General features: G+C 46.4%; 1 long non-coding RNA gene across 1 annotated transcript; it reads left to right on the top strand.

The window, feature by feature from the left end:
- The first annotated feature begins 58,129 nt into the window (after positions 1-58,129).
- LOC309533389 lies at positions 58,130-69,671 on the top strand. Its single transcript, XR_014220201.1, has 3 exons — positions 58,130-58,326; positions 61,415-61,562; positions 69,095-69,671. It is a non-coding gene; the product is annotated as an uncharacterized lncRNA (long non-coding RNA).
- Positions 69,672-72,089: the final 2,418 nt, after the last annotated feature.

Genomic DNA, 72,089 nt, shown 5'->3' with positions numbered 1-72,089 from the left:
CAGAGCCTAGGACTTGCCGATCAGAAGGTTGGCGGTTCGAATCCCCGCGACGGGGTGAGCTCCCGATGCTCGGTCCCTGCTCCTGCCAACCTAGCAGTTCGAAAGCACCACAAAGTGCATGTAGATGAATAGGTACCACTCTGGCGGGAAGGTAAACGGCGTTTCCATGCGCTGCTCTGGTTCTCCAGAAGCGGCTTAGTCCTGCTGGCCACATGACCTGGAAGCTGTTCGCCGGCTCCCTCGGCCAATAAAGCAAGATGAGCACCGCAACCCCAGAGTCATCCGCGACTGGACCTAACAGTCAGGGGTCCCTTTACCTTTACCTTACAGTTGAAAAGGACTACGGGTGTCATCTAATCCAACCCCTGCAATACAGGAATCTCAGTTGAAGCATCCATGACAGATGGCCATCCAACCTCTGCTTAAAAACATCAGAGGAAGGAGAGTCCACCACCTTCCAAGGTAGTCCATTCCGCTGTTGAACAACCCTTAGTTGGAATCTCCTTTCTTGATTCGAGTCCTGCCCCTGGAGTAAGAGAAAACAAGCCTGCTCCATCTTCCGTGTGACAGCCCTTAAGATATTTGGAGGTGGTTTTTACATCTTCTCTCAGTCTCCTTGTTTCAAGGCTCAACATAACCCAGCTCACTCAACTGTTCCTCATAAGGCCTGGCTTCCAGATCCTTGATCATCTTGGTCTCCCATCCAGATTTTTCTGGACTCTACCTCCCATCATCCCTGAAAATCAGCCAAGCTGGATGGAGTTGCTGGGAGTTGGAGTCCAACAATATCTCAAAGGCCCCAGGCTCCCCATCCCTGAATCAAAGGCTCTTGGGCAGGAGAGATGGGGAAGCTCCTTCTCTGCCTGAGACCTAGGGGGGCTGCTGCCAGTCAGAGTTGATTATACCAGGCTAGAGCACAGTGTTGCTGCCCTGGGAAGATAATGGGGTCGGCTTTTCTCAAAACTAAAAGGTGTGCTGGGCCCGGGGTAACCCTGTTGGCTTTTTGCAGTATAGTAACGCTGCAGAGAGCTTGCTGGGGAGACCATGCATTAAAAAGAAAGGACTCAAAAAGTACTTAAAGGTTTTAATAAGAAAAACAAAAACTCCATTTACACTAAATACATTAACAAACAAACATGACCCAACCACCAACCCATCCCCCAGGGTAATGGGAGAGCTAGGTGCTGCTCCTTATATACTCTACCCAAATGCTGACACGCCTTAATCAAATACAACTCAGCAGCACCTGCTATGTTTCACAGCTGTAAAGCTGGGTCTCGTTATCTTGCTCTGGCCCTTGCTCTGGCCCCTTAAAGACATACACATGGAGTGGAACAATGATGAACCTTTACATTTAAAGAAACCATTCAACATTTCCCCTGCGGTTCATCATTGTGGAACAAAAACATAAAGCATACTTTGTACATGTTTTTCATGTGTTACCTTTGGAAGTGCTTTTGTAAAAATGTCTGCAATTTGATTGTCACCTGGAACATATTTAAATATAACCATTTCATCAGCAATTAGTTTCTTTACAAATTCTAAACGTAATCTTAAGACTCTAGTGCGCTGCGTATTGGTCTCTGAACACAGGATAGCAAGTCCACTCTGGGAATCAAGGTAAACTTTTACTGGTAGTGTTACTTGCATCTGTAGGTCTGCAAATACTTGCAGATACCATTCTACATCACGAGTGGCCTGAACGCATGCACATAATTCACTCTCTGTTGTGGAGAGACAAATAATGGTTTGTGTCTGGGACTTCCATTCAAATGGACAACCGTTATAACAAAACACCATACCAGACACATCCCTGCAATTATTTTGTTCCACTGCATGAGATGCATCGCAGAAAATTTCAAAACCTTTATCAATACTGGATGTAAACTGCAACCTATAGTGTTTGGTATGTTTAAGGTACATTACCACTCTCTTAAGAGCAGAGAAACATTGCGTAGTGGGCTTTTCCACAAATTTTGCCAGAAAGTGAAAAGCATAAGTTATATCTGGTCTTGAGATTCTTTGAATGAAATTTAGCTTGCCTATAGCAGAACGATACAAAGTTTTGTTAGGAAATGGCTTATCTTCACCTGTAAAGGTGAAACCACACACCATAGGTGTTTCCTTCCCATTTGCATTTTCTAAACGTAGCATTTCAACTAGATCATCAATTTTTGCAGTTTGATGAACCAGAAAAGATCCATTTTTGCCTTTCTCAATTTGCATGGATAAGTAATTTTTAGCTATGCCTAATTCCACCACATCAAATTTCTTCTGTAACTGTGAAACTACCTGTTCATATTCCTGTTTAGTTTTTGTAGAAATTAACACGTCATCTACATACACACATATTTTTGTTACAGAGTTTGCCCTTTCCTTTATAAACACACAATTGTCTGCCTTTCCTTGTGAAAAACCAATATCTAGCAATTCTTTTGCTAAAGTTTGGTGCCAATTCCTTCCACTTTGGTGCAGACCATAAAGGGGTTTATTTAATTTGCATACCAAACCTTCAGCAGCGTCTATGCCTTCAGGGACACGCATAAAAATTTGTTCTTTTAAATCTGCAAACAAATATGCAGTTTTTATGTCTAGGTGATAAACAGAATGTCCACGTTGTGATGCATCTTTTAACAAAAGCTTAACTGTTTCATATTTTACACTTGGTGAATAGCACAAATCATAATCTTCGCCTGGAATTTGTTGAAAACCCTTAGCAACTAGTCTTGCCTTGTACCTTACAACTTCATTTTTGTCATTCATTTTAACTCTATAAACCCATTTTGAATCAATAAGTCTCATATCTGGGGTTTGTGGTACAAGAGACCAAGTGTTATGCTCTTTTAAAGAAGCTATTTCAGAGTTCATAGCTTTATACCAATTTACAGCTTGGTGCTTAGGTAAATTCTGAACATCATTGTAGCTTTTTGGCTCAAAAACTGCCTTATTAGCATACATAGTATTAAAATGTTCATCTGCAAAACGTTGTGGCTTCTGCCTCTTTCTATCTGAACGTCTCAGTCCGGAAGGAGAGTCAGACTCCTCAGACTTAATGGGACCCAGTGAACTACTAGTTTCAGGTTGTAAATCATCATTGTCAGACTGAAGAGGTGCCTGTAGGCTAAGCTCACGGTCAGAAAACTCAAGAGAATCTAACCTCCCCTCAGGTGCCTGTGACTTTAAATCATCAAACAAATTATCAGATTCAACAGGCTTTTTGTCTTTCCCCATTAATTCAGAATCACCATTTTCTCCTGCTGCTGCTGCTGCTGCTTCTTCCTCTTCTTCCTCAGTATCATTTATACCGTCAGTATCTTGGAAAACAGCAACCCCATTCCAATTTACAGTTTGTATCATGCTTCTGGTAATATGAAATTTGCCAGTTGCTGGTATGTAAATTCTGTACGCCCCCTGCTGGTAGCCCATTAATTTTCCCTGAACACTACGCTCACCCAATTTCTGCTTAGCAGGATAATGCATAATTACATCTGAACCCCAAATGCGTAGGTATTTCAGATTAGGGCGTTTTTTAAACAGCTTCTCATAGGGGGTGACATCTAAACCAGAATGATAACTGCGATTTCTAACATAACAAAAGGCATTGAGTGCTTCAGCCCAAAACGCTTTGGTCAGATTAGCATCATGCAGATAAGTTTTAACCCCTGCCTGCAGGTCACGCTGCACAACTTCAACAAGCCCATTTTGCCAGGGACTTCGGGGGCAAGATAACTCATGAGTAGTCCCCTGCGCTTCCAGGAATTTCTCAAAATCCTCAGAAACAAATTCCCCGCCCCGGTCAGAAAACAGGTTCTTAATAGGTTTGTTAAAGTGTGTTTTTACCCAGTTGCAAAAAACCTTGTACTTCTCAAATGCTTGGGACTTCTCAGCTATTGCATAAGTCCAACAATATCTACTATACTGGTCTATCAGGGTAAGCCAGTACTTCGAACCTCCTAATGATGGTGGAAGTGGCCCAACTAAATCACAATGTACACGCTCAAATGGCTCAGTTACTTTCCTATCTGAGCACCTACCCTTGCGTGCAACCTTAATCTTATTCTTGCAACAGGATAGACACTGCATAAAGAATTTGCATGGTTTTAAGTTGAGGCCATTGACAATACTCTTTGTCTTAATTACATCAGCAAAATTCAGGTGTCCCAGAATTCTGTGCGCCTCATGGACACACCCAGAATGTGGCCTTACATTCCTCAACCCCTGGCTTGACTGTGCTGCTCTGCAATTTATAGGTGATTGTGAGTAGGTGCGAAAATACAGTCTATATAAACCATCAGATTCCCGGGCATACAATAGACGTTTGTTCCCTTCGAAAAACTCACACATTGACTTTAAGAAACGCACAGTTATGCCTTGACGAGCGAAACACCTTACTGATAATAAATTGTCCACTGACGGGCAGTAAATGCAGTTTGCTATTGTAATGTTTAAAGAGTCAAGTTTAACAGTACCCCTGCCAAGCGACTGCAGGACTTGTGAATTGGCTAAATGTACATTACCAATTTCCTCTTCGAAAGAAATAAACAAGCTTCGATCGTTGCAAACGTGCTGCGATGCTCCTGAGTCAATGACAAAAGACTTCCACTTGGCATCTTTAATTCTTTTATGATCTTTAGTCCGAGCGTGAAAAGCTCGCGGCTCGTTTCTGTCTTTACTATACGATGTCGGCTGCTGGGCTGACGACCGTGACTGATGAACAGAAACAGGCTTGGGAGTACTTTGCTTTCTTTTGGATCTGCAGTCCCTTGCAAAATGTCCTTGCTTATTGCAGAACCAACAATGCTTTGCAGCTTTAAATGCAGTTGTATCACCACAGGTTTGCATATGGTGTTCCTCATTCTTTCTGGAAACAGGAGTGCTTATGGCACAAGCCTCCCTTCTATCCAACTCGCCCATTAATCTTGCCGTTACCCCTTCCACAGTTAATTGTGCTGGTGGAACGGCAGATATCTGGCTAGCTATACCATCAAAGTCCTCATTAAGGGAACAAAGGATGATAAAAACATACTGAATATCAGGTACCTCCATGTCCCTTCGAATTAATTCACCGTGTATTGCCTCCAGACGTCTCAAGTGTGCTGCCAAATCACCACCAGGCTGCAACTTCGTCTGGTACAACTGCTTGAAAAACGTCAATGCAGACGCTGACTCTTTTCTAACATGCACTGCTGCAAGACTGTCCCACATTTCTTTGGCAGTTTTCTTATTTCTTATATAGACTACTTGCTGGTCGCTGACTGCCAAATTAATTATCGCCCTGGCTTTTGCATCTCCTTTCAACCAAGCATTAGTTACAGGGTCAGGAGGGTCATCAGTTACATAGGTCCATACTTCTCTAGAGGTCAAAAGCGCCTCCACCCGAAAAGACCATAAACTATAGTTCTCATCTGTTAGCTGTGGGAAGACCAGAGCCTTCTCAGCTTCAGGAACCCGGTCAACCATTCTGAAACTCTTCCAGACCCACAAAAACAACGCTAACAGGAGAAGGAGTTTTCAAACCTTTCTCAGAGTCCAAAAATATGCAGTCATCCACTCAGCAGCTGGGCCCATAACCAAAGATGTTGGCTTTTTGCAGTATAGTAACGCTGCAGAGAGCTTGCTGGGGAGACCATGCATTAAAAAGAAAGGACTCAAAAAGTACTTAAAGGTTTTAATAAGAAAAACAAAAACTCCATTTACACTAAATACATTAACAAACAAACATGACCCAACCACCAACCCATCCCCCAGGGTAATGGGAGAGCTAGGTGCTGCTCCTTATATACTCTACCCAAATGCTGACACGCCTTAATCAAATACAACTCAGCAGCACCTGCTATGTTTCACAGCTGTAAAGCTGGGTCTCGTTATCTTGCTCTGGCCCTTGCTCTGGCCCCTTAAAGACATACACATGGAGTGGAACAATGATGAACCTTTACATTTAAAGAAACCATTCAACAAACCCGAGCAACGTTGTCCAGGTCCGGTCCCGAATCCAAGGGTTCCACGAGGAGTAAGTTCGACAGGGCCAAGGCAGGACATGAGGCAGGAAACCAGGCAAGGTCAGGCACAGGGTCTCAGGCAGGATCTAGCATGTTCCTCCCGCAACCTGGGGTGGGGTCCGACAGCCTTTTATCTTTGTCGGGGTAACGGCCGGTCCTGATCCCCCGGTGACTCTCCTCCCTGTCTTGCCCGAAGGCGAGCACTCCTCCTGCGAGTACTCAGGTCTCTCCTTCTCTCAGACCTCAGCCTCTGCAGCTCGGGAGACGTTGGTGGGTTAGTAGACCCAGAGGCTGCCTCAGCCTCCCCTAACCCAACCGGTAGTGGAGCAGCTGTAAGTGATGGCCCAGCTGGAGGCAACGAGGTCATCCCCGCATCTGGAGCCAGGGCAGGCTCAGGCCCCTGACTCAGCCCAGCTGGTGCTTGTTGCAGGGGAACCTGTGCAGACTGGGACTCTTCAGGATCAGGCCCCAGACTTGGTTCAGATGATGCCTGAGGCAAAGGATCCGGTGCAGACTGAGTCTCCTCTGGTTGCGAGTCCAAGTCCGAGCCCGAGTCCCAGGCCATCACACAAGTTATCAGTTGCTGCAACCTTTCTTCTTAAGCATGTCGCTCCATCCCTTTGATTGCTTTGGTTGTCTTTCTCTGAAAAATGGGAGTCAGGAAGGAAGGAAAGGAGAGAAGATCTTCCACGGTTTCAGTACCAGCTTTCCCCCACAATGCTTGGTGCTCTTTGTAAATATATTTGGTTGCACAAATCTAAGCATATGGCTTGTGACATGGCACAGACAATCTGTTTTTCTGGGAAATGGCAAGGACCGGTAGGTCATTGCAAAGGGTGTTTGGAGGCACCGTCTATCATTTAGAGAGCATCTCTCTAAGATGACATTTGGGTGCCTGGAAATCTCTTTCGATTAAGAAGAGCAATCCTATTGCTTTCGTTTCTTCCTTTCCCACCCCCCTCTAAAGCCGCTCCTTGGCCTGCTGCTTCCTACAGGCGAAATTATGAAACACTCAACTTTTTGAAGTCCTTATTATGTCAAAACAAATGGAGACATATAAGGGCACGGATTAGCTTAATTCTCCAAAAGAGGTCAGTCTGACCTTGCCAGGAAATGTGTCAAGAGTTGCTGGAGTAATGTAGGGCACAGAAGAGCTTTCACTGACTTGAACCCCTGACGTGGTCTTCAGGTAAACTTTGGAAACAGGTGAGCACTGGGCTGGCACACAGGTGGTAGGAGAGAGTTGGCATTTGCTGCCCAGTTTGTGAGCTTCCAGGTTCCACTGGGAGAAACAGAAGGTGCAATGTAGTGGTTATGGTGTTGGACCAAGACCTGGGAACCCAGGGTATTTCAAATCCCTACTCAACCATGAATCTCACTGGGTGACAGTGGGGGGCAAGTCACGGCTTCTCAGACTGACCTACCTCACAGGGGTGTTGTGTGGATTAAATGAGGAGAGATAGAACCATGTACATCGCCTAGAGTTGCTTGGAGGAAAAGGTGGGATATAAAAGCAAACAAGCAATAAATATATACATAAATAACATTGTATTAAATTATATAATTAAATTATTAAATTATTTTCTTGGGAGAAAAGCAATGGCAAACCTAGACAGCATCTTAAAAATCAGAGACATCACCTTGCCAACAAAGGTCCGTTATAGTTCAAGCTATGGTTTTCCCAGTAGTGATGTATGGAAGTGAGAGCTGGACCATAAAGAAGGCTGATCGCCAAAGCATGGATGCTTTTGAATTCTGGTGCTGGAGGAGACTCTTGAGAGTCCCATGGACTGCAAGAAGATCCAACCTCTCCATTCTGAAGGAAATCAGCCCTGAGTGCTCACTGGAAGGACAGATCCTGAAGCTGAGGCTCCAAGACTTTGGCCACCTCCTGAGAAGAGAAGACTCCCTGGAAAAGACCCTGATGTTGGCAAAGATGGAGGGCACAAGGAGAAGGGGACGACAGAGGACGAGATGGTGGGACAGTGTTCTCGAGGCTACCAGCATGAGTTTGACCAAACTGTGGGCTGCTTCTTGAAAACACTGATGTGTTGGATTTAGAAGGTTTCAATAATGTATTTGGTTGGCATGCATATTTATGGTACAATAAGGTAAAAGCACATAAAGCGTTTAAAAACCATATTGTTAGGAAAGCATTGTTTAATGTTTGGATAAGATTTAAACATTTGTTAGAAAAGAAAACCCCAAGATGGTTGTCACCAATGGAAGTGAAGGCACAGAAAAAACTCAATATGGAGGCCAAATGGCTGAAATATTGGGAAATTCTGGATCAAGATAGAGACAGAATAAAATTGCAGAGCTTTGAGAAACTAAAAAATAAAGTGTGAGATTGGCTCCATTATTATCAAATAATGGAGGCATACAATTTGGACAAAAAAGTTGGTTTCCAGGTGGAAAAATCAAAATTGGAAACAGAATTGTTAGATTCCAAAATTAAGAATTTGTCAAAAATGTATAACTTGCTGTTGAAATGGAACACTCAGGATGAAACGGTGAAATCAGCTATGATTAAATGGGCACAAAATGTTGGACATAACATAATGATGGCTGACTGGGAACTGTTATGGACCACAGGTATGAAATTTACAGCATGTAATGCCCTAAGAGAAAACTTAATGAAAATGATTTATAGGTGGTACATGACACCAGTCAAGCTTGCAAAAATTTACCATTTGCCCGACAATAAATGTTGGAAATGTAACGAGACTGAAGGCACATTCTTTCACCTTTGGTGGACATGCCCAAGGTTTAAGACATTCTGGGAGATGATTTATAACGAAATGAAAAAGGTATTCAAATATACCTTCCTGAAGAAACCAGAGACCTTTCTCCTGGGCATGGTCAGCCAATTGGTGTCAAAGAAGGACAGAACTTTCTTTATGTATGCAACAACAGCAGCAAGGATACTCATCGCGAAGTATTGGAAGACACAAGATTTACCCACCCGGGAAGAATGGCAGATGAAGTTGATGGACTAGATGGAACTGGCGGAAATGACTGGCAGAATCCGAGACCAGGGAGAAGAGTCGGTGGAAGAAGTTTGGAAAAAATTTAAAGATTATTTACAGAAATACTGTAAAATTAATGAATGTTAGAAAAATGTTGGAATGAAGTTACATGGCTTTAGTAGAAACGTTATAAGGAACTAAGTATAAATAGATTAATAGAGTATTAAAGGAAAAAATAAGGTTAGAATGAGTTAAGATAATTATAGGATAGAAAACAGAGGAAGATGGAAAGGAATTGCTGAAATAATTAACAGAAGTGGAATACAAAAAGGGAGGTGCGAGGAGGTCGTGGAAATAAGTGAATGAAAGATGGGATAATGAAATTGTTTGATTTATTTTATTGTTTTTGTTTTAATGCATTGCACTGTAATGTATTGCATTGTATTGTCTTTTTAGTGTTTAAATTTTTGGAAAAATAATAAATATTATTATTTTTTTTAAAAAGGGGGGTTTGACCAAACTGCGGGAGGCAGTGGAAGACAGGAGTGCCTGGCGTGCTCTGGTCCAGGGGGTCACGAAGAGGCGGACACGACTAAAGGACTCAACAACAACAAGGCTGAGAAAGCCACCTGAGAGGGTTGGATGTAGAAGCACCTCCCCAGGTACAGGCCTATTCCTTGCAGGGGGTGAAGATCGGCCCAGCAGAGCCCCCCTCCCCACCTTTTGAACTCAAAACACCTAGCACCAACCTTTCCTCAATCCAGTTTCAATTTATTGGCTCACGTCCAGCTCATCAACACTTCAAAGCACTGGTGCAGCAACTCAATCGCCTCCCCTGATTTAGATGGAGCAGAGAGATAGAGTTGGGTGTCGTCACCCGTGCGTTGGTGACACCTCACTCCAAATAACATCTCCCAGTAGTTTCAGATAGGTGTCTAATAGCACAGGGGACACTAAGCTATGGATTGTAATTTAAATCGCAAAGCAATGGATTGCGCCAAGTGTTCAAGCACGGTCAACGATTGCGCCAAGGGTAGAGCGGCCGGCTTTTGGAAAAGGGAAAGGGAAATCTGGTTCCTAGTGTGTTCTGGAGCAGAATTCTTGGTCAGGAGATAAAAATCAGAGCAGATGGAGGTGGAGCTAGTGGCTTTTGGGCGTATGCGCTGGTGGACCCCAGCATTGATGCAGACTATTTACAGAATTACATAGCTGGATGGGACCCAAAGGGTCATCTAGTCCAGCCCCATGCAATGCAGGCACCACAGCTAAAGAATACCTAACAGAGATATTCATCGCAGCTGGGCGTCTCTCTCTCTCTCTCTCTCTCTCTCTCTCTCTCTCTCTCTCTCTCTGGGACAGCTTTCCGTCTTTTGCATTTTGCATTCCTCTATCTAGTTATCTAGCTCTCTCTCTATGGTCTGGAGCATAACAAGATCTTTGTTGGGTTGACAGCTGCCATTTCAGATTTCCCAGAATGCCATGCTCTAAAAAGAATGGCCCTTGCCGCAGGAATGGTGCCGCCATCGCGACGGCTTTAATCCTACCCCAAAGTGCCCATCAGGACAGTGCATTCTGGGAAATCCAAAATGGCGGCTCACCCCCGCACAGAACATCAAGTACTCTGGTACATTTCTCCCTCCAGCTCCTGAAATTCTTCCCCCAAAGTGGCTGGGAATTGTTTCGAAACGGAGCCCCAAAAGCTGGTGCGGCTGAGGAACGAATCCTGCTACTTGCTGTATTTACAGAGTGCCTTTCAGCTCTAACAGATCCCCAGGCAGTTTTACAATTAAAAGCAAAGTAATGCGATACACAGCCAAAGCAATCCTGGTTTGAAAGGCAACACCAATGTCTAACCAGCAGGACATTTAAGCAGGATGAGCCTCAGAACAAGAGCAATATTTGCCAGCCTCATGATATGCTCACAGAATCCCAGGACCGTCCCTATTGCCCAACACAAGGTAAATGATATATATTTGATATAGGCCATCTGACACCTGGCAAGGGTGATGATATCTCTATGAATCATTGTGCCTCTCCTCCACCCCAGCGACACTCTCTCCCGACTGCTGAGGGTTGCACTCAGACAAGACGAGCTGCCTCATCTTAATAGTGCAAACTAGGTCAGCTTTATCATCCACGATCATGTCCTGGATGAATTCCATGTGTTTGTGTATCTTTGGCAAAATGAATGACTGATCATGCCGTAAGCAGCCTCACATGCGCCAGCTACCCCTCGATCGTCTGTAGTTTTGACTGGAAAGGGAGGCTATTGTATTTCGTGGAAAAGTTAAGTGAGAATAGCCAGGAGGGTCAGCTTTCAGAAATGGCACAAATGCTGCCATCTTGGATCACACCCACCAAGTGTTCTTGTTTTCCAGGAACAGCCCTGGATTTACAGAAGCCTTAAATAGCTAAGGAGCGCAATACCTCAAGAAATGCCTCTTTCCATATGAACCAACCCAGACTCTGTGCTTGGCATCTAGGACCCTTCTCTATGTCCCCCCGAGAGGTCCTGAGGGTGAGAACACGAGAATGGGCCTTTTTTGTGGTGGCTCCCTGTTTGCAAGATGCTCTTCCCAAGAAGGCTCACCTGGTACTCTCTTTATGTATCTTTAGGCACCAGGCAAAAACTCTATTCTAGGCCTTTGGCTAATTAAACACTCTATGGCCTTTAAAACCAAGGGAGGATATTGTCTTTGCTTGTTGCTGTGGGATATATTTTTGTGTTTTTGTATTGTAAACAGCAGTAGAGACATCACCTTGCCAACAAAGGTCCGTATAGTAAAAGCTATGGTTTTCCCAGTAGTGATGTATGGAAGTGAGAGCTGGACCCTAAAGAAGGCTGATCACCGAAGAATTGATGCTTTTGAATTCTGGTGCTGGAGGAGACTCTTGAGATTCCCGTGGACTGCAAGAAGATCAAACCTCTCCATTCTGAAGGAAATCAGCCCTGAGTGCTCACTGGAAGAACAGATCCTGAAGCTGAGACTCCAAGACTTTGGCCACCTCATGAGAAGAGAGGACTCCCTGGAAAAGACCCTAATGTTGGGAAAGATGGAGGGCACAAGGAGAAGGGGACGACAGAGGACGAGATGGTTGGATAGTGTTCTCGAAGCTCCCAGCATGAGTTTGACCAAACTGCGGGAGGCAGTGGAAGACAGGAGTGCCTGGCGTGCTCTGGTCCAGGGGGTCACGAAGAGTCGGACATGACTAAACGGCTAAACAACAACAATTGTAAACAGCCCTGTGATCTTCGGATGAAGGGTGATATACAAAGTTAGTAAGTAAACCAATCAATATGGCATCAAATTGGCTAACCCTACGCTGGTCCAGCTAGCCAGTTTGACTGGCAGTGGCTCTGCAAGGGTCTCTTCTCCAGGGAAGCTACCTGAGATAGTTCTGATGAGCAATGCTCTGCTTTGAGCCCATGACATTCTGCATGTCTAGCACCTGCACTGCCACTGAGCTACATCGCCCCTCCCACAGCCTCGTTCAACCCAATTTTACTGCCCAAACCGGTATGATCCTGGCTGTCTGGCAGCCCTGTTCCAGAAAGTGTTTCATCGCTTTCCTTCCTTCGCCTTTGGAATCCAGCCAAACGGAAGATTTTAGAGGCACATGATGCTCCTCTTCCAAATGTTACGTTACGAAATACGTTTCCTCTAGGAAAGTGGGGGGGGGGGTCACATGGTGGAGAACTCCTCCTCCCCTCATAATTCCATAACAAGTCATAAATTGTTCATGCCACCGATCGTCGGAGATCAGAGCTCCTCCACCAGAGCGGAATTATGAAACTGTTACTGTCTTAAAAGGGCTGGATCCCTGGGAGGGGCTGTTTGTGCAATCGGTGGCTAAATTTAGCCTGAGATTTTCGTCTTTGCCTACCGTTTTCACACACTGGGAGAATTAAAATCTTGCTCTTCCGAGTTCTTGGGGTGGGGTTGGGTATGAGTGGCGCAACCTCAAGGGGTTGGCGGGGTACAAAAGAGAAATCCATTAAGGAGTTAGATTTGTGTTTGTCGATCTCTTACCACAGGCTCCTCTGCAGAGGGAGGACACAAAGATCAGTTGGCTTGTGTTACGCAAAGTTATGTAACTTTTATGCTAAGCATGGGAGAGCAGAAAAGGACCCAGGCGAGCAGTTGTTCTGTTGGAAGGCTCAAGTTCATAGAGACCATTTCCACCAAAAATATCACAGTCTGGAGGAGGGTGGAAGATTGCAGAGCAGCGCGTTTGTATGTCCAGGGCTGCAATATAATATCAGCCTGGTCCAGTCATTCAGCAAGGTGTTTAATGAATCAGTGTGCTTGCATGTATGCACCAGTGGCTCAAAATCTCAGGAGGAGAGTGTACACCTGAGTTCGAATCCTGATTGCAGGTTTCCCAGAGGTATCCAGTTGACCACTGTGAGAACGGGGTGCTCGACTGGGTGAGCCAACGCCTGATCTAGCAGATGCTTATTATGATCCAATGGGCAGAGGGCCTTCTTGGTGGTGGCGCCCGCCCTGCGGAATGCCCTCCCATGAGATGTCAAGGAAATAAACAATTGCGTGGCGAGTTCCCACCCCCTCCCAAGGAAATAATGACACATGACACAGTTATTAATGAATATGAGTTATGAATATGATAGCCATGTTCAAATATCATAGAATCATAGAATCATAGAGTTGGAAGAGACCACAAGGGCCATCGAGTCCAACCCCCTGCCAAGCAGGAATATAAAAGGATATATAAATATATAAAAGGATGTCACATAGAGGAGGGAGAAAGGTTGTTTTCTGCTGCTCCAGAGAAGCGGACACGGAGCAATGGATCCAAACTACAAGAAAGAAGATTCCACCTAAACATTAGGAAGAACTTCCTGACAGTAAGAGCTGTTCGACAGTGGAATTTGCTGCCAAGGAGTGTGGTGGAGTCTCCTACTTTGGAGGTCTTTAAGCAGAGGCTTGACAACCATATGTCAGGAGTGCTCTGATGGTGTTTCCTGCTTGGCAGGGGGTTGGACTCGATGGCCCTTGTGGTCTCTTCCAACTCTATGATTCTATGGTTCTATTAAGGCTAATGGGCTAAATAAGGCCACAACTTTTATTGGTTATGGGTGATGCGCAGTATTGGCTTAGGTATTGGTCCTAACCAACTATATCGGACTTCAGCCTGTCCGCTTGAAATCTGGGAAGGGTTAACCACCAGTAGGGGGAATCCTGCTGATGCACGTCACTAGGAACTCCCCTGGGGCCACTGCTAGGGGGCGTGCCTTAGGCCCTCACCTCCCCAGGCTTCGGACAGGGCCACGCCCCCCGGAATCCTTTATCAGACTACCCTTCAATATGTGGGGCAGGTGATGGCACTTCCTCCCCTCTTCCATCTACAGAACAATACCAATGCCTAACCACCAATACCCAGAAAGTTGTGACGGTTTGCTACGAAGTAGGCGAAAACCAAGTGGCTGGTGCCAATTTGCCAAGTGGAAAAATTCCTACCAGGCCCCTCAATGGCGACCAACCAAGGTCCATAGCAAGGTCAAGGAACAAAAACCTTAAAGGGCGGGAGGGTGGGAAAAGCAGGAACAGCTGGCAGGCGGCAAAAGAGGGAGATCCCCGGTCGCATCCTGTCTTAAATAGGGCAAGCCACACCCCCAGAGCCAGCTGATTGGCTGGCCAAGGGATCATGTGACAGGGAATCCCCCCAATTGCATGGGGCTGGCTCCAGCTGCCGCGCGCATGGTGGGGCCATGAAGCGCACAAATCTACCTCCTTGAAGTGGCTCTATCTGCCTTTTAGAAGACATCTGGGAAGTTTTTAATGTTTAATGGTTTATCGTGCTTTTAATTCTGTTGGGAGCCGCCCAGATTAGCTGGGGAAACCCAGCCAGATGGGTGGGGTATAAATATATTATTATTATTATTATTATTATTATTATTATTATTATTGGATTGCAGTGGCAGGATACGCCCCATGTCCCGCACCTCAAGAGCTCAGGAGCTCTCACTCGCATGGTTGCAAATCCTGCCTACATACATTACCCTTGTGGTGGACAGAGGCCACGGCACATAGAGCAGGATACAGCGATGGTCACTGGTGTAGCTTGAGCGGGTCTGTGGGGGTGGTGGCCCCGGGCACATGATTCTGAAAGGGTGTGAGAAGGCACAACCAAGACAAATTGAAATTGCAGAGTTTCGAAAAATTAAAAAACAAAGTGAGAGATTGGCTTCATTATTATCAGATAATGGAGGCATATAATTTGGACAAGAAAATCGGCTTCCAGGTGGAGAAGTCAAAATTAGAAACAGAACTGTTAGAACCCAAAAGTAAGAATCTGTCAAGAATGTATAACTTGCTGTTGAAATGGAATACTCAGGATGAATCGGTGAAATCTGCTATGATTAAATGGGCACAAGATGTTGGACATAATATTATGTTTGCTGACTGCGAACAGTTATGGACCACAGGTATGAAGTTTACGGCATATAATGCCTTAAGAGAGAATATTATGAAAATGATATACAGGTGGTACATGACCCCAGTCAAGCTTGCAAAAATCTATCATTTGCTCGATAACAAATGTTGGAAATGTAAAGAAACAGAAGGTACATTCTTTCACCTTTGGTGCACGTGCCCAAGGATTAAGGCTTTCTGGGAAATGATATATAATGAACTGAAAAAGGTATTTAAATATACCTTCTTGAAGAAACCAGAGGCCTTCCTCCTGGGCATTGTCGGCCAATTGGTGCTAAAGAAGGATAGAACTTTTTTTATGTATGCTACTACAGCAGCAAGAATACTCATTGCAAAGTATTGGAAGACACAAGATTTACCCACTCTGGAAGAATGGCAGATGAAGATGATCGACTACATGGAATTGGCAGAAATGACTGGCAGAATCCGAGACCAGGGAGAAGAGTTGGTGAAAGAAGACTGGAAGAAATTTAAAGACTATTTACAGAAATATTGTAAAATTAATGAATGCTAGAAGGATGTTGGATAGAAACTAAGGGGTTTCCAGCTGTAATGCTTTAAGAGATAGGAAAAAAGGTTTATAAAAGGGTAAAAGCTTAATGGTAAGGATTTGCTGAACAAATTGAAGTGGAATACAAAGAAGGGAGGTATGAGGAGGTCCGGGGAAATAAGCGTAAGGAAGATATGTTATGGAAAATTATTTGTTTTTAACTGTTTTTATGTTGTATTTTGTTTCTTTTTAATTTTTATTTTTTTCATTGTTATATTTTTAAAAAAAACTTTAATAAATATCTTTTCGGGGAAAAAAGAGAAGGCACAACCAGGGAGGTAAGCTGCTCCAGGGCTGGGCCTGTGGGGCTGGGACGGCATCCCCTTCTTGTAGAGAGAGTGGAGAGTGCGGCTCTGCATTGGGTCTCTGGGGTCTGCCCCACCAGAGTCAAGTAGGAGCGCACTGTCCGCTCACCCACTCAGTGCCCGCCCAGAAGGAAGCATTGGTGGCATCAGTGCCAGGGGCTCCGTTGACCCTCTGCTCCCTGCCCCCTCCCCATTTGTGGTTTACCTTTAAATATACTCACAGCAGAAGGGCTTGAGTTAAATAAATGGCTTCACCCAGTGCCTATGGCAAACCTTTCACATCTGTAGCCTATTTGAACCCCAAAACTAAGGTAAAGGTAAAGGACCCCTGGACGGTTAAGTCCAGTCAAAGGGGACTATGGGGTTGCAGCACACTTCTCGCTTTTAGGCCGGGGGAGCCGGCGTTTGTCCACAGACAGCTTTCCAGGTCATGTGGCCAGCAGGACTAAACCGCTTCTGGTGCAACGGGACACAGTGACAGAAACTAGAATGCATGGAAATGCCGTTTACCTTCCTGCCACAGCAGTGCCTATTTATCTACTTGCACTGGTGTGCTTTCAAACTGCTAGGTTGGCAGGAGCTGGGACCGAGCAACAGGAGCTCACCCCGTCGTGGGGATTCAAACCGCCAACCTTCTGATCAGCAAGACCAAGAGGCTCAGTGGTTTAGACCACAGTGCCACCGGCGTTTCCGTGCGCTCTGGTTTCCATCACGGGGTCCCATTGTGCCAATAGCAGTTTAGTCCTGCTGGCCACATGACCCGGAAAGCTGTCTGTGGACAAATGCATTGTAGGTCTTTCAAGACAAGTGTTATGTGGTCCCGGCAGCCACACCCAGTCACCAGTCTAGCTGCTGCATTCTGGATTAGTTGCGGTTTCCGGGCCACTTTCAAAGGTAGCCCCACATAGAGCCCATTGCAGTAGTCCAAGCAGGACATAACTAGAGCATGCACCACTCTGGCGAGACAGTCTGCGGGCAGGAAGGGTCTCATCCATTGTACCAAATGTAGCTGGTAGACAGCCACCCTGGACACAGAATTGACCTGCGCCTCCATGGACAGCTGTAGGTCCAAAATGATTCCTAGGCTGTGCTCCTGGTCTTCAGGGGCACAGTTACCCAATTCAGGACCAGGGAGTCCCCCACACCCGCCTGACCCCTGCCCCCCAAAAACAGTGCTTCTGTCTTGTCAGGATTCACCCTCAATCTGTTAGCTGTCATCCATCCTCCAACCGCAGCCATGAAGTGGGAATCTAAGGCCACCACAGAGGAGAGGCGCTCTGAATCATGCCAGGAGGGTACAGAGCCCAGGAGACCCCAAATGGCAACGCCAGCAGCGCCTCCTATTTCTGACGCAACTGTCGCCGAGGTGGCATGTGGGGAACTTGCCAGATCTTGCCTCCAAGGAGCGCATGGCAGTGGCGGCGGCAGGAACAGGCAATGCATTCCTCGCAGACCAGCTCTGCCGCTGCCCCTGTCAATCCTGCCGCCCGAGGCAGTTGCCTCCCCTTGCCTGCTGGGTGGGCCGGCCCGGTGTTGTAGTCTTCTCCCCCATTCACACTTTGACTGTGGAGGAACTCAGTCGGGTTTTGTGGGGCAATGGTCAAGCCATAGTGTGCAGAATCAACATCAGCAGGCTGAAGAAACCAGGCACATGCCTTGACCTACAGCTGTGGTCAAAGAAATAAACAAGTCCCCCTCTGTTGGGAGGACCTGGGACTTTCCAGATCTAGTGGACTCTGAGTGCCATCAACGCCAGCCACAATGGCCAGTGTTTGGGATATTGGGGACTGTCATCCAGCAAGATCTGGTCCTCCGCCCTCTGTAATCACCCTTCCCAGTGTCTTGTCCATCTCTCTCAGCTTTCCAGTTGCGAAGCCAAAAGGATACAATATGATAATCTTTATTTATTGTCATTGTCCCATACAGAACAACGAAATTGAGAAAATCTGCATCAGACATTCAAAAACCAACAAGCCTGCTATCCCAGCTATCCCAGCCTGGTTAACCCCCTAAAAACTCTGGTACCCTATAATTAAATACAATATACTCCCATAGAGACTACCTTACACTGCGCTTAAAACCAAAATCGCATTTGGATAGAAACTGTTTCTCAGGCGGCTAGTCCTAGTCTTTATAACCCTGTCCCTTCTTCCAGAAGGCAGAAGCTGAAAGAGATCATTTCCGGGGTGCGCACTATCCTTCGCTATCTCTGCAGCTTTCCTATGGCACCTGGAAACATAGATTTTGATCCAAGGTGGGAAGAGTGCACCCAGTTATTCTCTCCGCAGTCTTTACAACCCTGGACAGCATTGTTTTTTCCCTAGCCGTGCAGCTCCTAAACCACACACACAGACCATAAGTTAATATGCTCTCCATAGTACAATGGTACAATGGATTTCAATGAGATTAGCCAGAGCTTTTCGGAAGAGCTTCTCACCTCTCTAGGTATAGCTCACTGCAGACCTACCTGACTTGTGATCCTGTCTGGCAGCCATATAATTGGGGGGTGGGAGAACCAGGACTTCCTGCCAGGCTCAATCTGCAAAAGCAGGTAGCCTAGGTCCCAGTGGCAGGTCCATGATCGGTGGCTGCCGGCCTGTGCTTGGCTTGGTGGGCCACGCATACTCTCCCCCCTGCCAACATTTCTCCAATTAAAATAGGGACATCCTAAGGAAAAATTTCCCAGTAGTGATGTATGGAAGTGAGAGCTGGACCATAAAGAAGGCTGATCGCCGAAGAATGGATGCTTTTGAATTCTGGTGCTGGAGGAGACTCTTGAGAGTCCCATGGACTGCAAGGAGATCAAACCTCTCCATTCTGAAGGAAATCAGCCTTGAGTGCTCACTGGAAGGACAGATCCTGAAGCTGAGGCTCCAAGACTTTGGCCACCTCCTGAGAAGAGAAGACTCCCTGGAAAAGACCCTGATGTTGGGAAAGATGGAGGGCACAAGGAGAAGGGGACGACAGAGGACGAGATGGTGGGACAGTGTTCTTGAAGCTACTAGCATGAGTTTGACCAAACTGCGGCAGGCAGTGGAAGACAGGAGGGCCTGGTGTGCTCTGGTCCATGGGGTCACGAAGAGTCGTACACTACTAAATGACTAAACAACAACAACAACATGGAAAAGTGGGACATTCTGGGATCAAACCAGATACCGGGATGGCTTCTTTAAATCAGAGGGATACTTGGAGGGTCTGCCACAGTCAACACAGCCTTGGCTTCTCCTTGTTTCAAAACCTGTTCCTCTGTACAGATTGCAGGCTGGGATGACATTATCTGTAAATGCAGCAAGCCAACCTGATAGGGCAAGAAGGAAATTTAAATAAATGAGATAGGACAGTGTGCATGTTGCTGCTTGACTCTGCACACTGCGCAAAGCTTTGTCTTTTTGCTTCAAGAAACCAGTTGCAAGGTTCAGGCAAGGAGCTTGGTAATGGGCCTTGGTCTCTTGCAACATCCCGGAGAGCTGAGAAAACAGCCCAAATTCTAGATCTGCACTGATTTCCTCCAAAGACTCCCCGACACATCTCTGAGAACCTGTGAGGTTCCCAACAGGTGTAGCCTCCTGGTTCCCACCCTTTCTCCCCAACTAGAACGATTCTATCTTCCCTTCTGCAATATCCCACAGAACCAAACACACCCCTGCAGGGAAGAACAGGGATATCTCCAGTTCAAAACAAACCAATTGTGGCTTTTTAATTAAAGTCAAAGACAGACTTTCACTGGATTGAGGCAATGGGAGGAATGCAAGAAAAACACACAGGAGGAGGAGGAGGAGCGGAAAGTTGCAATTGCTCCGTGAGAAAAGATCCTGCAGGTTACATCCAGCCCTTTTTGCGTCTCACGTAGGTATGATGTCTCGTGAGATAAAGCCCGCCAGCTGAACAAATTGGTTCCTTTGGGATGCATAACTAGAAACGCATTTGACAATCTGCATCCCTTTTCTCCCCTAGAGTAAAGAAAGGTACTTTCCGGTTTATCAGTACGATGCCCAACAGCTTGTGATGGCTTTATTTGTTTTATTTATTCCATAAAATTTATATGCTGCTTGTTTGTTTGTTTGTTCTTTAACCCTCTAAGTGGCTTGAGAAGAAAATGAAACAATAAAATTATCTGTGAAAGCATATTCATTCAAAACCTAAAATCAACAATTAATTGAAAACGCATCAAAACATACCTACATATTCTACACGTCTGCATAGGCTTGTCTGAACAGGAATGTTTTTAGCAGGCTACAAAAAGAGTACATTGAAGGCACCTTTCTGATGTCAATAGGCAGGGAGTTCCACAGTGTAGCTGTTGAGGGCCAGGGCCCTGTGACCCAATAGCTCCCTATGGGTCACGACAGCAGCATGTAGCTTTGGGGTTTAAATAGGCTACAGATGTGAAAGGTTTGGCATAGGCATTTATTTAACTCCAGTCCACCTGCTGGGAGTGTATCTAAGGTTAAACCGCACATGCCCCCCAAGACTTACATCAAATAGGGGTACCCCCAAAGGGTAGGAGGAGTTCTATGGCCCAAGCCCCCATCTGGGCATCGGACAGAAGCAACTCACAGATCCCTTCAACGAGATACCCTTAACCAAGGAGGGGCTACAACCTTCCCTGCAGCCAAGGCTAGGCTTAAAGATAAAGGTAAAGGACCCCTGACAGTTAAGTCCAGTTGCAGACGACTCTGGGGTTGCGGCGCTCATCTCGTTTTACAGGCTGAGGGAGCCATTGTTTGTTCACAGACAGTTTTTCCAGGACATGTGGCCAGCATGACTAAGCCACTTCTGGCGAACCAGAGCAGCGCACGGAAACGCCGTTGACCTCCCTGCTGCAGTGGTACCTGTTTATCTACTTTCACTTTTTGGCGTGCTTTCGAACTGCTAGGTTGGCAGGAGCAGGGACCGAGCAACGGGAGCTCACCCTGTTGCAGGGATTCGAACTGCCGACCTTCTGATTGGCAAGCCCAAGAGGCTCAGTGGTTTAGACCGCAGCGCCACCCGCGTCCCAATGCCTAACCTCACAAAGTTGTGACGACTTGTCCATAAAGAGTCTGTAAACTAATAAAACTTTCTATATACACAATTCTTATTGCTTGTCAGATAGACAGATAAAGAACAACTATATACAAAATGGATAAAGACAATGCGGAAAATTTAGAGACGATATAAAAAAAGCCAGAAGAAGGAAGGAGGGATTTCAGCTCTTAGGAGCAAGTATAAATGTAAAATGTAATGTAATATGTGTATGTATAAGGTAAAGGTAAAGGGACCCCTTACCATTTGGTCCAGTTGTGACCGACTCTGGGGTTGCGGTGCTCATCTCGCTTTATTGGCCGAGGGAGCCGGCGTGCAGCTTCTGGGTCATGTGGCCAGCATGACTAAGCCGCTTCTGGCGAACCAGAGCAGCTTGTGGAAACACTGTTTACCTTCCCACCGGAGAGGTATCTATTTATCTACTTGCACTTTGACGTGCTTTCAAACTGCTAGGTTGGCAGGAGCAGGGACCGAGCAGTGGGAGCTCACCTCCCATATAGTATGTAACTAAAAAACTAATAAAGATTATCTGGGGGGGGGGGAGTTGTGACAATTGCTATGAGGTAGGAGAAAACCAAGTGCCGGTGCCATTTAGCCGAGTGGGAAAATGGCTGCCCGGGTCCAAATATCTCCACAGCAATGTCTTAGCATGAAAGAAGAAAGAAGATCTACCCACCTTGGAAGACTGGCAGATGCAACTAATAGACTATATGGAGATGGCGGAAATGACTGGCAGAATCCGAGACCAGGGAGAGGAGTCGGTGGAGGAAGTTTGGAAGAAATTTAAAATTTATTTGCAGAAATATTGTAAAATTTTTGAATGTTGAGGACATTGAAATGAGTCGCAGGGGCTTTAGCAACAAAGTAAAATGTAAGATTGGATTAATAACAGATAAATTAAATAGGATATGAATTTGCTGAATTAACTTCTAAAAGGGATACAAGAACGGGAGATGGGAGGAAGTCGGGAAAATAAGTTAATTGAAGATGAGAAATTAAGAAAGAGGAAATTTTTGTTTTTTGTTATTACATGTGCTTTTATCTTTTTTTTCTTTTTTTTGATGTGTTTAATGTTTGTATTTTGGTATTGTATTTTTTTTTGGTGATTTTGTGTTTTCTTTGTCTTGGTGTATTTTCTTGAGTGCTTTTCTATTGTGAAAACTTAATAAAATATTTATTAAAAAAACCAAACATTTGAAAAAGGGAGGGGTGAGAGATCCGACAAAAAGATCGAGGAGGAGCTGGGCCAGCCTTGATTCCCCCCGGGGCAGACCCAAGCGATGCCCATTCGGCAGTCGGACCCACCTTCCGGGGGACCACCTGAGCCAGGGCTGCCTGCCATTGGCTAATCCGCTGGCGTGGGGCATGTGGCCGAAACGCAATGCCACCACGCCAAAGGTTCGATCTCTTGCAAATGCGAGAAAGGTCTTACGTGGCACCTACAATGGTGTCCGTTCCTATGTCGCTGTGAAGTGGGATGGCATGTGGTCAGAGTGCAGGTGGTGAATGCAGTGGCATCTCTTGAAAGGCGGCCATCAAATGGTCACCAATACCTGGACTCTTTATCCAGCTCAATAATAATAATACTCACCTGGAGTACTGTGTCCAGTTCTGGGCACCACAGTTCAAGAAGGACACTGACAAACTGGAACGTGTCCAGAGGAGGGCAACCAAAATGGTCAAAGGCCTGGAAACGATGCCTTATGAGGAACGGCTAAGGGAGCTGGGCATGTTTAGCCTGGAGAAGAGGAGGTTAAGGGGTGATATGATAGCCATGTTCAAATATATAAAAGGATGTCACATAGAGGAGGGAGAAAGGTTGTTTTCTGCTGCTCCAGAGAAGCGGACACGGAGCAATGGATCCAAACTACAAGAAAGAAGATTCCACCTAAACATTAGGAAGAACTTCCTGACAGTAAGAGCTGTTTGACAGTGGAATTTGCTGCCAAGGAGTGTGGTGGAGTCTCCTACTTTGGAGGTCTTTAAGCAGAGGCTTGACAACCATATGTCAGGAGTGCTCTGATGGTGTTTCCTGCTTGGCAGGGGGTTGGACTTGACGGCCCTTGTGGTCTCTTCCAACTCTAGGATTCTATGATTCTAATAGTAATGATAATTATTTATTATTTATACCCCGCCCATCTGGGTGAGTTTCCCCAGCCACTCTGGGCGGCTCCCAATCAATTGTTAAAAACAGTACAGCATTAAATATTAAAAACTTCCCTGAACAGGGCTGCCTTCAGATGTCTTTTAAAGAAAGGATAGCTGCTTATTTCCTTGACATCTGAAGGGAGGGTGTTCCTCAGGGCTGGTGCCACTACTGAGAAGGCCCTCTGCCTGGTTCCCTGTAACCTCACTTCTCGCACTGAGGGAACTGCCAGAAGGCCCTCTGTGCTGGACCTCAGTGTCCAGGCTAAATGATGGAGGTGGAGACACTCCTTCAGGTATACAGGACTGAGGCCGTTTAGGGCTTTAAAGGTCAGCACCAACACTTTGAATTGTGCTCGGAAACGTACTGGGAGCCCATGCAGATCTCTCAGCACCGGCGTTATGTGGTCCCAGAATCAACCACCCAGAATCCATTTCTGTTGTCACAGATGGAGAAGAACCCTTGCTTTTGACAGATGCAGCAATCTATCTACAATCGTGGATATGGGGAAATCATTTTTTTTTCCTCTTTTTTTGCAGGACTTTATCAAAGGGCTTTGGAGCCATGTATATTCTGATGGCTTTTGAGTCAACGTGATGATTATCTAGTCTGGGCTTTTCTCTGCCAGTTGCAAAATTCCCCATCATTGTCAACTTTGCTGCTCTTCTTTCAGAGGGTGCAATAAAAATGGAAGTCCTTCACACTCGTGCCAGTGCTTATTTCAGACACTCCGTCTAGCTGCCTATTTACATCAAATGCCTCACCGAACCCCTGTGAAGACTTTGATGCCAGCTTCTCTCTTGAAGTCAGCCTCCGCTCAACTTTCAATATGTCCCAGCATTGCGTCTATATCAGGTGAACAGCTTGGGAATACCTCAGCAGAAGGCCTGATGATCTGGCTCTCTGGTCATCGCCAAACCCAAACTTTGGACTGCTATTTCCTGTTTTCATCTGATCTGTCAGGTATCTTTTAATGTTCCTAAGCTGTGTTTAAGTACAGATTTCAGAGCGAGGGTTCCCAAACTGGGCTGTGTGACCCCCCCCCGGGGGGGGGCACAATGGGATTCAGGGTGGGCAAGCGCTCAGAGGCAAGGGGTTGGCAGGGTGGGTGTTGGAGGTGTAAATGACCATCAGCCTTTGAAAACCTGGTATCTATGGATCAAGTACCCCTGCTCTGTTGAATTAATGAGACTAAACTGCTTTAATTGAACTCGAATGAATGTGTGATTAATTGTTCCCCTTCCGAATTTTACTGTGTCGTTACCTTCCTTAGTGGGTTGTGCAAACTGATATTCTGATTAATGCTTTTTTTATGGGGTAGGAGGCACTAAGGGGATGAGTTCATGGATCCGAGAGGGCAGCGGCCTCAAAGGTTTTTGGGAACTGCTGTTTTAGAGAGCTCTCTCAGGCTGCAGTCATGTAACCTCTCACCTGGGAAGTCAAGGGGGTGGGGGGTGGGGTGGAATTATTTCCAAATCACCAGGTGTCCGTGTGTACAGTTAGACTGCGGCCTCTTCCTCCCTGGGCTGGAGGAGCTGGGTGTTGCTCTCAGCTTCTATCTGCCTGCATTTAATGGCTCTTGCGTATCTCTGCCACGCTCACACGCCCACAATGTGTTAATTAGATCGGTCCAGATTGGATGGTGACGAAACCATCTGCCAACAGCTGCCTCTGGTTAGACTCCGAACTAAGCTGGCCCAGCTTCCATCATTCTGGAGTAATTAGGCTAATGACCCCCAAGAACATGTCGTATCCATTGCTTATCTCCTCCTTCGTGGGACGGCAAGGATAACATTTTATTTATTTGATGGGATATGTATGCCACTTAAATAACGAAAACCTCTAAGAGGGGAAGGGAATGCTATTGTTTTTGTTTTTATTATGTATTTTGCTGTAAAAGACAGGTCGGAGTCCTGACTGGTTACTCACGAGCAATAACCAGCAGCATCTGACAGTGGGGAACTTTGAGGGACAACCCTAGTTATAGAATGGTCACAGGGACCGTGATTGAGTTTGTTGCATCAGATGAGGATAAGATGCAAAGTGGGGAATCCTCTGAGTCAACCACACATCAGTCATCAGTCACGGATGCATTTAATATTGCTGACCTACATTACACGGTTCTCACTCGCTGGATCATCACCTTGTGGCTGTGAGTGGGCTTGCATGTTCCTATGACCCTTGTGAGCGAAGCCGTTGGGAATCTCGTACTCCCAGCCGGGTCACCCAAGGCGGTAAGGCCAAAGGGAAGGAGCTAGACAAAGAATGATCCAAGAAGTCCTCAACGGCAGAACGGGCGGATGATAACAAGTGGTATGTTACAATGGCTGTGAAGGCGGATGAAGGCTGCAGCAGATAAGAATCCACCGGTCGTCGCGAGTACTCGTGCCATTGGATCAGGGCCTTACTGCGAAGACTGATCTACACACATAAAACAAATTCATAGCACAGGCATCTTCCAAAAACTCATCCCAAACCCCAAAAGTCCCATGGCGATCGGCAAATGGTAATGGGGGCAGGATCGTGGAAGCTCCTAATAAATAATATTTTTTTATTTATATACCACCATCCCTGGCCAAAGCTGGACTCAGAGCAGCTAACAGTAAAAATAGCACAATTTACATAAAATCACAGTCAATTAATTAAAATACATTCTAAAATCAATTCAGAATCAAATTAATGGCAACCATTGGGTTATAGCTCTATGAGGATTACAGAAGGAGAGAGGGGGGTCAGACTATGCCTTGGCCAAAAGCTTGGTGGAACAGCTCCGTCTTGCAGGCCCTGCAGAAAGATCTCAAGTCCCGCAGGGCCCTAGTCTCTTGGGACAGAGCGTTCCAGCAGTTCAGGGCCACGACCAAAAAAGCCCTGGCTCTGGTTGAGGCCAGCTTAATCTCCCTGTGGCCTGGGATCTCCAAGATGTTTTTATTTGAAGACTGTAAGGTCCTCCATGGGACATACCAGGAGTCATGAACAGGCACATGGGCGGTGGATACAGAGTCAGTCGTTCTGACTCAAGGAACGAGGCAGTTGAGCAGCCCTTTTTGGGATCCACTCTACTCACCCCGTAAAGGGGGAGGGGCTAGAAGAGGTGCCCTAAGGCACCCTTGGCAAATCCACACTGTGATCAACTCCCACCCTGTGTTCCCACTGTGGAAGGACGTGTGGATCCAGAATTGGCCTCCACAGTCATTTACAGACTCACGGTTAAGACCATGTTCATGGAAAACAGTCTTACTCGGCTACGAGGGATTGCCAAAGAAGACAACGACATTACAGGGTTGTTTTAAGAAATGCTGGGATAATAATGCAGAAATCCTTGCACTTAGGGTCGCGGCCTTGGCTCAAGGGTGTGGATGCAGAAGTTGCCAGGATCAGTCCGTGGCATTTCCAGGTAGGACTGGGAGAATGTTCTGCTGAAATTTTTGCAACGAAAGCAAATGCGATATTTTTTCAAAATGCGGTGCTCAAATTAATGCAAAACCATTTTTAAATCAACTAAATTGATAGATCGGCTAACTAAGGAGGCAATCCTGAGGGGGTGTTGTTTTGCAGCGGAACGTACTTCAAAGGAAAATATGTGCAGGATTGCACCGTGAAGCTTTTACAATGCCATTTACCTTATAATAATAATAATAATAATAAATTTTATTTATATCCCGCCCTCCCCAGCCGAAGCCGGGCTCAGGGCGGCTAACAACAATAAAACAGTACAAAGGTACAACATAAACAACATTCTAAAATCATTCATTATAAAAAGCATCTTGGTTGCTAGGCAGTCATTAAGTTTCTCCAAGAACCATCCTGCCTGCCAGACTACAGTCTGAAAGGAGGATTAATCAGTGGGGCTTATTTTTAAAGGCATACTGATTCAACCTTTTTGCAGTCACCTTGGTTCCAGTGTGTTAATGCAATATCAGTCGGTGGGCTTGGTGGTGCTTACCTGACCTCTTGCCCTGGTGCTAAAGCAGCTTCCCAGCAGGGAGAGAGACGCAAGGCAGCTGGGAGGTCAGCGCGGTGCGCACACACCGGCAGAAATGCCAGAATGCTTCTGCACTTGTTCTGGGCCAAACTTGCCACGGCCTTATTGCTCCCCCGTCTTGGTAAATGATGCTGGTGACTGAAGGCTGGGTAATTGCAGCTGCTGCTGCTGCTGCTGCTGCCACCTGCTTCTGTGTATGCATCCCCTCCAACATTTCTCCGATGAAAACAGCGGTGTCCTATTCTACACCAGGAAGCTTCTCCTGAGTTTGATCTCTTGCACAAATGGATGTCCTATACATATCAACATCGGTCACCTTGAGCCAATGACAGCCTCTAAGTCGAACCCACCTTGCAAGATTGTTGTAAAGAAAAAAAACGTGTGAGGGACGGGATCCTGCGCAACACCTTCCGCAGATAAATGGAGTGAAATTGTATCTGTAAGTTGCCTTGACTCCCTGTCTGGGGAAAAGGCAGGATATAATGATAATGATAATGATAATAATAAAAATTATACACACACACATTATATTTATATATATATTATATATATAAAATAATATTTCCCCCCAAATGACCCTTGAATTTTTCTTGATATTGATGCTGCATTTTACGTTGCATTTTATGCTGTTTTATGCTGTTCTTAAGTCACATTTTAATCAATGTTTTATATTTGCTATTAGCCACCCTGAGCCCGGTTTTTAAACTGGGAAGGGCAGGGTATAAATAAAAAATTAATAATAATAATAATAATAATAATAATAATAATAATAATAATACTCTGAGAATGCTCAGGAACACAGCAGAGAGTAAATCCTGTTGAACTCAGTGGGACTTACTTCTGAGTAAAAGTGGTTTGGATTGCAGCTGAAGGCTGCCCAGTTTTCACCCAGGTACCTGGGAGTGAGTTCCATTAATACCTTGGGGCTTACTTCTGAGCAGCCAGAGGAAGGCTTTTAAAAATTTTATTTTTAATTTTTGCAATAAAGGAATAAACACTCTGTGCATTTCCTAAGAAACGGCTGACTGCTGAAGCATTGCAAAGAAAGAATATAAAATGGATTGGTGACCTTTTCCTTCAAAATTATAGGAAGGGCTTTGTATGCCAGCTTCACTGTTTCCTTCACTCGGTGCAGGAATTTTATGTATATTTTCTTCTCCTCTCACCCCTCACTGTTGGTCACACGGGCTGAGTTCACCACCCCTGATGTAGGGAAAGAAAAAGACGTAAAATTGCAGAGTTTGAAGGGACCCCAGAGGCCATCCCGCCCAACCCCCTGGGATGCCCCTGCCTACAGTACAGAGAATCCCTCCAGCTAACCATTTCCTAAGAACAGTCCATGTTTCCAATTCCAAAATGGAGCTTTGCTGCACAGCGGCTTTCTTTGTCCCATGGATTGGGGCAGACTTGTCCCTGCTCAATCCTGAACAGTTCCTTCCATCTCTTCAAGAGGCAAAGCTTCCCCAAAGGCCGCTAGGAAGCTTCCAAACAAACAAATGTTATTGCATAAACGTATTTAAATGTAATCAAGGAAATAATCAATTAGTTGATTACAAGGGAGATGGCTAATCAACGTAAACAATCCTTAATCGGTTGACGTTGGCAGCTGTTTTGATTATTATCATCGTCAGGGTGCTGGAGATGCAAAACAAGGCCAGGAGCTGAAGAACTCAGAATCCAGCCAGCCCCTCGGAAACTAGGCTCCTCTGAATATTTTGTCTAGGGTCATCTAGTCCAACCCTCTGCAACGCCCGAATCCCCAACACTTGTTCAGATCAGATAAAGGAAATGGCTGCAGGACTGGAGCTGCTTGTCTTGCTGGGTGTGTGTCTGTCGGACTGTTCCAACTTGCTCCAGCTTCTGATTTATCCTTTGAAGCTGTAAACAAAGTGAATGTCATTATGGAGTGGGCAGGAGTCCTCAACGCAAGACAGCTGACCATGTAAACAAGCCCAGAGGCTTAACTGCACCTGAATCTGGCAAGCTGAGGAGTGACATTCCTAGAATTTCTCCTTCCAACCATTTCCTCCCCGGCTTTGTTCTGGGTTACTTTGAGGAACTTGCGCTCCCAAGAGAAAAGGCACGGTTTGTGATTCCTCCGGCCTTCTCCGTCCCCGGGAAATGGATACCAGGCGACCGTTTCCATTGCAGCAAATTCCGAGGTCTCCTTTCCTTTGCGACACGGACAAATCAGCCTGAAGGATACAGAACAACCACCACCAGAAATTTCACCGAAACTCATTGGGCTCCCCTTGCCTGTCACCGCCTTTTATTATTTAAATTTAAACAAAAATCTGTATTGATTGCAGGAAAACCTCTCTCGCCCTGACCTAGCCACTGTGATCCATGCGACGGTCACCTCTAGACTGGATTATTGTAACTCGCTCTACGTGGGGCTGCCCTTGAGACTGACCCAGAAACTCCAGCGGGTACAGAATGCTGCGGTGAGACTCCTTACGGGGTCTTCGCTGCGAGATCACATTCACCCGGTGCTATACCAGCTGCACTGGCTCCCGGTGGAGTACAGGATCAGGTTTAAGGTGCTGGTTTTAACCTTTAAAGCCCTATACGGCCTAGGACCCTCGTACCTACAGGACCGCCTCTCCTGGTATGCCCCACAGAGGAACCTACGGTCTTCAAATAAAAACATCTTGAAGGTCCCAGGCCACAGGTTGGTTAGGCTGGCCTCAACTGGAGCCAGGGCTTTTTCGGTTGTGGCCCCAATCTGGTGGAACGCTCTGTCACAAGAGACCAGGGCCCTGCGGGACTTGACATCTTTCTGCAGGGCCTGCAAGACAGAGCTGTTCCACCAGGCCTTTGGCCAGGGCACAGCCTGACTCCCTCCCTCGGCAATCTTCGCGGAGCTCTGGCCCAATGGTTGCCAGTGGCTTGAATTAATTAATTTTATAATGAATGATTTTAGAGTGTTGTTTGTGCTGTACTTTTGTACTGTTTTATTGTTGTTAGCCACCCTGAGCCTGGCTTCGGCTGGGGAGGGCGGGATATAAATAAAATTTATTATTATTATTATTATTATTATTATTATTATTATTATTATTAAGAAGGAATAACAAAATGATCAATGAAAGCAGATGAAAACAATTTAAAGCATTTGGAAATAGTACAAACTAATAAAGATTTAAAAAAATTAAAACATCTACATGTCTGGATAGGCTTGCTGAAAGGGAAAAAAAATGTTTTAAGCAGGAGACAGCAGAAAACAAGCTTGCTCCATCTTCCATGTGAAGTGGCTCAATCGGTCAGTGGGTCTTAATTGGTCAGTCTGTTAACCTGAAGGTTGGTGGTTCAAGCCCACCTAAGGATGGCTGTGGGCAAGATTCCTGCATTGCACAGGTTTGGACTAGATGATCCTTGAGGTCCCTTCCAATTCCACTCTTCTATAGGAAGGAAGTTGAGCAGTTGGGGGAGTGAATGGAGAGGTTTGATCTTCTTGCAGTCCATGGGACTCTCAAGAGTCTCCTCCAGCACCAGAATTCAAAAGCATCCATTCTTTGGCGATCAGCCTTCTTGATGGTCCAGCTCTGACTTCCATACATCACTACTGGGAAGACCAGAGCTTTAACTATACGGACCTTTGTTGGCAAGGTGATGTCTCTGCTTTTTAAGATGCTGTCTAGGTTTGTCGTTGCTTTTCTCCCAAGAAGCAGGCGTCTTTTAATTTCGTGGCTGCTGTCGCCACGAAACAGCAGCATAGCAAAAGCAGACTGCTGGAAGTAAACAGACATGTGACATGCAATCTAAACATCTGTTCTAAAGGTGGGATGGAACTATATCCCAACAGCGTTATGGCTCTCCAGCCCCTTCCTAAACGCTTTGCCCCTTTGTGTGAGTAACGAGGGAAGAGGCTTTCTCTTAGCGCAACATGGAGGAAACCTCTTAATGACGCAACCTGCAAGGGCCGTAAGCAAGGTGGCAGAACACATGCCTGGCATTCAGGTCACAAGTTTGATCTGCGGCATTGCCACAGATCTCGCCTCTTCTGCAAAGTGGTTGGATACGATTGGCGCCCAAAGGTCTTTGTCCTTCGCAGCTGAGCAGAAGCGTCCCCACGAGGGGGTGGGGGGTCCGGAGGTAGCATGTGACAGCCCTGTTTGCAGCCACACCTCCTCCAGGTGCAACAGTTTGGAATGATAACCTGCCATTCCACTGGGATGATCTGCTGGCAGAGATTTGCATCCATCGCAGGAAGGGGAGAGGATCTTGTGCCGCGTGACTCACTGGGTGATGTTCCAATCGTGGGGAGGGGCAAAGCTAGATAGCACCCGTCAGGTAGCTGATTGCGCCCACACTTGTTCATAAATCAACAAGTGCTAGCTTTAAACAAGGGCCGCAACTTAATTACCAGATTTGCAACAACCTAATTTGCAACAACCTCTTTGCATCAACCTCATTCCTGCTCTCCTGCCTCCACCGTGCAGCTACAGTTCCCTGAACGGAAGCAGAAGTCCTCCTGTCTCGCCCCAACTTTGAGTGAGGACCCTTGTGAGAATGCAAGGAAGGCCTGCTGGATCAAGCCAATGGCCAACCCAGACCACATCTGGAATACTGTGCACACTTCCAGTTGCCTCACCTCAAAAAGGAGGTTACACAGTATTCCAGATGTGGTGGCACCCAAGATTTGTATACTTGTATTATCATACTGGCCACCATTTCCATTCTGCAAGTACAATGACTTAGTTAGACGCAAGCAGTGCTTTTTTCTGGGGGGACGCAGGGGGGTGCATACCCCTAAACATTTTGTGAATCTTCATAATTTTGTCCATTTACAGTATTTATTTTTCCTGATTTGAACTATAAAATGGTGATTTTCTTGAGTCAAAATGAGAGTACCTCTAAACATTTTTTTATATAGAAAAAAAGCACTGTCTTCAAGCATTGGATTGCTTCAAGCTACCTACTTTTAAAAATGGAGCTAGTCTTCACTATTATAAAATGTACTTCTGATGGAAGGACTGTGCAATCATATTCTTTAGGCCTCGCCATGAACCGCAACCCTTCCTGCATTTTAAAAATAATCTTAGTCCTGATTCACACATGCATGGACGTCACACGCGGTCCCCTCATCGGATGACTCACAGCTCAACGTGTGAACCACCTCAGGTGAAAAGATCTCAGGAGCTTGCAGTGACGCTGAAAGTGAAATGAAAACTTTCTCTCTCCCTTTCTTCTCACTTTTAATCTATGGCTGGCAAGTCAAGAGGTGGGTCAAACTGGAACATGTGCAGAGGAGGTGACCAAGATGACCAAGGGTCTGGAAACCAAGCCTGATGAGGAACGGTTGAAGGAGTTGGGGATGTTTAGCCTGGAAAAGAGGAGACTGAGAGGAGAGAGCCCTCTCCAACTCTACAATTTAATGAGATTCAGGACAGACAGAAGTCGTCACCATCAGTACCCGGTAACCTCCCCCGAAACACAGCTTTCTTACTATGAATCATTATGGATTATTACAATTATTGCCTGTTGTCTTTGTCCATGGAGTTTTCTTGGCAGGGATACTGGAGTGGCTTGCTGGTTCCTGCTCCAGATGGATCACATTTGGTCAAAACTCTCCACTATGACCTGTCCATCTTGGGTACCCTAGCTGGCATAGTACATAGCTTCTCTGAGTTATTCAAGCCCCTTCGCCACGGCAAGGTAGTGATCCATGAGGGTGAAAGAGGAGAGCGCAAAACATGGTTTGAAGCTCAACATCAAAAAAACGAAGATCATGGCCACTGGTCCCATCACCTCATGGCAAATAGAAGGGGAAGAAATGGAGGCGGTGAGAGATTTTACTTTCTTGGGCTCCGTGATCAATGCAGATGGTGACAGCAGCCGCGAAATTAAAAGACGCCTGCTTCTTGGGAGGAAAGCAATGACCAACCTAGACAGCATCTTGAAAAGCAGAGACATCACCTTCCATTCTGAAGGAAATCAGCCCTGAGTGCTCACTGGAAGGACGGATCCTGAAGCTGAAGCTCCAAGACTTTGGCCACCTCATGAGAAGACTCCCTGGAAAAGATGTTGGGAAAGATGGAGGGCACAAGGAGAAGCTACGAACATGAGTTTGACCAAACTGCGGGAGGCAGTGGAAGACAGGAGTGCCTGGCATGCTCTGGTCCAGGGGGTCACGAAGAGTCGGACACGACTAAACGACTAAACAACAACACAATTATTGCATTTGTTAGTCGCTTTCTAGAGTCTGAAGCAACCTAACAGCATGATAAAAGTATAATCAATTAAATGACAAATCAAAAACAATATGCAATACAACATCCCCTGCTTCTTTGTTTCTCTCTTTCTCCCCTTCTCTCTTCACCAAAGGGGATGTCAGAGGAGTGGTTTTTCAGCCATAACCGGAGGGCCAAGCAGAGTCCTTTCATTGGCCCACATTTGGCGTGTTGGCCGCAGGTTGCTGACACTCGTCACACCTGCAAAGAGTGCTCATCCGGTTATAAATAGGACAGGGGTCACATTCTAGCAGGAGGTGGTGTTTGCAATAGCTGCTGCCTCCCTCCCAGGCAGCTGTGGTACCAAAAGGCTGTATATCGCAGAGGCCCCAGAGGGCTCGTGCCAGGCCACCTGATCACCCTGTCTCCTCCCTTGACAGCTGTGCTGATAGTGGCTTTCCGTTCTGTTTGGCGGCAGCCCTTACCTCATTCCGTCCCACCTACGGAGGGAAGAACCCCCAGCTAAGCCAGTTCTCAGCTGACTGAGCAACACCCGGCTCACTTGCATTCCAGTAAATTTCCAGGCGCAGTTGCTCTGGGTTGTTGTCGAGCCAGCATGGCTCTGCTGCTGACTTCACTTGTGTTGGTGATCTCGCTTCCTGGATCTGCTGTAGATGGTGACTTCTGAAGAAGGGTGTGCAGCCCCTTATCCACAGCTCTCCTTTGCCTCTGGGGGGCACAGTGAAGAACAATGCATGTTCTTACAAATTAACAGAGCCCTGAACAACTTAGGCTCCATCCTTATATCCCAGGTCAGTCACCGAGATCACTCGCTGGAGCATCAGTGAACATTCCCCAAGTTGGTAACAAGAAGTTGATCCTTTAGCGTCATCCGACCAGTCCTGTGGAACTCCCTGCCACTGGAGATTCAGCAGGCTTCTTCTATGCCAACTTCTAAACACCCACTGAAAACTTTTCTATGCAAGCAATTAAGAACGCATCCTTCCACGACGGTTGATTGATGCCTGTTTTAAGCTTTTTCACATGGTTTCTGTCATGTGGTTTTATAGTTTTATCACGGTAAACTGCATTGATATAATTTATGAGCTAGCGATGTGTAAGTATTTTCATTAATAAAAATATAAGGTATGAGGAGAGCCCTGCTGCATCAGACCACACTCAGTCCAGCATCTAGTTCCCACAGTGGCCAACCAGAGGCTACTTCTGACTGTGGAGGCAGAACATATTCATTCTTAGAATCATAGAATCATAGAGTTGGAAGAGACCACAAGGGCCATCGAGTCCAACCCCCTGCCAAGCAGGAAACACCATCAGAGCACTCCTGACATATGGTTGTCAAGCCTCTGCTTAAAGACCTCCAAAGTAGGAGACTCCACCACACTCCTTGGCAGCAAATTCCACTGTCAAACAGCTCTTACTGTCAGGAAGTTCTTCCTAATGTTTAGGTGGAATCTTCTTTCTTGTAGTTTGGATCCATTGCTCCGTGTCCGCTTCTCTGGAGCAGCAGAAAACAGCCTTTCTCCCTCCTCTATGTGACATCCTTTTATATATTTGAACATGGCTATTCATATCACCCCTTAACCTCCTCTTCTCCAGGCTAAACACGTCCAGCTCCCTTAACCGTTCGATCTTGCCATCGATCTTGCCATCGATAGCCCCTCTCCTCCGCCGTGAATCTGTCCAAACCTCTTTTAAAGCCATCCAAGTTTGGTGGTCATTACTAGCTCTTGTGGTGGAGAGTTCCACAGTTTAACTCCATGCTGTGTGAAGAAGCAGCTGCTTCTTCCAACATTCAGCTTCATTGGATGGCTGGGACTCTTGCATTATGAAAAGACTTTTCAGCTGGGAGGGAGGAGATTTTGCCCAAAGACCTCCACTTCCTACCTTAAGGACAACTCTGAATTAGAGATGGAGGAGAACTGTGCTTGATTCACATTTTGATCAGGATAAACCAAGTTCACTGTTTCTGAACCACTACAAAACTCGGAACACAACTGTCCTTCAAAATTCACAGTTCTCCAAATTTCTGGATGTACGTCTCTAGCCAAAAGATGTGTACAAAAAAAGAAAGATGCATTTTAGGGAAAGGGTTCACAAATGGAAGTTAAAATAATGCCTAAAAAATGTGTAAGATTTGGGGAAACAGTTTCCAAGAATGAGGAGAACTGTGTACAAAAATGAGTACAATTTTTGTGAGTGCAGACTTTGCCAAAATAAATCGCCGACTGATGTAAAAAAGGAGGCCAGTTGTGCTTCAGGGAGGAAAGACAAGAAACCAAAACTGACCGCAGATTTGCCCATTCCCACCGAGACCTCCTTTTCCAGCTGTCCTCTGAATGACACATCTTCCTAATTGTGAGAAAGGGCAGGCAGTCGGAGATTCAGAGGGCATCACTCTGTTGCTCTCCAGGTATCAAGTCTTTGGCAGCTGCACACATAGCTCAGGCTTTCGGCCTTCCTGCCTGCCTTCATCCTGCAAGTCTGGAGGCCGAGAGAAGTCTAATTTCACAAAGACAGAGAGATGCTGGCTGGTGAGTCACTTTCCACGCTCAGTTTCAGCGGCACGACTTCCTGAAGACAAAGCAGCCGCTTGCATTACAAAGGCCAGGTGACCGGCCCACCAGCTCCGGAACTGAAACCTCTAATTCATTTTCATGGAGAGATCTTGCTCTTTGGCGTGCAGCCACAGCTGTGCGTCCCGGAGATAAATAAGTCTCCCCAAAGCATCCTCTAGCCTGAGAGTCACATGCTCGCCTGACATTTTCCTGGGTTAATAGGGACTTTATAGGCACCTGCTCAGCAACACGGCTGCTCGGGATGTTTGCTCAGCAAACCGAGTGTGAAATTTCCTTTATCACACCCTTTTATATTCCTTTTCTGTTTTCTTCTTCTGCACGGAAAGGATCCTTTCTAATATAAAATCCTTGGAGGTGAAGGGGACATAGAATCTTAGCGTTGTGGCAGGAAGCGCAGTTAAAGGGCCGTTGAGAGGTGGAAACTCAATCCAGCCACTGTTTAAAAAAACATTCCATGGAATAGCAGAAGAAAGCAGGAGAGAGGAAAAGGAGAGAGAGAGAGAGAGAGAGAGAGAGAGAGAGAGAGAGATTTAGAAGTGAACAGAAAGGTCTGTTGTTGTTGTTTTTTGTTTAGTCGTGTCCACCTCTTCGTGACCCCATGGACCAGAGCACTCCAGGCACTCCTGTGTTCCACTGCCTCCCGCAGTTTGGTCAAACTCATGCTGGTAGCTTCGAGAACACTGTCCCACCATCTCGTCCTCTGTCGTCCCCTTCTCCTTGTGCCCTCCATCTTTCCCAACATTAGGGTCTTTTCCAGGGAGTCCTCTCTTCTCATGAGGTGGCCAAAGTCTTGGAGCCTCAGTTTCAGGATCTGTCCTTCCAGTGAGCACTCAGGGCTGATTTCCTTCAGAATGGAGAGGTTGGATCTTCTTGCAGTCCATGGGACTCTCAAGAGTCTCCTCCAGCACCAGAATTCAAAAGCATCAATTCTTCTACAGACCTTTCTTTCAAGAATTGAAGAAAGGTCTGTAGATGTACTGAATCAGTGTCATCTTCAGCTCTCAGGTAAAAAAAAAAAATCTTCATGAGCCTTCCTGCCCATCTCCTCACTGCAGCTGGTCCAGGGACCCAACTATGCTAACCCCTGATGTACAGCAGGGGTAAATTTAGGGCAGCGCAAGAGGCGCAGTCACTCCAGGCATTCAGCCGAGAAGGGCGTCTTCTCAAAGCCTAGTAAGCACATGCCCGACTTCAGGAAGGAGGTGTGAGGGCTCTAGCAGGCTCCTGGAGTCCTCCTGCCTCTTTTGCAAATTTGGACAAGCACTGCCAAGGAGGGAGGAGGGCTCCAGGACCCTGCCAGAGCCTCGCGCTTTCTTCCCGAAGCCCAGCTTAAGTTGGTGCCATGAAGGATGGGGGAGGGCGTCAAATGTTGGGCCTCACATAGGGCAGCATATTGCCAAGGCATGCCCTGTGTACAGAATTCCAGGTGATTCAGCCAGTCTTTTTGTGGCGATGGCTAAGGACACACTGAACATCTTGATGCAAAAGGGGAATACAACATTTTGAATGGATGAAAATTATTCATGCAGTGCATCGTTAAACTACAGAACACTCTCCAGGAGGTGGCACCAGCCTGGATGGCGCTATAAGAGGATTGGACAAATTCATGGAGGAGGAGGAGGAGGAGGAGGAGGAGTTTGAACTTGATATCCCACCTTTCACTCCCCTTAAAGGTAAAGGGACCCCTGACCATTAGGTCCAGTCGTGGCCAACTCTGGGGTTGCGGCGCTCATCTCGCTTTATTGGCCGAGGGAGCCGGCGTACAGCTTCCTGGTCATGTGGCCAGCATGACTAAGCCGCTTCTGGCCAACCAGAGCAGCACACGGAAACACCGTTTACCTTCCCGCCAGAGCGGTACCTATTTATCTACTTGCCCTTTGACGTGCTTTCGAACTGCTAGGTTGGCAGGAGCAGGGACTGAGCAACGAGAGCTCACCCGGTCGCGGGGATTCAAACCGCCAACCTTCTGATCGACGAGTCCTAGGCTCTGTGGTTTAACCCACAGTGCCAACTGCGTCCCTGCCACCAGCCTAGATGGTGCTGTAAGAGGATTGGACAAATTCATGGAGGAGGAGGAGGAGTTTGGACTTGATATCCCACCTTTCACTCCCCTTAAAGAGTCTCAAAGCAGCTAACAATCTCCAAGGTCACCTAGCAGCTGCATGTGGAGGAGCAGGGAATCGAACCCAGTTCACCAGATTACGAGTCCACCGCTCTTAACCACTACACCACTGCTGGCTCTCAATGTCTATTAGTCAGGATGGAGGCTATGCTTTGCCTCCACAGTTCGTAGAATTGTAGAGTTGGAAGTGTTCCCAAAGGTCATTTAGTCTAAGTCCCTGCAATGCAGGAAATTGGAGGCAGAAATGATTCTGAATACCACTTGCTGGAAACCACAGGAGGGGCAGAAAGTGCCCTTGTGATTGGGTCCTGCCTGAGAGTTTCCCACAGGCATTTGGTCAGCCATTGTGAGAACACAATGCAGAGTGTCAAGAATGAGCCAGCTCCTGGAGAAGGTGTGCAGCCAGGAACAGGGAGACTCAGATGTGAGACAGGCAGGGGAGAACCGGCAACTGCAGACTTTGGCTCTTCCTTACCTTGACAAGGAAGCTGATAAGGCAGTAATGGAAGAGTAGTGTAGTTTGGATTTGATATCCCGCCTTTCACTCCCTTTAAGGAGTCTCAAAGCGGCTCACATTCTCCTTTCCCTTCCTCCCCCACAACAGATAGGTAGCCGTGTTGGTCTGCCATAGTCAAAATAAAAAAATTCCTTCCAGTAGCACGAAAGCTCATACCAAGAACTAACTTAGTTGGTCTTTAAGGTGCTACTGGAAGGATTTTTTTTATTTCCCCCACAACAAACACTCTGTGAGGTGAGTGGGGCTGAGAGACTTCAGAGAAGTATGACTGGCCCAAGGTCACCCAGCAGCTGCAGGTGGAGGAGCGGAGACGCGAACCCGGTTTACCAGATTACAAGACTACCGCTCTTAACCACTACACCACGCAGGCTAGAACACTGCCAAAGCTCGCCGAGGCAGCAAGAGTCTCAGAGGCAGCCTCTCAGACCAGTAAGAAGGTGGAGCTGACCCACTACATCCTAAGTGTCAGTGAGTGGGAGGGTTGTTAGACAGGAAGCAAAACAAGAGACATAAGAGTCGTAAGTTCAATATCTTCTGTAGATCCCGGAAGGAGTCTTCAGAAGGGTCATCTTGAGTAATGATACCGAAGGCTTTGTTCGAGCCGTCTGGAGTTATCTGTTTGTTTTTGCAATAAATCCTCCTTTTAACTATCTACGCTTACTGTGTTACCTGTTGATATAGCAGAGTCCATTTGCACAACGGAATGATGAATAGTACGTGCCACATGCTTTAAGTTGCTTTATTTACAGTTCATTGTAGAGAAATTACAATCATGCATCTTGCCTCTGCTGGAGCAGAGAAGCAACCGTCCTTCTCCTCGGAATAACGAACACCGAGAGAGACAGTGAAAAACAGGAAACCAGTGTACGTCACATCCAGCTTCCCATTCCCGTGTGAAAACCCAACAGTGCTCTGACTGTGGAATGTAAACATTGTCTCGTGACAAGCACTTCGCTGCACAGTGAAGAGAGCTGAAACTAACATCCTCCCCCTTTCCGTGAACATCACTGGGCAGCGTGTTCGTACAATATCAGTACAAACCCAACTTCTGTACATAGGTACAGTGTTGATCCCTTGATACAATCTTGGACAATACATCAGCAGGAATTTCATTACCTGGCATATAGGACACCGTTACGAGTCCCTTCTGAATATGTTCCCTAGCATGTTGCAACTTCAATTGCAAGTGCTTCGTGCTTTGCTTACAACCTTCCGAATTCAGCAAAGCCAAACATGCTTTGTTGTCCTGGTAAACCTGGATTGGACATTTGACAGGAATTTTCATGTCTTTGCACAATTGTAACAACCATTCACAATCCTTAAGTGAATAAGACAGTGCATTCAGTTCAGCTTCACAAGTACTTAAGCTAATTGTTGTTTGCTTCTTGCATGACCAATCAAATAGACCCTGATTGTACATGTAGCAAACTCCAGACGTACTTTTCCTGTCTGTAGTGTCACTTCCAAAACTTGCATCTGCAAAAATTTCAAGACCACCAGACTTCTGATTGTTAAATCTCAGTCTGTAATGCATAGTGCCTTTCAAATAGCGTGCTATGCGTTTCAGAGCTTTCCAATCCTTAACAGTAGGATTGTTAACTTGTCTGCTTAGCAAATTACAGCTAACAGCAATGTCAGGTCTTGAACATCTGGCAATGAAGTTTAGCTTACCTAGCACACTTCTGTACAGTGTAGTGTCAGAAAATGCTTCTTCAGTGTCTTCTACCTGATAACCTGTTGTCGTCGGTGTGTCTACAGGGTTAGCATCCATCAGGTTTAGTTTGTTTAACACATCAGCAATTTTCCGTGACTGGTGTACTAGAATGTTACCACTTTGATCTTTCTCTATTTCCAGAGATAAGTAGTTGTTTACCTCACCAAGATCTTTCATGTCAAAGTGCTCTTTCAGTTGAGCTAGGGCGTTATTGTACATTGTGACATCTTTCCAAAAGAATAAAATATCATCAACATAAAACAAACAGTACAGTTTCTTTTGCCCCTCCTCTTTGACAAACACACATGGATCAGCTTTCCCTTGCTTAAAACCTAGAGAAAACAATGCTTCAGTGAGTTTTGTGTGCCAACACCGTGCACTTTGTTTGAGACCATAAAGGGACTTCTTTAGAGCACAAACATATCCCTGTTTTACCTGTACGCCATCAGGTGGAAGCATATATAGTGATTCACCTAGAGATCCGTACAAAAATGCTGTATTCACATCGTGGTGACTAATGTGTAGATTCTCCTCTGCAGCTAGCTTGAGCATAAGCCTAATGCTCTCATATCTCACCGTGGGTGAGTAGGTCTCGTGATAGTCTTCACCTGGTACCTGTGCAAAACCTCTGGCTACCAATCTGGCTTTGTGTCTGACTATCTTGCCATTTTGGTCAGTCTTCGCTTTGAAGACCCATTTGCTTCCAAGCAGTTTCATTCCTGGAACTACTGGAACTAGCTCCCAAGTTTTGTTCTTTTCTAAGGAATCAAGCTCAGCCTTCATGGCGTTTAACCATGGCTCAGCTTCCTTAGAATCCAAATCCTGGATTTCTTGGAAACTTGAAGGTTCAAATACCTTCTTGGAGCTTTTAACAGCTGCTACTGCTGTCTTAGCAAATTCATCAGCAAATCTCTTTGGAGGTCTGCCTTTTGTGGCTCTTTGTGACCTGCGAATCAGCCTTTGGTCTTCAACACTCTCCTCTTCCTTCTTAGGAGAAAATTGACCTATTGTGAACAATGGTTCTTCCAATTCCTGATCAGAGCTTTCAGAGGGTCGCATAGAGGCTTTCGCACTCTTGAAATCCTCTGACTTATCTGATTCAGTTTCAGACTCAGAATCAGAACCTTCATCAGTGGGTGTGGGTTGTTGTTGCTTATCCTCAGTCTCATCACTGTCATCAGGATAACATTGAAAAATTCCCACGTTCTCCCCCCACTTGGCATTGTACTCAACACTTCTTGTGAGCCTAATTGTCTTAGAGTCAGTCATCATTATTCTGTAAGAACCTTTCTGATAACCTAGAAAGATACCATGCAAACCACGCTTGCCTAACTTGGAGCTTTGTGGCGAGTGAATCCACATGTCAGAACCAAAAATTTTCATGTGTTTGATGTATGGTTTCTTGCCAAACATCTTCTCATAGGGGGTACAACCAATCGCTGAAGATAACCTGCGATTGTAACTGTAAAGAAAACATGAGAGAGCTTCGGCCCAATAACTCTCTGGAAGATTGGCATCATGCAGCAAGGTTTTTAACCCTTGAAGCAATGTTTGATTTGCCCTTTCGCAAAGTCCATTCTGCCATGGCGAGCGAGGACTGGACAAATCGTGTTGAATTCCTTTCTCAGTCAGAAAAGCTTCAAACTGCTGAGAAGTGAATTCTCCCCCGCGATCTGTGAAAAGAATTTTTATCTTCTTACCATGCACATTTTCCAACCAAGCACAGAATTCCTTGAACCTTGGAAAAGCCTCTGATTTCTGCTTGAGATTGTACACATAAATATACCTGGAAAATGCATCAATGAGAACCATGAAGAACCTATTTTCACCCAAAGAGGGCGATAGTGGACCAACTAAATCAGCATGAACAATCTGGTATGGTTCTGTAGCTTTCCTACTAGACACCTTACCTTTCACAGCCATTTTCACCTTGTTTGCTGCGCATGCCTTGCACTTCATGTGGTACCTGCAGGGTTTAATAGTCATACCTTCAACCAAGGCAGGCATTTTAGATACTGCCTCAAAATGCAAATGACCAAATTTTCGGTGAAAATCATGAATACATCCTGCATGCAAACTTTTGTTAGAACCTGCAATGCAACAAGTCTCATTCTGCACAACATCATCATAATACAAAACAAACAAACGATCAACACATTCAGCATGCAATACATAATCGTCTTTCTTTGTGATGGTGCATTTCTTGTTCTTGAAGGAAACGTCAATGTTCCGTTCATTCAGCTGCATCACACTTAGAAGATTGTGTGTGGCATCTGGAACATACAGTACATCCTGTATCGATAAGTCCAAACTGTGAAGAACAACAGTTCCGTAGCCTTGACTGGGGATCGTGTGGTCATCCGCCTGGTGAATCGCACCTTCCTGCGGTGTAAAAGACACGAACAGTCTCTTATCGTTGCACATGTGGTGGGTAGCTGCTGAATCAACAACGAAGAAAGATCTAGACGTCTTCTGGACCTTTGCAACCTTTGGAGTGAAGCGTGAGACCATTGCCTTGTGCTGCGTTGTCCTGGAGACCGGACCTTTGCCTTTGCTTTGGCCTTTTCCACGCGATGAGCTTCCGCTGCGCTGCTCTGTCTTGGCCTTGGGATATTTGCAATCCCTCTCCATATGGCCTAGACGTCCACACGAGTAGCATTTCACTGCCTTCAAAGCTTTGGCGCCCTCTGGTGGTTCCACTGCACTCTGGGATGACGTCTGTGAAGACTCCCCCTTACCCATGCAGCTAGCACCCCGGCGATCTGCTTCATTCTGGATCACGGCAGTAACATAGGCTACTGTGAGTTGAGCAGTTGGCTGAACAGCAATCTGAGTGGCAACGGACTCCCAACTTGGTCCCAAAGAATGTAGTATCATGAAGGAATACACAGCCTCTGGAAAGTTGAGTCCTCTCTGTTGCAACTCATGTCTCAGATTTTGCATCTCCATCAGGTGTTTACGCACATCTCCACCTTCAGCAAGAGCCATATCATGCAGCTTTGCATAATAGTACATTGAGGAACCAGCCTCTGTCCTCAAGTGAGCCTGTCTTAAAGTGTCCCAAATTTCTCTGGCTGTGGTCTTTCCACGCAACAGACAGAGCTCTTCTGGGGATACTATCAACGTAAGCGTTCCCCGTGCTTTGGAATCCTTAGCATTCCAATCAGCTGTAACTGGAGCTGGGGCGTTGTCTGTAATAACATTAAACAGACCTTCTTTCCGCAGAACTGCCTCTGCATATAGCACCCACTCTGTGTAGTTATTCTTATTGAGCTTAGGAATCCCAAAAGCATCAACCAGCTTTGCGTTTGCCATTTCTGCTGCTTAAAACGAGCTGCGTCACAGTCCTGCAGCTTTAGCCAAAAGCACTTTTAAAAGTACTTTCGTTTTCCCAGCCATCCAAGCCTGTGAGCTTGTGCCTTTTGGAGCCTTTGCCTGTTACGCGGCAAAACGGCTTTAAAAGTTCAAAGTCCAGCCATAAAGCATAAACAAGGAGCTGGCAGGCTGCTCCGGGAGCATGAGCACATACCTTCATCAATCAAACTTGACGCGCAGAGCAGATAACGCCGATCCGTTCCTCCGTTCCTCTGCCGGCATTCCGACTCGAACGCTGGAGTCTTTGATCCTCTGTTTGATTTACGTCTTTCTGGGCCCGGAACCAAAATGTTGATATAGCAGAGTCCATTTGCACAACGGAATGATGAATAGTACGTGCCACATGCTTTAAGTTGCTTTATTTACAGTTCATTGTAGAGAAATTACAATCATGCATCTTGCCTCTGCTGGAGCAGAGAAGCAACCGTCCTTCTCCTCGGAATAACGAACACCGAGAGAGACAGTGAAAAACAGGAAACCAGTGTACGTCACATCCAGCTTCCCATTCCCGTGTGAAAACCCAACAGTGCTCTGACTGTGGAATGTAAACATTGTCTCGTGACAAGCACTTCGCTGCACAGTGAAGAGAGCTGAAACTAACATTACCAAGCTGCGAACTTGGACTCCTGACATGGAGCTAGATGAGCCTTTGGCCTGATCCAGCAGCCTCTTCTCATGCTCTTACAACTCAGGGAGGAAAGACCTCAACCACGAGTCCCAGTTTGGATCGCACTCTAAGCCAAACCTTGGTTTAGCTTGGAACAGAAGGACCCGAGAGGGGGGAAAGTGACCTCAAACATCTCTTTGGGAACCCACATGTTGTGATCCCTGGTTACATGATAAGATATCCTGCAAACTCAGCTCCCAGACAAGACCCCTGCCCTAGGAAGCCATCATTCCATCTCGCCAAGTCAAGATACAGCTTTGGCCAGAGGGCAACCATTAGGAGCGGCTCTGCTTTGCAGCCCGTCTCTCGCTAGGTTGGTGCTAAGGACCTATTCCCCTCTTGGTGGCCAACCCTGGTCTATTTCCAGATATAAGCGAGAGCTGAATCTTTTAATACCCTTCCTGCAGAAGCAGAGAACACACATGGACTGACATTTAGTGAAACCTGAGGTTTATGTAAAGCATCTGATTCAAACCCCGATTCTCTCAGCAGCCTGGCTGGAGATCGAAATAGCGAGATGCATTCAAAACAAGCCTCAGGGCTCAGCAAACGGGAAACCCAAGTGAAATTGCACATCCTGGCGATATTTATTGTTCTGTGAGATTCTTTCTCTTTCTCTGTGTGTCTGTCTCTCTCTCTCTCTTCCAAATCTGGCATTCAGTCATGTTCTTGCAATATATGATCAATATATATTGCTTTTAAATCTCCTTTCTCCCCTTACTTTCTCCTACACGGGTGGATGCTTTGAGCTGGCTAGTGACTAGCAAGTATTGCTCTCTGGGGGAATTGGCATGTGTGCCCACGAACAGCCTGACTGTTCCCAGTTGGTAAGATGAGTGCAGCCTTCAAGATAACCTATGAGAAAATGGGATTGGGGCCCAGGAGTCTCCACCACTGCCTTCTCCAACACAGCAGCCTCCAGATCTTGCTGGAGTCCAACTCCCATCATTCTTGACCAAAAATGGCTGACATCAGGGTGACGCCACATTGTGGAAGGTTTCTCAGCTCTTCCTCGTATTAATAGATAACCTGTGATTCTGAAACTGCTAGAACACTGCTGCAAAATTATGAGACTATAGTGGGTAGTTGTCAAGAAAGTTTTACTCAGAGTAAACCCACTGAAATTAATGGATCTAACTTAGAGCACACCTACAGTACGGCTTAGGGACGTGGGTGGCACTGTGGGTTAAACCACAGAGCCTAGGACTTGCCGATCAGAAGGTCGGCGGTTCGAATCCCCATAATGGGGTGAGCTCCCATTGCTCGGTCCCAGCTCCTGCCAACCTAGCAGTTCGAAAGCACATCAAAGGGCAAGTAGATAAATAGGTACCACTCCAGTGGGAAGGTAAACGGTGTTTCCGTGTGCTGCTCTGGTTCGCCAGAAGCGGCTTAGTCATGCTGGCCACATGACCCGGAAGCTATATGCCAGCTCTCTCTGCCAATAAAGCGAGATGAGTGCTGCAACCCCAGAGTCGTCCGCGACTGGACCTAACGGTCAGTGGTCCCTTTACCTTTACAGTACGGCTTCCCCCAAAGAATCATGGGGGCTGTAGTTTGTTATGGGTGCTTGGAAATCAGCTCTGGGAAGGAGAAGCTACAATTTCAAGGATTCTTTCATGGGAAGCCAAGTGATGCAAACGTATGCTTTACATGTACGGTGCAGATAACTCTTTAGTCACTGATTTGATCATCATCATCACCATGCATACATTCTCCCCATCTCTGATGAAGAGAAGAAATCAGAGCATCGTTCCTACACTGAGTGGAAGTATGACATAGTAGAGGCAGAAGGAGGAGCTCAACCTGGTGGACACCAGATCTCGCATGGTTAGGGCTGACAACCAGGCACTGATATTGTACCAGTACTACCAACAAATCTTTTCTCAGGCAACCAGTGTTGAAGGTCTAAACAGCAATAAATCCTAGTTCTGACCCAGCTCTGCCCATCACCCAGCGAAGTCCACCAGTGACCCACCAGAGTCTATTGTGCTGCATCACCTCTGCCTTGCAAAATCCATCCATGCTCTCTTCTGACTCAACAACTGTGTGTGGGGGGGGGGGGGGTTGCAAATATACTGCGGAAAAAGGGTCTGTTTGCCTGTTCTTTTTAGCAGACCTCAAAGGTGCCATAATTCTGACCAATAAAGTTTCAAAGGAAGATTCAGTGTGAAGCCACCAAACCGAAACTCATTAGCACTTCGGAGACGATTTAATTTGACCTCAATAAATCCTGCCTCTCGCTCATTACAGCAATGAATTGTCCCTCTTTAGGTGTCTGCTTACACTGTTGCTCTTTCTGTGTCTTTTCACCACTAAATGGCTACTTAAATCCAATGCAATTAGCAAAATCTGAGGCCCAATCTGGACATTCAGACTAAGGGTGGTATCGCACCAATTTTTAGCTAGCATGGACCCACCAAAATGAATGAAGACGACCAAGTTAGGTCCATCAATTTCAATGGGTTTGCTCTGAGTAAAACAGAAATTGAAAATTGCATATCGTGTTCATTAAGTAACTGTGATGAAGTTACTAAACAACAACAACAAAAAATGCCCCCAAATTCAGTTTGGAGAAAATGGTAGGGTTTGAAAATTTCTCTCTGTTTGGCTAAATGCACCCATGTTCTAAAACAAATTACCTAAGTTGGATACTCTTGTGTGCATTCTGGCCAGCAGAGCTCATGGAACTATTCTGAATAGGAATTTACAGTCTTGGGTTTGGAGGAATTGTATAACATGTATGAAAGCAACAGCCCCTGCAATATAAGAAGAGGTTGCTGGATGAGGCCACTGGCTAATCTAGTCTAGCATCCTTTTCTCACAGTGACCAACCAAATGTCTGTGGGAAAGTCTTAGGCAGAATCAGAGCACAAGAGCTAGTAGCCAAGGACTATAATGTATTTTTCTTCCTATTGGTTTTAATGTATCTGTGTCGAGTTTATTGTCTATTTGTTTGGTTGTAAGCGGCTTTGGGTTGCCCTGGGCAAGAGAAAGCAACTGACAAATGTAATAAACAAACAAACAAACAACAGTGAGGAACAGATAATCAGAAGTAAAGAAAACTTTAATGTAAACTGCTTAGAGTTGGGTTGTTGTTGTTTTTTTGCAAACAGGCAGTTCATAAATTCTATTAAAGAAAAAATATCTGATGTTAGAATCCTTATTCCCTCCCACCCCAGTTGTAATCAGATTGTTATATGGGCAGCATTTAATAGATGTGTGGACATTTAGCTATCATCTCTTCCAAAATTGCATTCGGATGAAGCAGGCAGGGAAGATGTCAGCAGCTGCCTCAGTCTGATGGGGCTGGAAAAGGTTAATTTGCTGGGGGACAGCCGGTCTCCTCAGGTCTCGGCTCACAACTCGCGGTTTGAGAAAGTGCATTTGGCATATCTGAAAAGAGGCTTATGAAGCCACAACCTAAACTGGCCCTGCCAGCGTTGCAGTTGCAGAATGACAAAAGTTCTTAAAATGGCAAAAAGAATCTACTGAAAATTTCGATACAGAGAGGAAAAGAGGATAGAGAAACCAAGACTAGTTTTGGTAAGTAGGAGGTGAAAACCTGCTCAGAGAAGTTCTGCTATAGCTGCAAGACTCAGCAGCCTCCTTAAGCCGGAGAGTTTCCAGTTTACACCAAAAGCTGGGTCAGAACAACTCTACTTTGTTTTCACTTTTTTCCCCTCGTACTGATTTTTTTTTTTTTTTTAGTCTGTTAGCAGAAACTCTTGCCCCTCTTTCATTCCATTTGTGTGTTGGTATGACATATATAATGGGAAGGAGTTGCTGTTTTTAGCTGCCGGAAGGGGCATGTGGGTAGGTGAAAATTAGCAATGATACTGTGGAACTCCCTGCTACAAGAAATAGTCACGGCCACTGACTCAGGTGGCTTTAAAAGGGCTCAAGACAGCTCCATGGAAGATGAGGCTATCAATAACCACCTTCCAATATCTACAAAGGGCTGTCACATGGAAGATGGAGCAAGCTTTTCTTCCTGCTGCTCTGCAGGGTAGGACTCGAACCAATGTCCTTGTTCTCCTTGCTCCAGAAGCTGCCGCTACTGCCTCCCCATCTCCCCCAGCCACCTGAGGCAACTGACTCACTTTGCCCAACGGCAGAGCTCGGTGTGTTCAGGGGAACATTTTAAAATAAAGTCAGGAATCAAAGACGGGAATCAAATTCAAAGTGCTGATGTTGACCTATAAAGCCTTAAATGGCTCAGGACCGCAATACTTCAAGGACCGCCTCTCGCCAAATAAACCGCCCCAGACTCTGCGTTCAGCATATGAGGCTCTCCTTCGCGTGCCTCTTCCACAAGACATCCAGAGGGTGGCAACACGAGAACAGGGCCTTCTCTGCAGTGGCTCCCCATCTGTTATATATGGGGAAGGTCTGGCACCTTCATTATATATTTTTAGATGCCAGTCAAAAATGTTCCTCTTCAACCTGGCCTTTGGCTGATTAATATTCTACAGCTTTTTAAATGTGTTTGTGGGAGCAGGGATTAGAATCATAGAATCTTAGCACTGAAGAGTTGGAAGGGATCCCAGGGGTCATCTAGTCCAACCCCATGCAAGACGGGAATTTCAGCTAAAGCATCCATGTCAGATGGCCATCCACCCTCTGATTAAAAACCTCCAAGGAAGGAGATTGTTTTATTTTGTTTTGTTTTCTATTTGTGCTTTTATCCTGTATTTTGTGAGCTGCCCTGGCATCTTCAGAAGAAGGGGGAGGTATACGAATTTAAGAAAGAATAAGAGCAAATAATCCATATCGCTTTCTTCTTTATGCAAGAGCCTTGCTTCTTTTCTTGCTGCATTTATGCTTTCAATAAAAGGGGGGGGAGCACACAGTTACTTGACCTATATCTTTATCTCCTCCTGCCTTAAAGCATCTATATTTAGTTTGTGGTTAAGAATGTTTTTTTCCTGTGTAAAGGTCAGACCTCACACATCTAGGGAGGGGGCAAGGAAGAAAGAAAGAACCCTGCTTCTTGTTAAAAAGCAGGCAGGTGCATTTGCCGAAATGAAGGGGGGGGGGGTCGCAGAAGAGGGGAGGTTTCTCATCTCTGAGCTGCCAGCTGCAATGGAGCAAAAAAACACAAAACTCTGTCCCACTCAGCTTGCTTGGTGCTCTGTTGAAAACAAGTCAAAGAATCCCTCTCCTTTCTCATTGCAAGCAATTGCATTTGCACTGAACCACAATTGCAGAGAGGCATGAAACTCCTACAGGGAATTATGCCGTGGAATCCATTCCCTTGGTCTGCAGACACATATTTCATATATATATATATATATATATATATTCATTCACTTTAAAATTTTCATGCATCCTGTCAATAGCATTGTTTGTCTCAGTTCACATGCCCTAGATGCTGTTGCACACGACCAAACATGCAAACACTAAAAAAAAAATATGTATCTCACCAATACTGCACCATGGTTTGTGTAGTCCGCTAGCTTATTCCGCCCTGCATCATGGGTTCTGTAGTCTTCGGTGAGCAAAGGCCATTAGTACATTCATATTAGAACTTCAAGCAAAATATCTCGGCTTGAAAGTTGTACTATCATTCCACGGCAAAAGTCTGTCTGGTTATTTTGCTGATGGAAGCGCCGCAGGTTGCTAAAAATCTGCCAGGGGTTATGAAATACAAGCAGGGGAAATGCAACTACACTCTGGCCCTGCTTTCAGACTTCTCACTGAGGCCTCTGGGTGAGAACAGGATGCTGGACTAGATGGCTTGATCCAGCTGTCAGGCTCCATACTGTTGTCTCTCTATGCTGCCAGCCAGTGTAGGCAGAAGCCAGCCAAGTAGCCGAGTCTCGGGGGGTACTGGCCTGGAGGGTCCAGTCCAGTCCCAAGGTCAGGAGTATCTCAGTTCATGTAATCAGATGGTCCGGGGGTCCATAAAGTCGAGGGTCCAAGATCACGAGAAACAAGAAGCAGCAAGGTCTGGCCAGGAACAACGAATGTTGTTTCCAACAACTAACTGAGGCCGCAAACCCTGCTTAAGAAAGCTGGAGCCAGCTGGTTCTCATCAGGAGCAAGAAAGCTGATCAGCAGCAGGTGGAGTCACTTCGCCTTCTGCTCCTTTAGGCTGCTGCTCAACAGGTGAAACCGACTCCTGGCCAATGACACATATACCAAAGCAGCAGAACAGCAGAACTGTATCTGAATAGTGATGGGGTCTTCTTCTTTGGCGATCCCTCGTAGCCGAGTAAGATTGTCTTCCATAAACACGGTTTTAAAAGTGAGTCCGTAAGTGACTGTGGACACCAATTCTGGACCCACACTTCTTTCCACAGTGGGGACATTGGTTTCCGGGCGGGAGTTGATCACGGTGTGGATTTGCCAAGCGTGCCTTCCTCTTAGCATGTTTCTCCCTTTCGTCCTGAATTCGAGTGTCTTCAAAGCCCATGACACCTTTGGTAAAGGCTGTTCTCCAACTGGAGCACTCACAGGCAAGTGTTTCCTAATTGTTGGTGTTTATACTACATTTTTTAAAAATGTGCCTTGATACAGTCTTTAAACCTCTTTTATTGACCACCAGCAGTGATGGGGTGGAGAGTAGAAGGCAGCACTTCTTTGAGGGAGGAGCTCCAAAATTGGGGTGGCACTACCAAGAAGGCCCTGAATTGGAACACCAACCCTCAGCGCCAACATCTTGAATTGGGCTTGGTAGCTCACAGCCAGACAGTGCAGAGCTTTGAGTTTTCAGCAAAAATTGGCACACACACCCTGCCTCTTGCCTTCCATTCTACATCATTGTTGCGGCATCACCTCTTGGCTTGGCACTCAGTACGGGCAAACCGGTCATGCTCCTCTAAATCCGTCTCTGCTAGCTGCACTTTTCAGGCTGTCTTCAAGGGTTGCCCCCATGTAGAGTGCATTGCAGCAGTCCAGCCATGAGGTTATTAGAGCATGGCTTACTGAGGCAGGTTGCACCACTCAGTGAATCAGCCACAGCTAAAAAGACCCTGTGCCTCCAGTGAGAAAATTGAGATCAGATTGAGAAGAACCCACAAGCTATGTCCCTGTTCCTTCAGGTTGCGTGCGACTCCATCAAGGACAGGCCACCTCTATAAATCCTGGATTCGAGAACCATGACCCATAGCAATTCCATCATACTAAGATTCAGCTCCAGTTTATGGGGCTCCATGATCACTGCAGATGGTGACAGCAGCCACGAAATTAAAAGATGCCTGCTTCTTGGGAGAAAAGCAATGACAAACCTAGACAGCATCTTAAAAAGTAGAGACATCACCTTGCCAACAAAGGTCCATATAGTAAAAGCTATAGTTTTCCCAGTAGTGATGTATGGAAGTGAGAGCTGGACCATAAAGAAGGCTGATCGCCGAAGAATGGATGCTTTTGAATTCTGGTGCTGGAGGAGACTCTTGAGAGTCCCATGGACTGCAAGAAGATCCAACCTCTCCATTCTGAAGGAAATCAGCCCTGAGTGCTCCCTGGAAGGACAGATCCTGAAGCTGAGGCTCCAAGACTTTGTCCACCTCATGAGAAGAGAAGACTCCCTGGAAAAGACCCTGATGTTGGGAAAGATGGAGGGCACAAGGAGAAGAGGACGACAGAGGACGAGATGGTGGGACAGTGTTCTCGAAGCTACAAACATGAGTCTGACCAAACTGTGGGAGGCAGTGGAAGACAAGAGGGCCTGGCGTGCTCTGGTCCAGGGGGTCACGAAGAGGCGGACACGGCTAAACAACAACAACAACATCCAGCTAAAGGGTCTCGAAATCAAGCTTTCCAGGAACGGTTGAGGGAGTTGGACAAGTTTAGCTTGGAAATGAGGAGGCTGAGTGGAGATATGATAACTGTCTTCAAAGATCTTAAGGGTTGTTCCACGGAAGATGGAGCAAGCTTGTTTTCTCCAGCTCTGCAAGAGAGGATCTGAACCAATGGCTTCAAGCTACAAGAAAGGAGATTTTGATTAAACACCAGGAAGAACTTTCTGACAGTGAGAGCTCTTTGACAGTGGAGCGGTCTCCCTCGGGAAGTTCCAGACTCTTTTTCCATGGAGGTTTTCAAGCAGAGTTTGGATGGACATCTGTCTTGGATGCTTTAGTTGAGATTCCTGCATTGCAGGGGGGTTGGACTAGATGACCCTCAGGGTCCCTTCCCTCGAAGCAGTTTATGAAAACTAAAACAATAAAGTCAAGAGGCAAAAAGCAAGCATACTTAGAGGCACATGAAGATTGTTGATGGCACTTTGCCCCCAAATCCTGAGATGAAAGCTCCTAGTTTAGGAGCTTTAGGTAAAGGTAAAGGGACCCCTGACCATTAGGTCCAGTCGTGGCCAACTCTGGGGTTGCGGAGCTCATATCATTTTATTGGCCGAGGGAGCCGGAGTACAGTTTCTGGGTCATGTGGCCAGCATGTCTAAGCCGCTTCTGGCGAACCAGAGCAGCGCACGGAAATGGCGTTTACCTTCCCACCAGAGTGATACCTATTTATCTACTTGCACTTTGTGCTTTCGAACTGCTAGGTTGGCAGGAGCAGGGACCGAGCAACGGGAGCTCACCCCATCGCGGGGATTCAAACCGCCAACCTTCTGTTCAGCAAGCCCTAGGCTCTGTGGTTTCATTTACTTGCTATCATTTACTTATTGATTAAATTTGTATACCAACCTGCATCTGTAGATCTTAGGGTGATTCCCAAGATGCAAGAACAAAAACACAAAATGCACAATAAAAATAAGAGCAAAAGAAGCAACAACCACAAACCAATACACACACACACAAGCACCCTGCTGCCACAAACATGTTTAAAAGGGTGTGATTCATTCATGACAATAAGGTGACTATTCCATTGGTTGGCTCACTTCCAAATTTGCAAAAAACAAAACAAAAACAGCTTGTGAGTGTGAACTGCAGTATGTGTGTTGGGCAAGTGGGGCATTGAGTTTTGTGGCTAGAACTTTAAGACCAGAGAAGAATGGCAAACCAAGTTGATGAACTATGCTGAAATGGCAAAATTAACTGGGGAGCTCGGAAACCAAGAAGACAAGAACTTTAAGAAAGAATGGGAAAAGTTTATAATTTATTTACGAAACCTCTGTAAGCAGGTTAAAACACTGGCAGGATTTTAACCACACTTTTAAAGTAACAGAAAGTATGGATAATTTAGGAGGAAATTTAAGGACTATTTGAATAAATATTGTAATATAAAAAATTAGAAACAACTTGAAAGAAACAAATAGGCCTAGGATTAAACTAAGTTATAATTAAATAAATGGGATTTAGAATATTAAGAAAAGTGAATAAGATGGAATATAATAGGGAATTGTTTTAGTTTAATAATGATATTGGAAAGCTGTTACTTTTAATTACAAGGAAACTCAGAAGGGAGGGACTAGAGAAAGTCAACCAAGATGTTTAAAAGGTTGGATTTGTGAAGAATTAACTTTGTTGTTATTGTTTATCGTTCCTTTTTTCTTCTTTCGTTCATTGATGTATTTTTCTTTTTCTTTGTTTTTGTGTGCCATTCTGCTTTGTGGCTTTTGTTATAATTGTGGAAAATCTAATAAATTTAAAGAAAAGAAAAGAAAGTAAGGATAATTTAGAAGTATAAAAATTTGGATAAGTAAGGCTGCACTTTGCCTCCCAGGATCCTTCAGTAAATGCTCTGGTATACCCCCCCCCAAATATATTTTTTCCGAAGTCCAAGGCCTGACACTGAGGTCCCCAGGCTTTGTCGGAATGCAGCTCTGCTTACCTTACCCTGAAATGTTCCAAGTTCCTTGAAAGCATCCGCACTGGAAGCAGGACAGGGATAAGAACAACAAGGAAGGCACACAAAATGAGCTCGATTTGCAGAACAGCTGCCAAGCTGCGCAGACACACATTGGCATTCCTTGCATCCTCATTCCCGTGCATTTCTGTGCAGCACAGTGTGCAAAAAAAGGGGGGGATCCAATTCTTCAAAAAGCTGCAGAGAGAAACTGGAATGCAGCCCATTTTGTGCTTTTGTGTTTGTGTGTGAAAGAGACAAAGAGAGAGGGAGGGGGAGGCCCAGTATCATTCGGATGTGAGGTGGGGACGACGATGCTCTGCTATTTTCGGCAGAATCAATCAAAGGTTCAGTTTACTGGGGATCCCCAATACAGCAGCCAACCCTGTTTCCCCCCTGGCTGACCTGCTGTGATCCTCATGCCATGTCTGGCTGCAGCAGCTGTGGATGGGACCAGGAAGCTGCATGCACGCACATGCACACATTGAGAGATTCACCCCGCTGTGACCTTGCAAGCATTCACCCCATTTGCCCTTCCCTGTTCCCACCATCTGGCCATCGGGAGAAGCGCTAATTGACTCCAAAGGATGGGAGAGAGGCAGACAGAAGGAGGTAGCAGCTGAGGGACCAGGAATGCCTTGCAACCTGAAGGCCTGATCCGAGCAAGGTTGGAGCTGAAGGGTGCTCAACCCGCAGAAGGTGCTGGGTTCAATTCCTAATGGCAGCTCCAGGTAAGGGTGAGGAATGTCCCTTTCCCGAAATCTCGGAATTCAGCTGCCAGCCAGAGTAGACAATGCTGAGCTGAACGGAGCATTGGTCAGACTCGTTTTTAATTTCTGCTGATTCAGATACTACCTACAAGGGTCTCATCCTGCATACCAGATGGAGCTGGTAGACAGCTGCCCTTGACACAGAACTGACCTGCACCTCTATGGACAGCTGGGCTTTGAAGGTCAGCACCAAGACTTTGAATTGTGCTCGGAAACGTACTGGAAGCCAATGTAGGTCATTCAGGACAGATGTTATGTGGTCCCAGCGGCTGCTCCCAGTTACCAGTCTAGCTGCCGCATTCTGGATTAGTTGTAGTTTTTGGGTCACCTTCAAAGGTAGCCCCATGTAGAGTGCATTGCAGTAGTCCAAGCAGGAGATAACCAGAGCATGCACCACTCTGGCAAGATAGTCTGCAGGCAGGGAGGGTCTCATCCTGCATACCAGATGGAGCTGGTAAACAGCCGCCCTGGACACAGAACTGACCTGCGCCTCCATGGACAGCTGTGAGTCCAAAATGACTCCCAGGCTGCACACCTGGTCCTTCAGGGGCACAGTTACCCCATTCAGAGCCAGGGAATCCTCCACACCTGCTTTCCCCCTGTCCCCCCAAAACAGTACTTCTGTCTTGTCAGGATTCAACCTGACCAGATGGCCCTTGATCCCTCCCAACCCTACAATTCTACCTTTCTATGATTCACCCCTTGCCTCCGTAAAGGGGAGAAAACTATGCATGTTCATCTCAGCCACAGTTAAGCAACCAGAGCGTGGTCCTCATACAGCTGAAACAAGATCTGCACCTGGCCTGCAGACCCATCTTCTGTTTATTTCACTGCTAGGTGCCTTGGACCAAGGAGAAGGCAGCGGGGAATGACGATCCGCCCTAGTGAGCCCAATCCACCTGCAGGGCCCAGCTGCATCTCCTGGCGGGCAACTGGGACCCGGGCAAGGTGAAATCGAGCACAGGCTTGTGGCTGGCTGGTGGCGATGTTGCAGGGATGTTTTCGCACTAATACCAAGAGCAAAACAAGAATTATATCTGCTGTTGTGAGTCAAACTGAGAATCTGTTTGTGCGACAAGCACAGCTTGAGGCAGGAAGAGAAACTGTGGGGCTTAGTCAAGGCAAGCACTGCTTGCAGACGCTTGCAAGGGGAGTTTGGCCTCGGCTCTACCCTGCGATGGTCTCTTTATTTCTTTGTTCAAATGTGCTTATTTGTTTATATATCTCTTCCCATCACCCACCCAAGCGCTTGGTGCAGAGCGATATTTTCAGAAAACAGCTTTGCATATTGAATATCACAAATACACATAACTCATTCGCAGGGCCTGCTAACAGTGGTGGGAGAATTGCACAACAGCTAGAAAGTTGATAGTGGCTCTAGGCGTTGTGATGATGTGATGTGGTCGAAGTCTGTGGGAACCCAGGTTAAGTTCTCCAGGAACTTTATTTGGGAAAACACAAGAGAGAGAGAGAGAGAGAGAGAGAGAGAGAGAGAGAGTTTTACATAACAAATTTGCAGCCAAACATTAAACATCATCATCATCATCATTTAGGATTCCCTGATTCCATCAACTCCCCTCCACCCTTCCACCATTATCAATCTTTTTTTAACTGCCTTCCTTATTTTCTCTAATTTTAAGGAAATAATCCATTTTTACCATAGTTCTTTGCATATTACAGTGGTACCTCAGGTTACATACTGTCAGGGGTTCAGGAGCAGAGGCAAGGGCAAGGGAGGAAACAGAGAGCGAGGGGGAGGAGGCAGAAGAAAAGATGAGTGATGACGACGACCCGAGATCTCCGAGTCTTTCCAGTGAATCAGAAGATTCACAGAAAGGAGCACCAGTGGCCAGGGTAAGGGGGGAGCCTGGGGGGACACCCCAGGAGGAAAGGGCCAGAGGGGGCTCAGAGGGGAGCAGTTGGAAATCGGGACCAGCGTCACCAACAGAGAGCAGGGGAGAGGAAGGGCGCCAGGTATCAAGCGCTGGCAGCTCACAACAGGAGGGAGGGCACGAGTCAGGAGTGGCCACACCTCCATTGGGGAGCGAAGAAACGGTCAGACGGAAAGTGGAAGGTTGGGCGCGCGCGCCAAGTTCAAATGCACAGGAAGGTGGCGCAGTAAGCAGCCCGGAAAGGGAGCCAGGTCCTAAAGCCCGGCGCAAGGAGGCAGGAGGGTCCGGGGGGTCGGCGTCAGAAGAATCCAGGAAGGAAGGGACCCAGGGGGGCAGAGGGACCCAGAGAAGAACAGTCAGGCGGAAAAGGTGGAGTAAGGCTAGGATATTAAGTTGGTGTACAAGGGGCGGAGACTCAGACGGAGCTTCGCCGGTCTAACCCATAAGACGTAGAGTTGCACGCAGCAGCTGGAGAATGGAAACTGTAACTCAATAAAGACTTTTACAAAGTGATTGCTGGCTAGCGTGATCCTCTGTGAGCTAGGATCTGGAAGTAGCTCTGACACATACGCTTCAGGTTACATACGCTTCAGGTTACACACTCCGCTAACCCAGAAATAGTGCTTCAGGTTAAGAACTTTGCTTCAGGATGAGAACAGAAATCATGCTCCGGCAGCGCGGCAGCAGCAGGAGGCCCCATTAACTAATAATAATAATAATAATATCTTTATTAAGTGATGCTTCAGGTTAAGAACAGTTTCAGGTTAATAACGGACCTCCGGAACGAATTAAGTACTTAACTTGAGGTACCACTGTACAAGCATTACTCAAATCCTTCCAAAGTTTTTAGTTGTTTGCAGTGTTCTCCTAAGTACCGTATTTTTCCATGTATAAGACTAGGGGTTTTTTAACCCAAAAATTAGGTTTAAAATTGGGGCTCGTCTTATACATGGGTAGTGCTGAGGAGTGTTTTCTTAATTTGGAATCCCCCAAAATACACTGTGGGGTCTTATAGATGGAAAAATACAGTATGTTGTAAGCTTTCCCCATTTCTTCTTAAAGTTCTTCTCTTCTTGGTTTCTGATTTTCCAGGTCAATTTCACCATTTCGGCGCAGTCCATCATCCATTCGTCTCTGGTTGGAACTTTATCGTCTTTCCATCTCTGGGCCAGTAGTAGTCACACTGCTGTCGTCGTATTTGGGAAAACTCTTGTACCTATCACCATTTTGCAGCTTAGCCATCCTTGCAGGCTTGTGCAGAGAGAGCTGTGGAGGGAAACCATGTTTGCCACCCTGAGCAACTTGGAAAAGGGATGGGATAAAAACAGTTGGTAGCTTTATGTACAGAAATAAAGGGTTTTTTCCCCCTTTTCCTTTTACTGTGTACACTCCTAGAACAACAAACACTTATTGCGGTGTAACCAGTTGCTGGAAACCACAGGAGGCCAGAGTTGTTCTTGTACTGGTATGCCCCGCGGAGGACCTTAAGGTCCACAAATGCAACATTTTGGAGGTCCCAGGTCTCAAGGTGGTTAGATTGGTCTCAACTAGAGCCAGGGCCTTTTCAGTACTGGCCCCGACTTGGTGGAACGCTCTGTCCCAAGAGACTAGGGCCCTGCAGGACTTGCCATCTTTCCACAGAGCCTGCAAGACAGAGCTGTTCCACCTGGCCTTTGGTTTGGACTCAGCCTGACCTTTATGTTTCCCTCTCCTTATGGTCTTGATTTATGAGACTGCATTTTAAATTGCATTTTAAATTGGTCCCCCCTCTCTTTCCCCCTGTAATGGGAATTAGGGGTTGCTCGTGTGTAAGTTGCCGCCAATCTCGGTGAGGTTGCCTGGAAAAACCTTTCCCTGGCTGGACAGTCCTGATTCTGCGTCTGTCTCAGTCACTGGCAGAATCCGTCAGTGGGCGTTTCCTGAACTTCTTCCAACATAAAAGTTCCTTGACGGATAGTCTCCGCCTAGCCTCCCTGCGCGGAAATCTTCTGCGCAGGGTGGGTGTGGGCAGTGGAGGACCAATGCTCTCCCCGCTGGTCTCTGGTGAAGAGTCCTAGAGCCATCCCTCCGAAGCCCGCCTCCGCCCGCCTTTCTCCCTGGTGTAACGCTGATTTCCTTCCCCAGTCACTGAGTCCCCTCCTTTCCTGCTGGGACCTTCTCCGGCATCACTCGGGAGCCCTTCCTCCACTCCTGACTGCGATGGCAGTTCCCTGACACCCCCCTATGATGTTTTTACTGTGATTTTATTGGTGTTAGCCTCCCTGAGCCCCGCTCTGGCCGGGGAGGGCGAGGTACAAATAATAATGATGATGATGATTATTATTATTACTTGAAACTTGCTCCCCCCCCTACTTGAACCTTGCTTGTGGGTTCCCCATGGATATCTGGTTGGCCACTGTGAATAAAGCATGCTGGACTAGGTAGGCCATTGGCTTGATCCAACACTATTTTCTCATCAAAGTTGCAGGTAGCGGTGCTTCTAAAAACCAGTTTGCTGATGTTCTGGACATGACAAACAGTTGGCATCATGTTTTCAAGATCTGGCTCCCTGGGAATACGGAGGTGGAAACACAGCCATCCTAGCAAGTAGCCATCAATAGCCTCTCCTCCTCTTCCATGAATTTGTCCAATCTTCTTTTAAAGGCTTGGTGGCCATCACTGCCTCCTGTGGCAGGGAGTTCCATAGTTTAACTCTGCGCTGTGTGAAGAAGTCTTTCCTTTAATCTGTCCTGGATCTTCCAGACTTCAGATTCATTGGATGTCCGCACGTTCTAGTGTTAGGAGAGAAACTGCTGCCAGTTAAGGATAAATAATATTAAGCTAATACTAATACTAAGACCAACAATCTGATTCAGTGTAGGGCAGCTTACAATATGCTTGGGTGTTCTAGAAAACTTTTTGATCTCACTTATGAGTATTGTTTAGATTTTCCCCATCCAAAAACTGCCGAAGTGTATCTGTGCAGGAAACAGATGAACAGCGCTCCCAGGGGATCAAAGGACAGAGAGAAGCGAAAGAAAGAAAGAAAGAAAGAAAGAAAGAAAGAAAGAAAGAAAGAAAGAAAGAAAGAAAGAAAGAAAATGAATATATACCAGTAATAAATCTCCAGAAAGGGGAAACAATTATTTGCCTGACTTTTACATTTTTATTCCTGCCCTTTGCACAATGCACAATAGGAGAACTCATTGCCACATCATCATCATCATCATCATCATCATCATCATCATCATCAATCTTTATTACGGTCCAGAGACCCAACAAATCGTTACAAAGCAATACACAATTCATACAGCCTACCTCCAGGTTAAACAAGCATTTTGTTCAGAATATAGGGATCACTGGTTCTTGCAAGCACTGCTAAAAACTTTGCCACTGCTAATGTTCTAGCATTTGTCCGGTCTTCCAATAGGAACCTGACATAGTGAGCCCCTGATTTTCCCGGGAAAGGTACCAGCAAGGGTAGTATCAGTTCAGCCCTGGCTTGCTCATATTTTGCACAGTGCAACAAAATATGTTTTATGGAATCAATGTCTTGAACACACGAGCAAAGTCTGTCCTGGTAGGGAAATCCTCTCAACCTGCCATCCAACGCTGCAGAAGGAAAGACGTTGAGTCTGGCTTTGGTGAAAAGCCTTCGATAGTTTGGTAACTGCCAGGTTTTTAAGGTAAGATGTTAACTTAAAGACATGCCCATATTGTACGATGCCTTATGAGGAACGGCTAAGGGAGCTGGGCATGTTTAGCCTGGAGAAGAGGAGGTTAAGGGGTGATATGATAGCCATGTTCAAATATATAAAAGGATGTCACATAGAGGAGGGAGAAAGGTTGTTTTCTGCTGCTCCAGAGAAGCGGACACGGAGCAATGGATCCAAACTACAAGAAAGAAGATTCCACCTAAACATTCGGAAGAACTTCCTGACAGTAAGAGCTGTTTGACAGTGGAATTTGCTGCCAAGGAGTGTGGTGGCGTCTCCTACTTTGGAGGTCTTTAAGCAGAGGCTTGACAACCATATGTCAGGAGTGCTCTGATGGTGTTTCCTGCTTGGCAGGGGATTGGACTCGATGGCCCTTGTGGTCTCTTCCAACTCTATCATTCTATGATTCTATGATTCTATGATTCTACTCCTACTGCCAGCGGAATACAGACTGCATGTGATCGAGATTGCAAGTCACTGTCTGCATTGCCACAAGAAGATGTGAAGACCTCTAGAATGGTATTTGAAAGACAAGCAAGAGCCTGCCGTCTTACAAGATGCTAAATTCCAGTCTCTCTCCCAGGGCAAATCTCAAAGCTGTCCAGCAACCATCAATGCCGTTTCCCCTGTCCTAAGGCATTTCACAATTAGAAGCAAATCCAGAAATAAGAATGGGGGAGGGGAATAAACAAAACTAATAATTGCTCTCTTTTTTTGCAGCCACTGGGAGTTATGCTTCAGGTTCTATGGGAAACCTTTCTAGCCAGCCCTGATGGGGCAACTTCTGGAGTTTCCCTTCTCTGATTTCTTGGACGCCGTGATCAAGCCTGGAATGATCCTCAGGAACGTTGAGGAGCCACTGGAGAAGGTAAATGACCCTTGGGAAGGGGAGACGTTTTCTGGGCTGGATTCCATAGGAGGTTCCAGCCGCCTCATTAGTCATCGCCGGAAGGCAGAGCCCCTGGCCTGGCTTCCTGATTGGCCAGACTGACTGATGTGACCCTGTGCTTTTGAGAACACTGAGTTAGCTTTCGTTCGGGATGACCTCGTTGCAATGGCATCATTCTCCGACGCCCAGAATAGATGCAAGTGAAGGCCAGAGGTGAGGTTCTGAACTCGTTGGCCCTAATATGAGACCAAACTGATTTTATGCCAGAGGTGTTTTTTTTTCATTTTCATTAATTTTCAATATAGGAACAAACCTGCAATCAGTTACAGCTCCCCACCCGTAACAACCCCAGATATGTCCAGCTGTAACAGCAATAATAAAATAAAACATTAACTCAAGAGCTAGTAATTCAGAAAGTGTCGTTCCCGTGCGTCTCGGTTTGGTTTCTAAGCATGTTCTTCTTTTGCTACAAATGAAATAAAAGCAGACCACATTTTGTAAAAGTTTTGTAGATTCGTATGTTGTCTTCTTTCTCATAAAATCATAGAAATGTAGAATTGGAAGGGATTCTTAGGGTCATCTAGTCCAACCCCCAGCAGTGCACTTTTTTGGTAGAACCTAGCCCTGTCTTTAGCATATACGCCACCGGGGTGCAAAGATTCGCCCAGCGCCCCCAAATTTAGTTTAGCCCCCAAATTAACTTTTATTATGCTTGTGTCAGTCACCACGCTTACGCTTTATCTCTTGTTGTGAATGACAAGCGCCGCCGTTGAATCTGACAAGCGCCGCTGTTGTGAATGACAAGTGCGGTGCATCTTTGGTAAATTGGGTCCTCCCTTAAAGAGGGCACGTGTTGCGGTGAGACCTGACAACAAAACCCTGTGTTGTGGGTGGGTACGATTGTTTAAATGCAACACCCTATTGGTAGGTCCCTCAATGCTGGGCTTAATCAGGCCAATGGCATGAAAGCTACACGGATCAAGGCACCTATATATACCTATGTACGTGACCCAGAGCTTCCTCTTTCAGCATGTGCATTCAGAACACCCACCCACCTCTCCCTGCTTTTAGGGTTTTGCGTTTGACTTCGCTATGCCGTCGTGTGTCGTCTGTCGTTGGGATAGGGGCATGGCAGGAATTTTCCCCACTTGCCTGATTGGCTGTTGCCATTTGGGTTTCGCTTGCTGCGTAGCAAATTGTCACAACTTGTAAGGTTGCGGAAAGGCTCCGATTCAGGTGACAGGGATGGGAGAACGCTCTTGCGATCCCTATGTGAAGGGTATTCTGTTAAAGGAATCCAGGGACTCAATGGTTTGGTCAACCCCTGAGAGGGGGTTGTGCCTGTGCCTGAGTCCAGGGGGACATCTGGGTGGTGGACATAGCCAGGTCCGTCTATCCAGGTGTTCACCCTTGGCTGACCTATGCTGGAACCCTGGCTCAGCGCTACCTGCAACGGTGCAGGGAGCTAGTCGAACCAGAGCCTATGCAACCAATCATTTTCTGTAATCAATAAAGTTGCGGCCTAAATTTTGCCAAAAACCAAAACCAAAACTTAAGTCAAGTGTGAATTTATTTAGGGGGAAGGTTTCTGGGTCTGAGCATGCAAATGAGTGCACAAAGTCGAAAGTCCTTTAGTGAAACAGTAGTTATACATTGCAGTAATGCCTAGGTATATATGTATTTTGTTTTTCTAGCTTGATCAAAATTATTTATTATTTCATAACAGGTAGGTAGCTAAGAGCTTAGGCGGCTTCAGTGGCGGGCACCTGAAGCCCCCCAGAATTTGGTGCCCGGATGCCCCGCACCCCTTGCACCTCTGGGTAAAGACGGCCCTGGTAGAATCGAGACACCACTCAAACTTTTGAAATTTTGGGAAGTGGGGATTCCAACACCTTCTTCAATGCAAGGTGGTAGCTTGCTTTAAAAGTTGACTTGGGGAAAAACAAGCTCATTGAGCCATTCTGTCCATGCTCATTTGCCAGGAATTCAGCCCTGCCTGGCCCTCAAACCTGGGGTGTCCTAGAGGAGGAGCAGGGGAGGCACACATTGGATTCTTATCTCATTATACATGACTAAGCCATTTTTCACCTTCTCACCCCTTGCCTTTTCCTGTAAGACCTATTGCAGTCGTTAAGAGTCGTCAACAGGCTCATCTCAGCTATCTGCCTATCTCCCATTCCCACCGCCCTTCTGAGTAATACCCCTCCCCACCTTCTCACTATATAGAAGGATCTGGCAACTTCTGTTTCAGTGTATCTGAAGAAGTGTGCATGCACACGAAAGCTCATACCAAGAACTAACTTAGTTGGTCTTTAAGGTGCTACTGGAAGGGATTTTTTTATTTTGACTATGGCAGACCAACACGGCTACCTATCTGTAACTGGAACACACACACAGACAGACACTGCCGGGCCCTCAATAGCCACTAGATCCAAGCCCCAGGGCTGGAGGCCTCCACCCCAGATATCTGGTGGTCCATTGTGAGAAGCCCACTCACCTTTTCCCGGTGGGCGGCGTTGTGGCCAGGCTTCGGGGGCAGAGGGTTGCCCCCTCCTTTCTGTGTCATGCCAGCCATGTTGTTGTTGTCCCTTGCGGGGCAGCCTTGACCAATCGGGTATCCGTGTGGGCGTGGCCGTGGGCGATTTAACTTTGGTGAGGCTGGACTCCACCCTCTCTCTCGCCCCATCACCTGATCATCCAACCCACCACCATCTTTTCATGCTTTGCTCAGATATGACCTTGCTATGGACAATTTGTCGGCCGCCATGTCGTTGGCAATTTCCCCACTTGGCAAATTGGCACCGGCCATGTGGTTTTCGCCTACCTAGTAGCAACCGTCACAACTTTTGTGAGGTTAGGCATTGGGTAAGCCTTTGTTTGGTTGGAGGGGAGGTTGTAGCCTTTGCCTGCCCCTCCTCAGTAAGGGTACCCTGTTAAAGGGATCCTGTCCGAAGCCTGGGCATGGGGACCCTTCGAGGTGGTGCCACTATCTGATGCGAGTCATAGGGCACCCCCTATCGGTGGTTTTCCCTTCTGTGGATTCCCTGCAGATGGGCAGGAGTCAAGATATAGCCTGGCTTCACCCCAATGCCTAAGCCAAACTGCTCACATCTGTAATCAACCAAGTTGTGGCCTATTTGAACCCATAAACCAAAATACTTTGTATCCGTGTTCTTTATTGTTCTCCTGGGAACTTTGTGGTCCAGTAGACCTGAAGGAGCGTCTCCACCCCCATCATTCTACCCGGACACTGAGGTCCAGCTACAAGGGCCTTCTGGAGGTTCCCTTCCTGCAAGAAGTGAGGTTACAGGGAACCAGGCAGAGGGCCTTCTCGGTGGTGGCACCGCCCTGTGGAACACCCTCCCACCAAATGTCAAAGAGAAGAACAACTACTAGACTTTTAGAAGACATCTGAAGGCAGCCCTGTTTAGGGAAGCTTTTAATGTTTAACAGACCACTGTATTTTAATACTTTGTTGGAAGCTGTCCAGAGTGGCTGGGGAAACCAAGGCAGATGGGCGGGGTATAAGTATGATGATGATGATGATGATGATGGCTCGGGTGTCTTGGCAACAGGACACTGGACTTAATGGGTGATTGGGCTGATCCTGCTAGACTTTTGTTCTTGTGGAAGGCTTCAGTAGACAAGAGTTAGAATCCTATAACTGTAGAGCAGAAGAGATCGCCAAGAGTCATCTAGTCCACCTCCTGCAAGAATCCTTGGCAGATGACCATCCAACCTCTGCTTAAAAACTTCCAAGGGATGAGAGTCCACTCCCAAGGGACTCGATTCCACTGTTGAACAGCTCTTACCATCAAAAAGCTATTCCTATTGTCCAAGTATCTAGATTAGCCTTTCTCCACCTGTGGGTCCCATCACCTCTAGCTAGCAAGGCCAGAGCTCAGGGATGATGGGAGTTGTAGTCCAACAACATCTGGGGACCCACAGGTTGAGAACCGCTGATCTAGATAGATAGACCATTCATCTCCCCCAAAATTGCAAAACCACAGTGAAACATCACACATGACAACTTCCCTATGGAGGGCTGCCTTGAGATGTCTTCTGAAAATCAGATGGTTGTCTATTTCCTTGACATCGGATGGGAGGGCGTTCCACAGATAATAACAATGTATTCTTCTATGTTTCCATTATTATTTTGGGAGGAGGGTTAATAGAGAAAGTCGGTTTAGATCAGCATCAGCAAAAACCTGACGCACAGGACACATTTCTGCATTAACTGTACCAATCTGATTGCAACGAATTTAAACGAGAGGCCGTGATCACAGCCGTGCAACTCAAGCCATAGTCAAAGCCAGCATAACTGTACTTTCTCATCTGTCTAATAAACCACCACAGTTCTGGTGGAATGGAAATCACACACAGTCAAGAAACAGCACTCTTATCTGCTGTCCAAGATTATTTCCATAAACACTCATCCCTTTTCAGGAGCACAGAAAACTGCAGAGCCTTCTCTAGGCTCCCCCCACAAAAAAACCGCAGACTTAAATGGGAATCCCCACATATAATTGATATGTAAATACTGCAAGTGAATTGTGAGAAATTTCAGAAGCCTACGCCTTTCCTAGGCACTTTTGAAGATAAATCAGATAAAACCAGTATGTACCAAATGTTCTCCCATTTTGATTTTCAGACGAAAAGTCGCCTTTTGTGGTCGACCAGGAGGGAGGGAACATGCCAGTCGGGCATGTGTCTCTGCTAGGGTCCTACTCAAGTGTAGGACGAGCTCCTGACAGAATGTGTGCTTTTATTTAAAATGCATCTCTGGGTTATTTGTGGGGTATAAGAATTTGTTCATTCCCCCCCCAAAATATAGTCCAGCCCACCACATGGTCTGAGGGACAGTGGACCGGCTCACGGCTGAAAAAGGTTGCTGACCCCTGTCCTAGTCTAACACAGGGTCTAAAGTTTTCCAGAGGACAGGACTTTCTGTGGTGCTGGGTAAGGCTGAACGAGCACACCCACCCATCCAAATAAAATTTCACAGTAATATTTCATCCCTGGCAGCTGATAGGCTGTAATTTTTATGCCCCACTTTCCAGAGGGGAGCAGCAAATTGACAACCTGGCAGAAGGCTGGGCAGTTAGCTACAGATTCAGATCTTGGGAGCTATCTGCGGGGGGAGGGATATTTTTTTTGGGGGGGGGGGTCATTGGAACGATAGCAAAGTGGTGAGCCGGCCTTACCTGCCAGCCCCTACCTGTGGATATTTGCAGATACTTAACAAGCGACCCCTCTCCAATATGTTGTTCTAGGTAGCAATGAACTCATGTCCAAAACCAAATAACAATACATATTGCCAGGGTTGGATTAGATTACCCTTGGGGTATCTTCAAACGCGGTTTCCAGTTTCATTTTCCCATGCTGGGCGGGCCTCCTGGGATCACCCTGAATTCTCAGCATCTTTTCTGTCTGTGGTGCCTACTCCTATTACCTCAAATGATGAGACAAGAGACCAGAGTATGGGTTCAAATTGGCCACAACTTTATTGAGCTTCAGAAGTGGGAAACTTGGCATAGGCCTTGGCAGGTAACCCTCTCGGCCGCCTGGCTGAGGATATGCAGGCAGATGAGGTCCAGTGAGAGGGGCCTGCAAAGCGCAAACTTATACAGCAAGCCCTTCCACCGACCTCGTCTGGGGAGTTTGACCTACATGCCGCCGCTCTAGGGCCAGGGACTCCTGGTTTTTGCCCTTTAACGGGCCCTGCAAGCACTGCCGCATGGGGAGGGAGCATGAATTCACCCCCTGACTTGATGTTAGACTAAAGGCTACCTTGCCAAGGCCTAAATTCGCCAGCCGAGTCCCTAAGGGCATCGCCACCAAGTCCCACAACTGAGGACCAATCAAACCCTGTAGTCTACTGTTATGTACTGAGTTGAATAGGATCCAAAATGCAGCAGTCTGATTGGTCCTAGAACAATAGGATCCAAAATGCAGCAGTCTGATTGGTCCCAGAACAATAGGATTCAGAATGCAGCAGTCTGATTGGTCCTAGAACAATGCAGCAGTATGATTGGTCTGCAGGAGACACCCAATCCAGCTCCAGATGGAAGTGAATCCACAACCAGAAGAATTCCGGAATTAGCCAATCACATGCAGCCCACTGTGTAAATACAGTGGTGCCCCGCAAGACGAATGCCTCGCAAGACGGAAAACTTGCTAGACGAAAGAGTTTTCCGTTTTGGAGGTGCTTCGCAAAACGAATTTCCTATGGGCTTGCTTCGCAAGACAAAAATGTCTTGCGAGTTCCTGCGGGTTTTTTCCCCCTTTCCCCCCCTTTTTCTAAGCCGCTAAGCCGCTTATCTGCTTATCCGCTAAGCCGATAAGCCGCTAAAAGCTGCTAAAAGCCGCTAATAGCGCTAATAGCGCTAATCCGTCAATGGGCTTGCTTCGCAAGACGAAAAAACCACTAGACGAAGAGACTCACAGAACGGATTCTTTTCGTCTTGCGAGGCACCACTGTAATGTATATGAAGCAGATACTTTGAGGGGACATTCATTCCTCCTCACCACTATGAGCTGAATAAAGAGCATGAAATCCACTCTAGACTCTGAGTATATTTCATCTACCCAGTCCCTAAGGACTTGTTGCAAGTCGTGCAGCCAGAGGTCATTACCCAGTGGGGTCAGGTGCACTCCATCCTCCCGGAATAGGTCAACCTTATCTGCCCTGATGGTGGGATGTGGGATAGAGAACCCACCATGGTATTCCGCATGGCCCTGTTGATTTTTTTCCACAGCATAATTGATGCGAGAGGGATTGGAAACCCCCCTCCAGCTCATGTCCAAAACCAAATAATAATAATACATATTGTCAGGGTTGGATTAGATTACCCTTGGGGTATCTTCAAATTCTACGATTCTGTGACAGGTTTCGGTTTCCAGTTTCATTTTCCCTGCTAGGCGGGCCTCCTGGGGTCACCCTGAATTCTGAGCATGTTCTCCATGCTTGTGCATCTTCTCTTGCTTTGAGTCCTCCTTGCATTCAGTAGACGCTGACAAGTTTATTGGGTTATGGGAACAAATGAAAGAGGCTCAACGCAGAGCTCTAAACGAGGGACAAGGAGCAAGGGGATATGCAGGGAAGTTGGAGAAACGAGGTGGTAGACTGTGAAGCAGACTCAGTGAGCCAGGGCAGGAGGGAGTGGGGTTGGGTGTGGGGAGGAGTGTCGGTGGATGATTCACAGATAATGGCCCAGAGCAGGGTCCCATGAACTCTGAGCCAAAAAGGCGGAGAAGGATTCAGGAAGAGGGTAATTGGAGCCAATGGTGAAATCTAAGCACATCACACAGATTAGTTTCAGTTGCATAATGAATTCCAGTTGAAGAATTTGATCTGCATGGGACTTGGACGCTCTTTTTGCAGAAGAGGGTGTCTGACATTGGAGTGCCTTTCAGGATAAGGCCCATAACTCACCGGGAGAGCAGGCAGGTTGCATGCAGAACACCTCAGGTTCAATCCTGGTCATATCTCCAATTGTTCTTTTTTCAAGTGATCGGGTAGCTGTCAATGGCAAAGCTGAACGACAACGCTTCAAGGAGCACCTTCGAGCTGTGAACCGGCTGCTTTGAGGAGACTTTGAGGGGACTAGTTAAACTACGGAACTCAGTTCCACAAGAAGTTGTGGTGGCCACCAAACAATGTGAATGGTTTCAAAAGGGGATTGGACCAATTCATGGAGAACAGGAGCTACTAACTGCCATGAGCCATGACCTTTAAAGCCCTAAACGGACTCGGTCCAGTATATCTGAAGGAGCGTCTCCACCTCCATCGTTCTACCGGGACACTGAGGTCCAGCGCTGAGGGCCTTTTGACGGTTCCCTCACTGCGAGAAGCCAAGTTACAGGGAACCAGGCAGAGGGCCTTCTTGGTGGTGGCACCTGCCCTGTGGAACGCCCTCCCACCAGATGTCAAAGAGAAAAACAACTACCAGACTTTTAGAAGACATCTGAAGGCAGCCCTGTTTAGGGAAGCTTTTAATGTTTGATGCATTACTGTATTTTAATATCTTGTTGGAAGCTGCCCAGAGTGGCTGGGGAAGCCCAGCCAGATGGGCGGAGTATAAATAAAAAATTATTATTATTATTATTATGAGTCACCATATTCAGTCATAATATACCCGTTGCTGGAAAGGGCAGGATGGGAGAGTCCTGTTGCTCTCAGGCCTACGTCGAAGCTGCCTTATATAGAGTCAGACCAATGCTCCACTTAGCTCCGTATTCTCTAGCTCAGACACTCTACGGCTGAACTTCCCCCGTGGGCATCTTGGAGGATGCTGGACTAGACGATGTATGTAGCAGGCTCTCCTTACATTCTTATGGAATAAGTAGGTGATGATGTCTTCATTACAGAGGTGCATTCCTGCTGGTTTACTAGAGAGAGAGGGAGGCTTGTTTTGTTTTTCCCTCCTCACACCAGCATCTGAGTCACTCTCTTGACTAAGCCGACTAAACTCTTGCTGGAGACGTCTGTTAGCCCTAACAGTCTGAGCAGCAAGCCCATCTCTTCTGGTGCTCTGCAAGTCACAGATAACGAGGAGGAAGTGAAGGGAACTTGACACCGAGGTGGAAATGATGAGCGTTTGGATCCAACGGGGACTGAATAATGCACGAAGGCTAAGCAGATCCCTGCCCTTGATGGATCAGGCCAAGGGTTCATCTGATCTAGTGTCTGGATTCCAGCTGTGCTCAGCCCAGGTGACTTGGAGAAACCCACAAGATCCTCATCGTTTCACCCAGTGTCTGGTACTTGCAGGTAAAAAGCCTCTGCTCCTGGAAGCTCCATCTCACCATCCTGAACCCATAAATAGATGATGAAGAAGAAGAGTTTGGATTTGATATCTTCTTTATCACTACCCAAAGGAGTCTCAAAGTGGCTCACAATCTCCTTTCCCTTCCTCCCCCACAACAAACACTCTGTGGGGTGAGTGGGGCTGAGAGAAGTGTGACTAGCCCAAGGTCACCCAGCAGCTGCATGTGGAGGAGCGGGGAAGCGAACCCGGTTCACCAGATTACGAGTCCACTGCTCTTAACCACTGCACCACACTGGCTCTCATGTATCCTCCATGAATTTTAATCCAGGTCTGCAATGAGATTGAGGCTCCCAACCTGAGTATACAAGCCAGCATTAACTGGGGTTTCCCCCCACCCCATGCAACTGTCTTTTTTTATTTAATAAAGTTTATACATTGCTCAATTGTTGTTGTTCTTTTTTAAAAAACAACACCACCAAAGTGGTTTCCGAAAAAAGTTTAAAAAAATAAAATTATCAATAAGGAATAACAACGGATATTCAAGACTTTCAAAAAGTTAAAATAACAGTAGACTACAAACAGGTGAAAACTCATGTTCACTTTCTAAACTTCTGGGTAGGTTTGTCTAAATACAAATGTTTTTTGCAGGTAAAGGGAACGAGAGGGCCTCTGCCTGCTGAATTAAGGTGGGAGGGGTTATGCAGCTGAAACTCTGGCAACTCTCACTAACAGAATTTTAATTCAGAGTTCCCAAAGGTGTGTGTGTGGGGGGGGGGAATAGCATCAAACAGCCACGGGGACATTTAAAAAAAAAACTGGGGCTCTCCCTGGTAAATAGCTTATGTAAACATGATTAGGATCTGGTTGTAAGGGAGGTGGCTGGATCATAGCAGGGCTAAGTAAACCCATTGCATAAACAAAGGCAAAGATCGGATGGGACTCAAATGTTATGAAATGGTTCACAGCTGAGAAGTTAATCATTGTGTGCGTTAATTAGCAAGCCTGAGAGGGCGGCAAAGAAGGCTGCAATACGATTCACGTTTACCTAGAAGTCAGTTCCACCAGACTCAGAGGGACTTAGCTCCTGTTCTGGAGAAACATGCCAGGGTTTGCCTCCAAACTTTCTGTGTAGGGTGAGAGGTGGAGATCGAGATGAAGTCTGTTAGCAATAGGGACAGCGAGGGGTCGTTTCTGGAGAAACCGATTTACCCGTTAAGGGCTGCGCCTGGTTTCGAAAGACCTTTCTTCACCTCAAGCATCTTCTAGGCATTTGTGATGGACTGTAGGCTCGCTTACCATGAGTTAAATCAAAGGTCAGCCGGAATGGATACGTTCTGTTCCCTCCTTCTGTAGAAATGCTGCCCCTCCTTCTGTAGAAAAGATGCGGGTTTCCTATATGTCTGAGAGAGGACGTTGCTGCAACAGGCTTTCACCACAGGGAGAAGCGGACTTTGCTGGCTTACAAGTGTTATGACATAAAGTACCTGGTGATGCAACACACAAAAGAGGACACTGGAACATGCAGATAAATATCTGTTATGACTATCTTGATCTTATGCATGTTTGCAGGCTGGCAGTGACGTTCCCTGGAGTGTGTTGTGGGCAGAATTGTAGGCCAATGCCACAATCCTGTACAACATGTTTCCTTGGAGGAATATTTCAGAATAATGTCCAGCGCTGGCCCAAGACCTTTTGCTACCTGAGTCTCTCTCTCTCTCCCCCCACCTTCACAATC

This window comes from Podarcis vaucheri (genome assembly GCF_965113315.1).
Source record: "Podarcis vaucheri genome assembly, chromosome: 5".
NCBI lineage: Eukaryota > Metazoa > Chordata > Lepidosauria > Squamata > Lacertidae > Podarcis > Podarcis vaucheri.
The sequence above is the reverse complement of the archived record's forward strand: the minus strand, read 5'-3'. Positions and strand labels throughout refer to the sequence as shown.